Consider the following 66,535-nt stretch of genomic DNA (forward strand, 5'->3'; position numbering starts at 1 on the left):
TTGCAAGGACCCACGTGAATCAAGTAGTTCGTTCACTTTTCCCTAAGATTATTATAGCTTGGTGTATGTTGGAGGAATCACTGCATGCATATAACTATTTCATTTACGGTTGTGGTGAAAACATAAAATGGACCAAATGTTAAGTGAGTTCTGGATGAAATTTTAAGAGGGAGGATATTGGATTGGAAACAAAAAAATTCACACGTGAACAAGGCTGGAATCTATATATAGATAGATATAGAATATTATATTATGTATTGAATGGCAGGGTATATATTTACATATAATTAGTATGAAATTATCATATTATGTTACGGGAAAAGATTTATTAGGTGTCAATTGTATAAAATCTTATATATATATATATATATATATATATATATATATATATATATATATATATATATATATATATATATAAAGTAAGAAAAGGAATGATTTTGGCATATGATAAAGTGCTTGGAATGGCAATTTAAGTTAGGGACCGTGGTATAGGGTAAGGTTTTAATATAAATTGAAACGGCGCAAGTCCAAAAAGCGAAACGCGTAAGAAGTCAGGATTCTGTTTTTAATAGGTATTGATTTTGTTATTAACCAACCACTTTTCTTTAAAAGGAAATTTCAGTATGAAAAGTTGTGCAGTAAATTGGTACGAATATTATAGAAAGATGGATTACTTGATTTTGGAGATCAACAACGATTGAGCAAACTGGAAGTTCCGAAAGCCTTGTGTTGGTACTAATAATGGTATAATAATAACAAGTGATGCAATGTAATAGAGTTAAACGTATAGAAATATTTTAATTGGCAAACACATGTGTTGGAGATAGCAATTACCAATGTTTGAGTTGGGGTCGGATTAAACTATGAATAGGTACGGGTTTTGTTTTAAGGGGATGAAATAAATTGTAAAGTGGTGCAGGCAATAGCAACCGCGTTAGTGGGGTCTGGCATGAATTCTGCTTGATGGTGAAGGTGGATCCGCTAGGCGGTTACAATGGAATTTGTGGGTTCATTGACGGGAGTCGCCTAGTGGTGTGAATTATTCCGCCAGGCGATCTGGGAGCTGGCAGCGCTTGGCGGCACGTGTCCCCCGCCAGGCGATCTATACTGCTGCAGCTTTGAGTTTTCCTTGTGAATTTGTGATCTACAGTGTGTCTAGTGATGCTTTAAAGGTGAGAATTGCTGGAGTTCCTTGAGTTGTGGCTCAGAACATATCCCTTGAGTTGTGGCTCGGGATAAGGGTTAAGCACGTGGTATTCCTTGAGTTGTGGCTCGGAATAGCATCTCTTGAGTTGTAGCTCGGGATGGCGGATGAACACGAGGAACCCTGGAGTTGTGGCTCGGGTTGGCGAGTGTTGCCGGTATGAGTGTGCTGGTTGTGGCCAGTACGGATGGGTCCGGACAGATTGCCCTCCTCAGTTGTTGGCTGACGAGTTTGGTAGTCTTGGGACGATACGGGCTTTGTTCGTATATGGGAACTCTACCTGGCGTTGCGGTGTATGATCCGTAGCATGTTTTCCCGCACGTGCTCTATCGGTTGTGGCCGATAGGTATGGCAGCAAGTCACCTTGAAGAAATCATCAGACGAGATAGAACACGAATAAACGTATTGGGAATCGGATTATGGAAATAAAATAAAAAAAAAAAAATATAGGGCAATATGGAAAGTTAAGTTAAGTGTTGTGATGTGTATGCATGTTGATATATATATATATATATATACATATATATATATATATATATGTTTATGGTTTTGTATATGTGATTTTATATGTTAAGCTCACCCTATCTGCGTGTGTGTGGCGATGATCGTGTACGCGGTACACGGGAGCAGATGTTGGTGATGCAGGTGACTCTGGTGCAGCTTAGCCGCGGAGAGGGGATTGTCTTGGGAAACTTTTATATTTATTTACTTGTTTTTGAAAACATATGTAAACCCTGACGGGTGACTTGATATATTGTGGATTTTGGTTTTGTAAGGAACGTTGTACATTTTATTCGCCCATTTAATAAAGTTTAAATTTTCCCGTGTCTTGGGAAAATGAGGTATTATTAAACGCAAGATTTTATTTATTTCATTTATTTAATTATATATGAGTAATATCCTGGCGGGATGTTACATTTGGTATCAGAGCAATGGTTTTCAAAATGATTTTGGGGTCTATGGGGAGTGAGCATGCCGTGTTACGTTGCGTGACTAATTTTTCTGTGTTATTAGTTTATTTTTGGATATGAAATCCTAATATGGGCTGTGTGTGTGTGAACCAGCTATAATATGTGGCGTGCACGAGCTATGGCTAACAGGAGGAGGAGGAACACCGCTGGAGCTGATGACATAGCTCAGGCGATCCATCGTATGGTGGACGCGATGCAGCCCATAGCGGCGCCACCCAGAGCTGTAGTGGCACCTACTCGGCCAGTAGCCATGGAGGATTTCATGAAACACCGGCCGACCAAGTTCTCTGGCAAGGCCACTCCTGACGAGGCAGATGCTTGGATGCGGGAGTGTGAGAAGATCTGTAGAGTGCTGGGATGCACAGATGAGCAGAGGTTGCTGTTCGTCACGTTTCTTCTGGTGGCAGACGCAGAGTATTGGTGGCAGGGGATGCAGCAGTTGATGCAGACCCGTGGGGAGCAGGTGACGTGGGCTGCCTTCAGGACGAGGTTCCTGGAGAAATACTTTCCCGACAGTGCGAGGCATGAACGGGAGGCAGAGTTCCTTACTCTTCAGCAAGGGACTATGACTGTGGCGGCATATATAGAGAGGTTTGAATACCTGGCTCGTTTCTACACTCCAGATGTTACTGAGGAGTGGAGGTGTAGGAGGTTCGAGGGCGGATTGAAACATGAGATACGCCGCTTCATTGTGCCGCTCCGGATTAGAGAGTTTCCAGTTTTGGTCGAGCAGGCCAAAACCGTGGAGCAGTTGGAGACTGGATCGAGTAGTGGGGGGAAACAGCAGAGGACCACCTCAGATGCCAGACCTCAGAGGAAACCTTACAGCAGACCGCCGACTACCGGAGGAAGATTGCGGTGTTTTAACTGTGGCGGGGAACACTTGAGGAGGGATTGTACTAAACCTGCTAGCAGTACCGGTGGAGGCAGTAGTACTGGTAGGTGCTACGCATGCCAGCAGACAGGGCACTTTGCACGTCAGTGTCCTAACAGAAGACAAGCTGGTGGTGCGCCAGCTACGAGGCCAGTAGGAGATCGGCCCAGAGCACCGGGGCGTGTGTTCGCCTTGACGACCACAGAGGCGAAACAGTCAGGTAATCTGTTGCAGTTTCTATGTTTGTTGTGTGACCACGAGGTGGTGGTGTTGTTCGACTCAGGAGCCACTCATTCGTTTGTGTCTAATGAATGTGTGAGGAGGCTCGGGCTTACGATGCGAGAGCTGGGGTGCGAGCTATTAGTTGCGACGCCAGCATCTGGAGAAGTATCCACCACTTCTATGTGCGTGGGGTGCCCTATGGAGGTGGCAGGCCGCAGGTTCAGGTTGAACCTCATTTGTTTGCCGATGGAGGGTCTAGACGTGATTCTGGGCATGGATTGGTTGTCGAGTAATCATGTCGTCATTGACTGCGGACAGCGTCAGATAGTGTTTCCTGAGACAGTGGGGCTAGAACTTATCTCGTCTAACCAGGCGGTGAGGGAGATTGAGGCTGGAGCTACATGTTACATGATTGTGGCTCAGGCAGAGAAGATGAGCACGGCCGAGAAGATCAGCAGGATTCCGGTAGTAGATGAATATGCAGATGTATTTCCGGATGAGATTCCAGAACTACCGCCTAGCAGGGATGTAGATTTCTCCATTGATCTCATCCCTGGCGCTGGGCCAGTTTCTATGGCACTGTACAGAATGGCGCCTGCTGAGTTGGCTGAACTAAAGAAACAGATTGAGGATCTGCTTGAGAAGAAGTTCATCCGACCGAGTGCATCACCGTGGGGAGCACCAGTTCTGTTAGTGAAAAAGAAAGATGGTAGCTCCCGGTTGTGTGTTGATTATCGGCAGCTGAATAAGCTAACGATAAAGAATAAGTACCCGTTGCCGAGGATTGATGATCTGTTGGATCAGTTGAGGGGAGCTGCGGTGTTCTCAAAAATAGACCTGAGATCGGGGTATCATCAGATCCTTGTCAGGCCAGAGGATGTCCAGAAGACAGCTTTTCGATCACGGTATGGTCACTACGAGTATGTAGTGATGCCATTTGGGGTAACCAATGCGCCGGCTATATTCATGGATTATATGAATAGGATTTTCAGGCCGTATCTGGATCAGTTTGTAGTAGTGTTTATTGATGATATACTGATCTACTCCGAGAGCAGAGAAGAACACGCAGAACATCTGAGAGTAGTATTGGGGATTCTCAGAGGGCACCAGCTATATGGGAAATTGTCGAAATGTGAATTCTGGTTGGAAGAGGTACAATTCCTGGGCCATGTGATCTCAGCCCAAGGAATAGTCGTTGATCCGGCAAAGATAGAGACTGTGGTGAAGTGGGAGAGGCCTCAAACAGTTTCAGAGGTGCGGAGTTTTCTGGGTTTGGCAGGGTATTACCGACGGTTTGTGGAGGGTTTTTCCAAGATGGTGAGTCCTCTTACACAGCTTACGAGAAAGGACCAGCCTTTCTCGTGGACGGACGAGTGTGAAGCTTGCTTCGAGGATATGAAGAGGAGACTGACCACCGCACCGATATTGGCAATCCCTGACACGAATAAAACATTTGAGGTGTACTGTGATGCCTCGTATCAGGGGTTAGGCTGTGTGTTGATGCAGGATAAACGGCCTGTAGCTTATGCATCGAGACAGTTGAAGGTGCATGAGAAGAATTACCCGACACACGACTTGGAGTTAGCGGCAGTCGTGTTTGCCCTCAAAACATGGAGACATTACCTGTACGGAGCGCAGTTCCAGGTATTCAGCGATCATAAAAGCTTGAAATACTTGTTTGATCAGAAAGAGCTGAATATGAGACAGAGGCGTTGGATGGAGTACTTAAAGGACTACGATTTTGAGCTATTGTACCATCCTGGTAAAGCTAATGTCGTAGCGGATGCCTTGAGTAGGAAGAGAATTCATGTATCGGCTATGATGATTAGGGAGTTGGAGCTGATAGAACAGTTGAGGGACATGAATTTGGGGTTGGATATGGAGCCTGGACAGATACGATGTAGCATGTTGAGGATCACGAATGAGTTCCTAGATGAGCTCCGGGTGGAACAGGGGAAGGATCAGGAACTGCAGACGATAATTGGTGAGTTGGACACTGAGAAGAGGAAGGATTTCCGAATGGGCAGAGACGGGATACTACGGTTCAGGGAGAGGGTGTGTGTTCCAAACAGCAGGGTTTTGAGGAAGATGCTCCTAGATGAGGGGCATAAGAGTCGTCTTAGCATACATCCGGGTATGACTAAGATGTACAAAGATTTGAAAGCCTCTTTCTGGTGGACGGGTATGAAGACGGATGTGGCTGATTATGTCGCTTCTCGCTTGGTATGTCAGAAAGCGAAGATAGAACACCAGCGACCGGGTGGCATGTTAGAACCTCTGGACATTCCACAGTGGAAATGGGACAGCATTTCCATGGATTTCATCACTCACCTGCCGAGATCAGTGAGAGGACACGATTCAATCTGGGTGATAATAGACAGGTTGACGAAGTGTGCCCATTTTCTGCCGATTAACCAGAAGATGAATATGGATAGGCTGGCGGAATTGTATGTGCGAGAGGTGGTCAGGTTACATGGAGTGCCAGCGAGTATCGTGTCAGATAGAGACCCGAGGTTCACATCGAGGTTCTGGCAGTCATTGCAGAACGCTTTGGGTACTCAGCTCAGGATGAGCTCCGCCTATCATCCTCAGACAGATGGACAGTCTGAGCGGACCATACAGTCGTTGGAGGACCTGTTGAGAACCTGCGTTTTAGACCATCTGGGTACATGGAGTGATGTGTTGCCATTGGTAGAATTCACGTATAATAACAGTTATCATACCAGTATTGGAATGGCTCCCTACGAGGCCCTATATGGTAGGAGATGTAGGACGCCATTATGTTGGCAACAGGATGGGGAGGCAGTGGTTCTTGGGCCAGAGTTCTTACAGCAGACCACCGAGAAGGTGAGGGTGATTCAGGATCGGATGCGCGCGACTCAGAGCAGGCAGAAGTCGTACGCGGACAAGAGGAGGAGGCCGCTTGAGTTTGAGGCAGGGGACCACGTATTTCTCAGAGTCACTCCTACTGTAGGAATTGGCAGGGCACTTAAATCGAGGAAGCTGACGCCTCGATTCATCGGACCATATCAGATCATGAGGAGGATCGGTCCTGCAGCGTACGAGATGGCATTGCCACCACACTTGGGAAACTTGCATAATGTTTTCCATGTGTCACAGTTGAGAAAATATATAGCCGATCCTACACACATTCTGGAGGACGATGATGTGCAGATACGAGAGGACTTGACTATTGGAGCCGGACCAGTGAGAATCTTGGATTCTCAAACGAAACAGCTCAGAGGGAAGGAAATCAAAACCGTGAAAGTCCTATGGGATGAGGCAACTCAAGAAATGACATGGGAGATGGACGATGTCATGAGGCGGTCCTATCCTCATCTCTTCACTGGTAAGTTCTCTTTTTCGAGGACGAAAAATTTAAAAAGGGGGGAGTATTGTAAGACCCGTAGAATTTAATTAATTAAATAAATAATTAATTAATAAATACGGGAGGGGTAATAATTATGACATTAAATTATGATTGATATGACATGGAAAAGTGCTAGCTCATATGGTTGAGAGCACTTTGATTGTGCGAGAGGACTTGGGTTCGAGTCCTATGTATGTTAACTTTTGATGTTATGGTTTTATTAATTAAATCTATGAAAACAGGTTCTTCTATATTATGATAATTGAATTGTGATATCTAGCATGAAATATGAATTGGCATGATGGTTTGATATTGATTTGGCAATTGCATGGTTATGGGTTCAAGCCTTGGAGAGCTCACATTAATTTATATTTTTAGTATTTTGGATTCGACTTGAATATGAAAGGGTTGGGAAGAAACCCTAGTGGTAAGGCAGCCGAGAGGTGGCTGGAAAGGAGCCTTAATGGGTTGGTAAATGATAATAAACTCCATTCAATAAGAAATTTTCGTTTTAAAACATTAGCATAGTTTTAGGGCACCTTTAAAAGGATATAGTGAGGTAGAGAGAAGGGTTTTGCCAATCTGAAATTTGACTACAGAGAGAGAGCAAAGATTCTGGAATTGGTGAGGTTTGGGAGAGATTGAGAGGCTGAAAAGAGAGGAACCAAGGAGGGCTAGCGTGCGAAGGGGAACTATCCAAAGTTCAAGGGTTGAAGCTTAAAAGGATCCAGGTTAGGGGAGCTGTAACCGTTGATTTTCTTTTCTTTTGTACAAAGCGATGCAAGGCTCTCGTTTGTTTTTCTGTTACTGTTTTATGTACGTATCACAGGTCTATGAATAAGGTTGTCTTGTTCTGGTTTTTCTGATTCGAACCATCTGTGATATGTATGCACTATTATTTCTTCATTTTTCTTTGCTTGCTGTACATGAGATATACTTAGGAGAATATCTATGTGAACACCTTTTGGGAATGAGGGTAGCCTCGTTCGCGATGATTGAGATGTAGGAAATCTGCATCGGTGAGGTTAACGTAATCACAGTACAATGATAGGTTCTTCTGTTGGAGATAACTCGGGTTGAGGGCGCATAGTTTTCCCTTCGTATGCCGAGTCACGAATTATGAGTTTCGTCAGGCTTGATTGTTACTTGCAACCGATTTGAGGGACGACCATAAGTTCGTTCCTCCTTTCTTCATTTCATTTCTCTGCAACCATGCGTTTATTTTTATTAAAGCCAAGGCCATATGAACCAAATCTTCTTTGTGTACTGGTGGGACCGAGACCCAATTGCAAGGACCCACGTGAATCAAGTAGTTCGTTCACTTTTCCCTAAGATTATTATAGCTTGGTGTATGTTGGAGGAATCACTGCATGCATATAACTATTTCATTTACGGTTGTGGTGAAAACATAAAATGGACCAAATGTTAAGTGAGTTCTGGATGAAATTTTAAGAGGGAGGATATTGGATTGGAAACAAAAAAATTCACACGTGAACAAGGCTGGAATCTATATATAGATAGATATAGAATATTATATTATGTATTGAATGGCAGGGTATATATTTACATATAATTAGTATGAAATTATCATATTATGTTACGGGAAAAGATTTATTAGGTGTCAATTGTATAAAATCTTATATATATATATATATATATATATATATATATATATATATATATATATATATATATAAAGTAAGAAAAGGAATGATTTTGGCATATGATAAAGTGCTTGGAATGGCAATTTAGGTTAGGGACCGTGGTATAGGGTAAGGTTTTAATATAAATTGAAACGGCGCAAGTCCAAAAAGCGAAACGCGTAAGAAGTCAGGATTCTGTTTTTAATAGGTATTGATTTTGTTATTAACCAACCACTTTTCTTTAAAAGGAAATTTCAGTATGAAAAGTTGTGCAGTAAATTGGTACGAATATTATAGAAAGATGGATTACTTGATTTTGGAGATCAACAACGATTGAGCAAACTGGAAGTTCCGAAAGCCTTGTGTTGGTACTAATAATGGTATAATAATAACAAGTGATGCAATGTAATAGAGTTAAACGTATAGAAATATTTTAATTGGCAAACACATGTGTTGGAGATAGCAATTACCAATGTTTGAGTTGGGGTCGGATTAAACTATGAATAGGTACGGGTTTTGTTTTAAGGGGGATGAAATAAATTGTAAAGTGGTGCAGGCAATAGCAACCGCGTTAGTGGGGTCTGGCATGAATTCTGCTTGATGGTGAAGGTGGATCCGCTAGGCGGTTACAATGGAATTTGTGGGTTCATTGACGGGAGTCGCCTAGTGGTGTGAATTATTCCGCCAGGCGATCTGGGAGCTGGCAGCGCTTGGCGGCACGTGTCCCCCGCCAGGCGATCTATACTGCTGCAGCTTTGAGTTTTCCTTGTGAATTTGTGATCTACAGTGTGTCTAGTGATGCTTTAAAGGTGAGAATTGCTGGAGTTCCTTGAGTTGTGGCTCAGAACATATCCCTTGAGTTGTGGCTCGGGATAAGGGTTAAGCACGTGGTATTCCTTGAGTTGTGGCTCGGAATAGCATCTCTTGAGTTGTAGCTCGGGATGGCGGATGAACACGAGGAACCCTGGAGTTGTGGCTCGGGTTGGCGAGTGTTGCCGGTATGAGTGTGCTGGTTGTGGCCAGTACGGATGGGTCCGGACAGATTGCCCTCCTCAGTTGTTGGCTGACGAGTTTGGTAGTCTTGGGACGATACGGGCTTTGTTCGTATATGGGAACTCTACCTGGCGTTGCGGTGTATGATCCGTAGCATGTTTTCCCGCACGTGCTCTATCGGTTGTGGCCGATAGGTATGGCAGCAAGTCACCTTGAAGAAATCATCAGACGAGATAGAACACGAATAAACGTATTGGGAATCGGATTATGGAAATAAAATAAAAAAAAAAATATAGGGCAATATGGAAAGTTAAGTTAAGTGTTGTGATGTGTATGCATGTTGATATATATATATATATATATATACATATATATATATATATATATATATATATATATATATGTTTATGGTTTTGTATATGTGATTTTATATGTTAAGCTCACCCTATCTGCGTGTGTGTGGCGATGATCGTGTACGCGGTACACGGGAGCAGATGTTGGTGATGCAGGTGACTCTGGTGCAGCTTAGCCGCGGAGAGGGGATTGTCTTGGGAAACTTTTATATTTATTTACTTGTTTTTGAAAACATATGTAAACCCTGACGGGTGACTTGATATATTGTGGATTTTGGTTTTGTAAGGAACGTTGTACATTTTATTCGCCCATTTAATAAAGTTTAAATTTTCCCGTGTCTTGGGAAAATGAGGTATTATTAAACGCAAGATTTTATTTATTTCATTTATTTAATTATATATGAGTAATATCCTGGCGGGATGTTACAGTGCTGATGACATCGTTGAGGCAATTCACCGGATGGTGGATGCGATGCAGCCACCCGTAGAAGCGTAGCCTAGGACGGCGATTGCACCAATCAGGGTGCCGACCGTGGAGGACTTCTTGCGCCATAAGCCAACTGATTCACTGCAAGGCCTCCCCTGATGAAGCGGATGCATGGCTCCGCATATGTGAGAAGATCTTCAAAGTGATGAACTGCGAAGATGAGCAGAAACTGTTGTTCGTTACTTACCTGTTGAATGAGGATGCTGAATACTGGTGGGCAGGCATGCAACAACAGATGGAGACTAGTGAAGAGCCAGTGTCTTGGGCCAACTTTAGAACCCGTTTCTTGGAGAAGTGCTTTCCAGATGCGGCAAGACAGGACAGGGAGGCTGAATTCCTGGCATTGCAGCAAGGAGACATGACAGTGTAGTAGTACGTTAACAAATTTGAGCACTTAGCGAGGTATTCCTCACAGAACACCACCGAGGAGTGTAAATGTTTAAATTTTGAGCGAGGACTCAGACTTAAGCTGAAGAGGGTGGTAACACCTTTGAGAGAGAGAAGGTTTCCTATCTTGGTGGAACAGGCCAAGAGTGCGAAGCACCTTGAGAAGGGCCCTAGTCTAGTTGTGAGCCGACATCAGAAAAATGTCGCTGAGGCTAGGCAGATGAAAAAGCCTTATAGCAGACCATAGACACCCTAGGGTCCCTCTTACTAGCAGTGTGGTGGACCCCATCTGAAGAGGAATTGTCCTCAATTAGCAAGCGGAGTAGGAGGGTCAGGTGGCCATCGCAAGTGCTTTATATGCGACAAACTGGGACACTTCGCCAACAATTGCCCAGAAAAGAAGAGTCTTGGCACAAAGAAACCAGCAGCATCGCAAGCAGAGAGAGCTAGAGCGGCTGGTCGAGTCTTTGCATTGACCTCCACAAAGGCTACTAAATCAGGTAATCTCATTCTAGAACCATGTTTACTATTGGGTCAGATAGTTTTGGTGTTGTTCGATTCTAGAGTAACACATTCTTTCATTGCTAATGCGTGTGTGGGGAGATTGAATTTGGTGAAACGCGATTTGGGATGTGAGTTGCTTATTTCAACTCCCTCCTCATGTCAAGTGGCTACCAGTTCAGTCTGCGTTGGGTGTTCAATGGAAGTGGCAGGTCACAGATTCAAGGTGAACTTGGTGTGCTTGCCTTTGGAGGGACTGTATGTAATCTTGGGGATGGACTCGCTGTCTAACAATCACATCATCATTGATTGTGGACGGCGCAATTTGGTATTCCCTAAACATGAGGGATTGGAGCTAATCTCGGCTTAGAGGGTGATAAACGAAGTAGAAGCTGAAGCCACCTGCTTTATGATATTGGCTCATGCAGAGAAGAATAGCACCGTCGAGAAGATCAGTGTGATTCCAGTATTGGAGGAGTATGCTGATGTTTCCAGATGAAATACTCGAGTTGCCACCGAGTAGGGATGTGGATTTTTCCATCGATCTCATCCCTGGAGCTGGCCCAGTGTCCATGGCGCCCTATAGAATGGCACCAGCGGAGTTGACTATGTTGAAGAAGCAAATTGAAGATTTGCTTGAGAAGAAGTTCATCCGGCTGAGCGCATCACCCTGGAGAGCACCGATACTCCTAGTAAAGAAAAAGGACGGCAGTTCAAGGTTATGTGTGGACTACCGTCAGTTGAATAAGCTGACCATAAAGAATAAGTATCCACTACCGAGGATAGATGATTTATTGTATCAGGTGAGGGGAGTCGCAGTGTTCTCTGAGATTGACTTGAGGTCTGGATATCATCAGATCTTAGTCAAACTGGAGGATGTGCAGAAGACAACGTTCAGGTCACGATACGGCCATTACGAGTATGTAGTGATACCGTTCGGGGTGACAAATGCTCCTGCCATTTTCATGGACTACATGAACAGAATATTCTGACCGTACCTGGATCAGTTTGTTGTCGTGTTCATTGATGACATACTGATATACTCTGAAAGTCGGGATGTACATGCAGATCATTTAAGAGTGGTGCTGGGAATTCTCGGAGAGCATAAATTGTATGGGAAGCTGTCAAAGTGTGAGTTTTGGCTAGATGAGGTACAGTTCTTGAGCCATGTAATCTCAACCCAAGGCATAGCAGTGGACCCAGCGAAGATTGAGATAGTGGTGAAGTGGGAGAGACCGCAGACAGTTACTGAGGTAAGAAGCTTCTTGGGTCTGGTGGGTTATTACAGGCGGTTTGTGGAAGGGTTCTCCAAGATGGTGAGTCCATTGACTCAACTCACTAGAAAGGACCATCCTTTCTCTTGGACAGACGAGTGTGAGGTCTGTTTTGAGGATATGAAGAAGAGATTGACCATTGCACCAATACTAGTTATTCCTGATACCACCAAGACGTTCGAGGTGTACTGTGATGCTTCATACCAGGGTCTAGGTTGTGTGTTGATGCAGGAGAAACGACCTATTACTTATGCATCTCGTCAACTGAAAGTACATAAGAAAAACTATCTGACACATGACTTGGAATTAGCGGCGGTGGTTTTTGCTCTCAAAACATGGAGGCACTACTTGTATGGGGCACAATTTCAAGTATTCAGTGATCACAAGAGTTTAAAATACTTGTTTGATCAGAAGGAATTGAATATGAGGCAGAGACGCTGGATGGAATATCTGGTAAGGCTAATGTCGTAGCAGACGCTCTGAGCAGGAAGAAAGCTCATGTGTCGGCCATGATGATTAAAGAGTTGGAGTTGATCGAGAAGCTGCGAGATATGAATCTGGGATTGGATATGGAGGCAGGTCACATACGGTGCAGCATGTTGAGGATCACTAATGAGTTCCTGGATGAGGTTCGGGTGGAACAGGGTAAGGATTAGGAATTGCAGCATGTTATTAGTGAGTTGGGCACAAAGAAGAGAAACGACTTCAGGATGGGCAAAGATGGTATCCTACGTTTCAGAGAGAGGGTGTGTGTACCCAACAGTCGGGTATTGAGGAAGATGCTCTTGGATGAAGGGCATAAGAGTCGTCTTAGCATACATCCAGGTATGACTAATATGTATAAGGACTTGAAGGCGACTTTCTGGTGGACTGGCATGAAAACTGATGTGGCAGATTATGTAGCATCTTGCTTAGTGTGCCAAAAAGCGAAGATCAAGCATCAGAGGCCAGGTGGTACGTTGGAGCCTCTTGAGATTCCTCAGTGGAAATGGGACAACATTTCCATGAACTTTGTTACACATCTACCGAGATCAGTGAGGGGGAATGATTCAATATGGGTGATAGTAGATAGATTGACGAAGTGCGCACACTTTCTACCTATTAATCAAAAGATGTCTCTAGATAAACTAGTAGAGTTGTATGTTAAAGAAATAGTCAGATTACATGGTGTGCCTGCGAGTATCATATCAGATAGAGATCCGAGATTTACCTCGAGGTTCTGGCAGTCGTTGCAGAACACCTTGGGCACTCAGTTGAGAATGAGCTCGGCATATCATCCTAAGACTGATGGTCAGTCTGAGAAAACTATACAGTCTCTGGAAGACTTTTTGAGAACATGTGTGCTGGATCACCTCGGGACGTGGAATGATGTGTTACCACCGGTGGAGTTCACTTATAATAATAGCTACCATTCTAGCATTGGGATGGCACCTTACGAGGCCATGTATGGCAGGAGATGACGGACACCTTTGTGTTGGCAGCAGGATAGAGAGTCTGTGGTTCTTGGTCTAGAATTTTTACAACAGACTATTGAGAAAGTAAGGGTAATACAGGATCGGATTAGTGCAACTCAGAGTCGGTAGAAATCCTACGCAGATAAGAGGAGGAGGCCACTTGAGTTTGAGGCTGGTGACCACGTGTTCCTCAGGGTTACACCTACAGCAGGTATTGGAAGAGCATTGAAGTCGAGGAAGTTGACTCCTCCATTCATCGGTCCATATCAGATTACGAGGCGAATTGGACCAGTGGCGTACGAGATTGCATTGCCACCTCACTTGGCAAATCTGAACAATGTTTTCCACGTATCATAGTTGAGGAAGTACACGACGGATCCTACTCATGTGCTGGAGTAGGATGATGTTCAGGTGCGGGAGAATCTGACTTTGGGAGTTGGACCGGTGAGGATTCTAGATTCTCAAGTCAAATAACTCAGAGGGAAGGAGATTCAGACTGTGAAGGTTCTCTGGGACGAGGCAACCCAGGAGATGACTTGGGAGATGGAGGATCTCATGAGGAAGTCTTATACTCACCTCTTTGCTGATAAGTCCTATTTTCGAGGACAAAAACTTTTAAAGGTGGGGGTAATGTAAGACCCGTGAAATTAATTAATTAAATAATTAATTAATTAATAAATGCGAGTAGAAAGAGTCTTTATGGCATTTATTATTGTTTGGTATGATGTGGAAAAGTACTAGCTCAAGTGGTTGAGAGTACTTTGATTGTGTGAGGGGACTTGGGTTCGAGTCTTATGTATGCCAATTATGTGTTGTATGGTTTATTATTTTGTTTTGGTAATGTAATTGTTAATGGTGAGTGATAGTATAATCATAAGATTATAATGGTTATCACCAAATGTGATTTGGCATAGTGGTTATGCTTTGTTCTTATGAGTGGAAGGTCACGGGTTCAAACCTTGATGGGCATAGAGTAAGCTTTATTTTTGCTAACTATTAATTATGGTATGAATGTGGAAAGGTAGAGACAACCTAGTTGGGGCAACCAAGAGGGTTGGGAAAACCATCAAATAATTAACCTTGAAGGGGAATTAAAACCACAATAAAGCCCAATTTCGTTTTATTTTTAAAACCCATTTTTAAGACACCTATAAAAGGCAAATTTTAGGTAAAAAGAAGGGTTTCTGCAATTGTTTTGTGGCAGCTGGAGAGGAGAGCGAAATTGGGAATTGAGAGTGCAAGGGCGAAATTGGGAATTGAGAGTGCAAGGGCTGAGTGAGAGAGAGAGAGGTGGAAGCAAAGAATTTCGCGCACCAAGGAATCGCTAGTCTCTTCGCAAATTCAATCAAAAATTCAGGTTAGGGGAGTTGTTCCGTGTGTGTGTGAAATTCTATGATTTATGTATGATTTTGTGGCATGGTATAGTCAATTGAATTCGGTGATGTATGAACTTTGGGTAAAATGTGCAATGTGTGGAAGGATTGGTTGGTTTGATAGTGTGCATACAGTTTTATTTTGTGTCTTGTATAAATGTGAGGGTTTTGGTACTGTATTGGTTATTTTGGGTCAAACCTTGGTTTTGGGAAATCAAAAGGGAATTATATATATTGTTCATGTGAGGTGCTTGTGAATGTAACTTGTTTGGTACTGTTGGTATTATGAGTGGGCATTGTTTTGGCTGTTTTCGCGTATGATCAGAGGAGAACCTCTACAATTTTCGCCCAAGCAAGTCCATCTCGCCTAAGCGAGAGTTGCAGGGTTTTGTGTCTGTATGTTGGTTTGCGTTTCTCGCCTAGGCGACTCGGGGTTAGAGTTGAGCGACTTGACCCCAAGTATAAAATTGATTTGTTGGATTATTTTTTCCCTCAGATATATGGTGATCAATCTGATTGTGAAATTGAAAAGGTGAAGATTCTTTTTAAGGACTTGGTAAGAGAGTATGAAATAAACATGAAAGGTAAGAAGTTAGTTTCTTCATGTCAAAATCCAAACATAAATATATGCCAAAGTGTTGATGGAAGAAAAGATGCTTGGAGGAGAGATTTTACAAAACATCAGATTGCAAAGAAAAGTGAACCATCAAATTATAAGTTGGAACTTGACTATTACTTCAAGAAACCAACACTACCTGATTCAGATGAAGAATTTGACATTTTAGTTTGGTGGAAGGATAATGGGTTAAAATATCCAATTTTGCAAATGATTGCAAGAGATTTTCTAGCCATTCCTATCTCAACAATTGCTTTTGAGTCTTCTTTTAGTACTGGTGGTCGATTTCTTATTCCACATCGTAGTAGATTACAACCAGACACTTTGGAAGCATTGATGTGTGTTCAAGATTAGCTATGGACTGACATAGAAGGTAATTAAATTAGCACTTCAAATAACATATTTATATTCATTTAAATGATTGATTATGACAAATGAATTGATTTTCCTTTTCAGGTTCTTCAAAATTGAAAGTGGACAAGATGAAGCTTAACACAATACTATAGGAGATAATTGATGATGATGTTTGTAGTTTTATTTTTAATATTTTATTCTAATTTTACTAATAGTGTCACTATGATTTTTATTGATGACTTTATTTGTGTTTTATTTGTTTCAGGAATCAAGTGGTCAACATGAAGATATTGGAGAGGAAACATAGATCTTAGACTGTTATTTTTAGAAGAATTATTTTTTAAATTTCTTATATTTGGGATGTATGTTGTAGGTACTATTAATTTGAATTTATATTTTAAAAACTTTTATTTAGTTGTTCAATAACTTCTATTTGGATGTATGCTTAATTTTTTTTCTGCAATTTAATTTGGACCTCATTTAAAAATTAATAATTTTTTTAAATATCCGCGGGTATCCAATGGGTACCCGCGGGTTGAAAAATATTCGCGGGTATTTTTTATGCGGGTATCCAACGTGTAATGGGGCGGGTAACGGGTACAATTTTTTCTTGCGGGTCAGGTAGCGGGTAGGCACTATCCGTGCCCGACCCGATCCGTTGCCATCCCTATGTAAGACTCGTAGAATTTAATTAATTAAATAAATAAATAATTAATAAATGCGGGTAGTGAGAGCCTTTATGGCATTACATTTTGATTTGTATGATGTGGAAAAGTATTAGCTCAAATGGTTGAGATTACTTTATTGTGTGAGAGGACTTAGGTTCAAGTCCTATGTATGCCAACTATATGTTATTTATTTGTTATTATATTTTTATATATATGTGATGTTTTTGTGGAATGATATAATCCTTGAATTATATTCGTTAGCAAGAAACATCGGTTCAATCCTCGGAGAACGCAAATTAAACTTTATTTTTGCTATTTTGGTTTTGGCTTGAATTTGAAGGGTTAAAGAAAACCCTAGCTGAAGTAGCAGCCAATAATGGTTGTAAAACAGACCATAACGAGACAGTGAATGGTCATTAACATTCCATTATGTCTCATTTTCATTTTGGTTAATTAAACTAGCATTAAGGCACCCTTAAAAGGCCAAATTTAGGTTAGAAGAAAGGTTTTGAAAGGCTGCCATTGTGGTTAGAGCACAAAGAACGAGTTTGAGTGTGTATTGTGAGAATTAAGTGAAGCAAAGAGTGAGTGGGGAGAGAAAGACAAAGGAAGCCATTGGTGATCAAGGGAGAGCTTGCAGGACAAGACAAGGTTAGCACATGAAAAACACCATATTCAAGATAACCTAGGCTCTAGATACCAAATGATGAAGGATTATGTTGTTTTCTTTTAGAGTTATGAATATGGTGAAGTTGTTTAAGAAAGCTAAGTGAAATACCCACTGGACATTAAGATAGCAAGCTATCTAGATGTGAAGGTTCCTTTCACAAAGCTTAAGAGAAGAAGATGATGAATTGATTCAAAACAAAAAGGAAATGGAAGGCACATAAACCATAGAAAACCAAGAACAATTAAAGGAAGAAAAAGACATAAAATGGAAAGGAAAGAAATGGTAAAAATGTGAGAAGCACGCCACTACAAGGCTAGGCTAGAAGCCATGACAACCTTGAAAATGAGTGGATGTGTGCCGCCACTTGCTATGCAAGATAAGGCTTAAAAGTATTCACTCCCTAGGGAGGAAACTCTCACAAATGGTTGAGACACAAGAGTGTTTTTACTTCAAAATGTTCAACCCTTTTACATGTCTAGGAGCACCCCTTATATAGAAGAGTTTAGGGGCTTTTAAGCAAATAAAGGATACCTAAGGATGTCTCTACAAAAACCTAACCCTAGCTTCTAGAAACTAGGTCAAATAAGGTTACAAAAAATGAGAGACTAGCACAAAAAGAGACAAAGAATGTGTCTCATATGTCTCCAAAAAGTGGCTAAAGTGTGCTAAAAACAAAGGAGACCAAAGGTACATAAGTACACTTGCTTCATGCCTTTTACTTTATGCTTTATGCCTTTGCTTTAAGTCAAGTCAACTATAGTCAACAAGTTAAACCTAGTCAAAGGTTAACAAGTCAACTAAAGTTAATTCAACTAAGTCAAATTTGGGAATCAAAAATAACAAACACAAATGAAAGGGATGAAGGATTAATGAACTTCCTTTCTAAACATGCTTAGTTTTCTTAAGCATGTGCCTCCATCCTTGGTTGGGGTCAATCCTTCATCACCTTCTGAGTAAAATCAGCTTCAATTTTCCTTTTCAGTCTGGAGTTCTCTTGTCTTAACGCTTCCATCTCGTCAGCATTGCCCTTTTTCAAGTCAGCGAGTTCTTGTTGCATTTTGGCTTGCCCCTCGAGGATAGCAGCCAAGTTCAGGGTGCTACCTATAGGCATGGTTAGGAATGCCTCCGGGTCCTTCACAACTCCAGCTCTGCTGCGGGTAGAAACCATTCTCGATAGTGTTCGGATTGCTTAGTAAGGTATCAATTCGTAGCCCCCACGGTGGGTGCCAATTGTTCCTGCGGAAACAAATAAGGGATGTTAGGGAACACAAGTAATGCCTTAACTCAATCCTTGACCTCTCGAACTGGCTTCTTCTTGACTTGTACATGTCTCCTAACATTGGTGGTTTGGACCCTTAAGGGTTTACCTGCGGAAAGGGCTCCGACGATCAAGTCAACAAAAGGCTCTCAAAAGTCAAATCTCAAATTAGTGAATTAATGAAAGCGTACCTTTAATTATTGGGGTCCACATGTATTTATAGAGTCATTAAATGCGTTTGTCCCTTCTTGTGGATTGGGCCCCCCTTTAGCCAGCCATTTTGGGCCAATATTCAGATTCTCTATGGGCCTAGGTTGATCCCAAGTTCTAAGTATCTGTGAGAGGGCCTAAGTTTGGAGTTAACAGCCCCTTATTACACTGTATGCTTTATAGTAGGCAACTTGGGCCGCCATGTATGTAATCTTAGTTGACTATTCGTTTACTGTTTTTATCATGGGACTATATATAGGCGGTCTAGGCCGAATAGTTATCGAAGTTTGCCTAGATATAGTATAATTATCAAACTGTATTTTTGATACTATAATTGTATAAATAAATTTTATTTACTATAATATAAAAATTTAATATAATTGCTATGATTTTTTATTTTATCACCATCCAACATATATTGAAAGTTCAAAACATATAAGATCTATTTTGAAATTTTATTATTATTAGTTTAATCTTTATTCTTTACATGATTTTGATTAAGTGATGTATTATAACTTTTATTTGTGTATAAAAAAAGATTAATTATAATTTAAAAAATTGAAGTAAAAAAATATTTAAATAATATTTTAATTTGAATATTTGTTTTCCTTTTATATTTTTTAAAAAATATTTTTAAATTTTATCAACTAGATTTCATGCTTGCAAATTTAATAAATGTTTTGGTTGTCATGAAATTTGATTTGGTATTCTAACTTGAAATGTATACAATTATAATTTATATCTAAATATTTGATATCGAAGAAACACCCCTCCAATTAATATTGAAAAATTGATAATATTATGTTTTCTTTACTGTAGTTTTATATTATTTTATAAAATTTAATTAATTAATATTGAAACAATAAGGAAGCGTGTATGAGTATAGGTACGAGTATATACTCGTTTTCCGCTGGGAATGGGGATGAGAATGAGATAAAAGTTTGATACCCATTGAGTTTGGGATTTTGTTTTTACATATAAGCCCTTCTTTATTTCAAAATTGTAAAGTAAAATGTTACAAATTAAACTCTTAAATAAAACTTGATTATCATATTAATTCTTTGATTTATTTCATAGTTAAATCTTTCATTCTTAAATAAAATTTGATTATCGTTGTAACTCCCAGACTTTGATAGTTAAATATTTTGCTCTTACATATAATTTAGTTATCAGGTTAAGTCTTTAGTTTACTTTATTGATTTTTTTACATAATTTTAAAAATATTTAGTCATCATAACTAGTCTTGAATTTGTTTGATAATCTTTATTTATCATGATGAGTCTCGAATTTACTTAATAACTAAAAATATATTAAAATTTAAAAATATAATATTAATCAAATCAAGATTTTCTAATTAGTTCTTTAAAGAACTACATAGGAGCAAGGTTAAACACGTCTAACTAAAAAATGTAAAAGTTATTTTCTTTATTTATATTTGTTTGTTTTGTTCGATTTTTGAAGAAAAATAAATATTTAAAAATTTCATTATTTTTGCACATTTAATTTGAAATAACTGGTTAAGGATAGGATGTGTGAGGACACTCCCTCCCAAATTATTTCTTTTTAAATTTTCTATAATTTTCCTATTAAACTATAATAACAACTCCTTTTTAAAAATTCATATTTTTAAAAATTGTTCATGATTTCGCAGTTGCGATACTACATTAGGAAAATTAGGAAACCTTCAAGTAGAAAACTATACCAAAGATAATATTACCTTAGGAAAATTAACAGACCTTCAAGTAGAAAACTATACTAAAGATAATATTCATAAACCTACATATCTAAGAAAAATACAATATTTTATTTTAACTTATATTAGTATCTAATAATAATATATAACAATATAAAAGGATATATAAAAATATATAACAATATATAAAAATATATAGTAATATATAATGTCTAATTATATCTAATTATAGAATATCTAATAATATATTATAATATCTAATAACATTTTTTTATTGAATAATTTATTTATCAGATCTTATATCTTAAAAAATCTTTTAAATAATTAGAAACCATAATTATTTAAAAATAAATAAATAATAAATCATGTCCCAACCACACCTAAGTGTACGACCACTAATGACCCTCTGGGCCGCATACCCCATACCGGATACCCTCCATTATAGTATGCGACCACCTGTAATTCTCTAGACCGCACATCCTACACCAAACCTAGACGTCCTCCCCCACAACAGGCAGCCATCAGTGACCTTGTAGGCCGCATACCTTGAGCTACATGCCCTTCTCTGAAGTATGCGGTCGCCGACAGTTCCTTAAAAGCTGCATACTCTGCACCAAAGCACTACAGTCCAAGGACGAGTAGCCTGAGCCCAATCACTGATTAGATGGTCAAGACAAACAAGCATCCACCCACGAAGATTCTCATGACCGAGATCCGAGCACCGCCAACCCTCGAAGGACTTTCTGGTAATCTCTCTCCTTACCATTGGATCTAGAAACAACCATAAAGGGAATATAGGGCCAAAAAGCCCATTTCAAGTAGGACCCACAGGTAAAAAGGTATAAATACACAATGTTCTATGCATTGATTACACATTAAATATTCTATTAATCCTTGACATCCCTAGCACTGACTTAGGCATCAGAGTGTCTTTTGCAGGCAACCCTACGCCGTCTTCGGAGCCTCACCGGAGAAAGAATATTCATCTCGACCGTCCGACACCAGAGCCATCCAATAGACTTGTGGAATACAATTTGGTCCTCTAAGAACAATTGATGTCCCAACCACACCTAAGTGTACGGCCACCAATGACCCTCTGGGCCGGATACCCCGTACCGGATACCCTCCATTATAGTATGCGGCCACCTGTAATCCTCTAGACCGCACATCCTACACCAAACCTAGACGTCCTCCCCCACAACAGGCGACCATCAGTGACCCTGTAGGCCGATACCGTGAGCTACATGCCCTTCTCTGAAGTATACGGTCGCCGACAGTTCCCTAAAAGCTGCATATTCTACACCAAAGCACTACAGTCCAAGGACGGGCAGCCTGAGCCCAGTCACTGATTAGATGGTCAAGACAAACAAGCATCCACAAACGAAGATTCTCAAGACCGAGATCAGAGCACCACCAACCCTCAAAGGACTTTCTGGTAATCTCTCTCCTTACCATTAGATCTAGAAACAACCATAAAAGGGAATATTGGGCCAGAAAGCCCATTTCAAGGAGGACCCACAGGTATAAAGGTATAAATACACACTGTTCTATGCATTGATTACACATTAAATATTCTATGAATCCTCTGACATCCCTAGCACTGACTTAGGCATCAGAGTGCCTTTTGCAGGCACCCCTGCGCCGTCCTCGGAGCCTCACCGGAGAAAGAATATTCATCTCGACCGTCCGACACTAGAGCCATCCAGTAGACTTGTGGAATACAATTTGGTCCCCTAAGAACAATTGATGTCCCAACCACACCTAAGTGTACGGCCACCAATGACCCTATGGGCCGGATACCCCGTACCGGATACCCTCCATTATAGTATGCGGCCACCTGTAATCCTCTAGACCGCACATCCTACACCAAACCTAGACGTCCTCCCCCACAACAGGCGGCCATCAGTGACCCTGTAGGACGATATCGTGAGCTATATGCCCTTCTCTGAAGAATGCGGTCGCCGACAGTTCCCTAAAAGCTGCATATTCTGCGCCAAAGCACTACAGTCCAAGGACGAGCAACCTGAGCCCAATCACTAATTAGATGATCAAGACAAACAAGCATCCACCCACGAAGATTCTCATGACCGAGATCCGAGCACCGCCAACCCTCAAAGGACTTTCTAGTAATCTCTCTCCTTACCATTGGATCTAGAAACAACCATAAAGGGAATATTGGGCCAGAAAGCCCATTTCAAGTAGGACCTATAGGTAAAAAGGTATAAATACACATTGTTCTATGCATTGATTACACATTAAATATTCTATGAATCCTCTAACATCCCTAGCACTAACTTAGGCATCGGAGTGCCTTTTGCAAGCACCCATGCGCCGTCCTCGGAGCCTCACCGGAGAAAGAATATTCATCTCGACCGTCCGACACCAGAGCCATCCAGTAGACTTGTGGAATACAATTTGGTCCCCTAAGAACAATTGATGTCCCAACCACACCTAAGTGTACAGCCACCAATGACCCTTTGGGCCGGATACCCTCCATTATAGTATGCGGCCACCTATAATTCTCTAAACCGCATACCCTTCACCAAACCTAAACGTCCTCCCCCACGACAAGCGGCCATCAGCGACCCTATAAGCCGCAGACAATTCCCTAAAAGCTGCATACTCTAAACCAAAGCACTACAGTCCAAGGATGAGCAGCCTGAGCCCAATCACCGATTAGATGGTCAAGACAAATAAGCATCCACCCATGAAGATTCTCATGATCGAGATCCAAGCACCGCCAACCCTTGAAGGACTTTCTGGTAATCTCTTTCCTTACCATTGGATCCAGAAACAACCATAAAGGGAATATTAGGCTAGAAAGCCCATTTCAGGTAGAACCCATAGGTAAAAAGGTATAAATAGCACATTGTTCTATGCATTGATTACACATTAAATATTCTCTGAATCCTCTGACATCTGCACTGACTTAGGCATCAGAGTGTCTTTTGCAGGCACCCCTGCGCCGTCCTCGGAGCCTCATCAGAGAAAGAATATTAATGTCGTACGTCCAACACCAGGGCCGTCCAATAGACTTGTGGAATACAATTTGGTCCCCTAAAAACAATTGATGTCCCAACCACACCTAAGTGTATGATCACCAATGACCCTCTAGGTCGGATACCCTGTAACGGATACCCTCCATTATAGTATGCGACCACTTGTAATTCTCTAAACTGCATACCCTACACCAAATCTAAACGTCCTCCCCCACAACAGGCGGCCATCAGTGACCCTATAGGCTGCATACCCTGAGCTACATGCCTTTTTCTGAAGTATGCGGCCGCAGACAGTTCCCTAAAAGCTGCATACTCTGCACCAAAGCACTACAGTCCAAGGACGAGCAGCCTGAGCCCAATCACCGATTAGATGGTCAAGACAAATAAGCATCCACCCACGAAGATTCTCATGACCGAGATCCGAGCATCGCTAACCCTCGAAGGACTTTCTGGTAATCTCTCTCCTTACCATTGGATCCAGAAACAACCATAAAGGGAATATTGGGCTATAAAGCCCATTTTAGGTAGGACCCACAGGTAAAAAGGTATAGATAGCACATTGTTCTATGCATTGATTACACATTAAATATTCTATGAATCCTCTGACATCCCTAGCACTGACTTAGGCATCAGAGTGTCTTTTGCAGGCACCCCTGCACTGTCCTCGGAGTCTCACCGGAGAAAGAAGATTCATCTCGACCGTCTGACACTAGAGCCGTCCGGTAGACTTATGGAATACAATTTGGTCCCCTAAGAACAATTAGCTCCCACCGTGGGGTCCGAAGAGTATTTTGCGAGTTCCCAGCTCTTTCACCCTGACACAATGGTATCTACAAGAGGCAAAGGAGCCGAAGTCCCCACCAGACGCACCACACTTGAGATGGGGGATGCCGGCCCCTCGTCTAACATATCGTGCATCCTAAAAGCCCAAGCTAGGATGCAACTGGAGTTCGCAGAGTACAAAAAGAGGAATGCGGACGTATTGGAAGCCCCAAGAGAGGAAAACTCCCAACTCAGGAGGAGGATTGAAACAGACAAGGCAATGGGAGGGCCCAGACCCGTACCATCCAGAGCAGACCCCTCTAGCACTAAGGAGGAAAGTGAATACAGACCTACAGGCCACACAACTGGTGGCAACTACAACTCTTTCACCTCCAGAAGAAACCGCAAACACCCATTCGTTGACAGAATTATAGAAACACCACTCCCTCATAAGAGGAAAGCACTGACTGTCACCTACGACGACACCACCGACTCGAATGAATTCATATTCGTTTACACCAACCAAGTCACCCTTTCCTGTGTTGTGCAAATCTTTTTTTCGCGCTTAGAGGATCAGCATTGGAGTGGTTCATGAGCTTACCCCCATACACCATAGACTCTTTCAATACTCTCACTGCTACTTTCACAACCCAGTTTGACACCAACCGTCGGCACGACACCTCATTGCTGTCTCTTCTAAACCTCAGACAAGAAGAAGGGGAGTCCCTCCACACTTTCATTGACAGGTTCGGTGTGATCGCCATGAAAATCAAAGACCTCACCCCTAACCTAATCTTGCACTACATGATACTAGCACTAAAACCTAGCCCCTTCATAGACGAACTCGCCATGCGTCCGCCGTTGGGGAAAGAGAGCATCGACGTTCATTCGAGTTAAGGAAATGCGACATTACCAAGACAAAATCAAACCCCCCAACCCAAACGGAGACAAGAAGGAACAACCGAGACCCATCTGCACGCGACCAAACTCGCCCCAGAGAAAGAAAACTGGCCAGATAATCCAACTACGCCCCCCTCAACGCCCCCAAGTCCTGCATCCTCGATGAGGTCTTACAAACGACACTCATTCCCCCACCCAAAAAGTTCCAGAACCCGCCCAACGTGGATTTAAGCAAATACTGCCACTACCACTAAAACAATGGCCATACAACAGAAGAGTGCGACACCCTCCAGGACAAGATAAAGGACCTAGTGCGTGCCGGTCACCTACGACACTATGTTAGAAATACCACAGAGGGGAATCCCCGACCCCAATACGACAGCGGAAGGAAAACCAAAGAAATGAGCCCAGGAGAAAACCCAAAAGGAACCAAAACATCGAAAGAAGAAGGGAGGAGACGCGACAAGATAGGAGACGCCTAGAAGACAGGCCTCCCTTGAGAGGGACGATCAACACCATTTCTAGAGGATTCGTAGGAGGAGGATCCTCCTCATCTTCGAGGAAAAAGCACCACAGGGCCGTCCAATCGGTTCACGCCGTATCCAGAGGTCCACGAAGAAGAATGCCACCAATAACTTTCAGTGATTCTGATTTCTGAGGGATAGATCCCAACCAAGATGATCCTGTTGTCATAACCGTGGAGCTCGAGAATTTCGCAGTTAAAAAGGCATTAATCGATCAAGGCAGCTCTGTGGACATTATCTACTAGAAAACTTTCCAGCAGCTCCAAATCCCCGCCGCAGACTTCACCCCTATTACTAACCCATATATGGTTTCTCTGGGGAGAGGGTACCAACGCGAGGTTATGTGGACCTCCACACAACCTTTGGTGAGGGGAGACAAACCAAAACCATCCCAATTCGCTATCCCGTAGTAGATGCCCACACCTCTTACAACATGTTGTTGGGACGTCCCTCCCTAAATTCCCTCGGAGCCATAGTCTCCATACCACACCTCGCTCTAAAGTTCCCTTCCGCATCAGGAGACATCCTGACAATACATGACAATCAGAAAGCAGCCAGAGAATGCTACCTAGCCAGTTTAAAGCTCCCTTATCCCCCCCTCACGACCAACAATATAGAAAAAATAACAGCCCAAACAGCCACAACTCTCCAAGCAATAGACCTAGACCCTAGAATCAACAACGAGTCAAGGATAGAACCAGTTGGGGAAACCAAACCCCTCGCCTTAGGCCAACCAGACCTTTATCTACAAATTGGAACCACCATAGAAAGCCAAGGAGAGAGAGAGTCATCAAGATACCCTCAAACAAAACTCAGATCTCTTCGCCTGGACAGCGGTAGACCTTCCAAGAGTCAACCCCAGAGTTGCCGCACACAAACTCTCCGTGTTCGTAGAAGCCAAACCAGTCTCCTAAAAGAAAAGAAAGCTAGGAGAAGAACGGAGATAAGCGACCAAATCCGAAGTAGAAAAACTCATAAAGGCAGAATTCGTAGGAGAAGCACAGTACACCACTTGGATGGCCAACGTCGTTCTGGTTAAGAAATAAAACGGCAAATGGTGCATGTGCGTCGACTACACTGATCTGAACAAGGCATGCCCTAGAGACGCCTACTCGCTGCCCAACATAGACCGCCTTGTAGATGGAGTTGCATGACATGACACCCTAAGCTTCCTAGACGCATATTCAGGGTATAACCAAATACCGATGGTACTAGGAGACGAGATCAAAACCGCCTTCATAATAGAAGAAGCCAACCTTTATTACAAGGTTATGCCCTTCGGGCTCAAAAACGTTGGCGCAACCTATCAAAGACTGATGGACAGAGTGTTCAAACCGTTACTCAGAAACAATGTCGAGGTATATGTTGACGACATTGTAGTCAAATCCCCCAACCCCACCCAACATGCCCTAGACCTCACCAAAGTCTTCAATGCCACACGAAAATACAACCTACGCCTCAACCCAGAAAAATGCACTTTCAGCGTCGACGGAGGCAAGTTTCTAGGTTTCATGTTAACACGACGCGACATTGAAGCCAACCCTGAAAAATGCCAAGCCATAATAGACATGCGCAGCCCCAACAATGTTAAGGAAGTGCAAAGGCTAGTCAGAAGGTTAACAGTCATTGCTCGCTTCCTACCAAAGCTCGCAGATAAAACCAAACCTATGATCAACCTGCTGAAGAAATCCACCAAGTTTGAATGGAACGAAACATGTCAGCAAAACTTCGACCAACTAAAACAAATATTAGCCACACCCCCAATCATGAACAAGCCCCAAACCAAACTGCCCTTGCTAGTGTATATTGCAGCATCCCCCAACGCCATAAGTGCGACACTCGTCCAAGAACTAGACAGCACCCAACAGCCCATATATTTTGTCAGTTGCATACTTCAAGATCCCGAAACTAGATACCAAATGGTAGAAAAAGTGGCCCTCACACTGATCACAACGACACGATGCCTCTGACCATATTTCCAAACACATCCAATTATCGTAAAAAGAGACTACCCCATCCAAAAAATCCTCCAAAAACCCGATCTAGCTGGAAGACTTTCATCATGGGCAATCAAATTGTCTGAATTCAACATCCAATACGAGTCACACGACCCCATTAAGGCGCAATGCCTAACCGATTTTGCAAATGACTTACAACAACAACAACCCTAGCTGGAATTGTGGACCATGCACATAGATGGCTCATCTAATACTAATGGCACAGGAGCAGGCATCGTCCTCGAAGGCCCAGGGGGCATACTCATTGAGCAATCACTCTGTTTTAACTTCAAGACATCGAATAACCAGGCTGAGTACGAGGCCATTGTCGTAGGGCTGCACCTAGCCTTGGAGATGGAAGTCAGGCACCTCCTATACAAAATTGATTCCAAACTTACCGTCAGGAACCTCACAGGCGAATATCAGGTCAAAGACGACCTCCTGTCATAGTACTACCACCTAGTGATGAACCTAGTTGAAAAGCTGCAAGAGTTCAAGATCGAGCACGTACCTCGGAGCTGCAACGCTAGAGCCGACCTCTTATCCAAGCTAGCAAGCACTAAAAAGAAAGGAAGATACAAGTCCTTGCTACAACAAACACTTGCCTCCCCTTCTATCTAGACACAGCCAGAGTGTTTCGAGGTCACCATCAACGAAACGTGGATGAGCCCATTCATCACATACCTAGAAACAGGGGAAGTACCCATAAACCAAGAAAAAAGGATGGATCAGAAAGGCAGCAAGGTACACATTGATAGCCGGAGAGCTCTTCAGATGAGGTTTCAGCAAACCACTGCTCAAATGTATCACAAACGATAAAGCGTCTTACATCATGCAAGAAATCCATGAGAGCAGTTGCGGATACCATTCCGGCCTCAAAACAATGGCTGCACGCATCCTACAAGCCGGGTACTTATGGCCTACAATGGAACACGATTGCACTAACTTTGTCAACAAATGCAAAGCCTACTAGAAACACGGACCCTGCTCCCACCTACGCCACGAAGAACTCTACCACATTTTATCACCATGGCCATTTTCTAAGTGGGGTATGGACATCGTGGGACCCTTCACACCCGGTAAAGGGCAAGTTAAATTCCTCCTGGTTGTAGTCGACTACTTCTCAAAATAGATCGAAGTCGAGCCACTCGCATACATCACGGCCAAACAGGTTCAACGATTCGTCTAGAGAAACATTATTTGCATATATGGCGTACCACATACCATTATCACTGATAATGGTCGACAATTCATCGATAAAGGCTTGATGGAGTTCTACCGGAACCTCAATATCCAGCACATCACAAGCTTAGTTGAACATCCGCAAACCAATAGGCAAGCGAAAGCCGCGAACAAAGTCATATTAGGCCAGCTAAAGAAAAGACTCGACAGAGCTAAGGGAAAATGGCCAGAAGAGCTAACAGAAATACTTTGGGCGTACAGGTGCACACCCCAATCCTCAACAAAGGAAACACCTTACAGTTTGGTCTACGGTACTGACGCAATGATACAAGTAGAAATCGACGAACCATCCATCAGGAAAACACAGTTTGAGCACGAGTCCAACAAAGACTACATGAACACAAGCCTAGACCTATTCGTAGAAAGAAGAGAGCGGGCAAACATCCAAGATATGGCAACCAAACTACGTGCGGCAAGAAATTAAAATTCGAAGCTCAACCCTCAGTCTTTCCATAAAAGAGACCTCTTTTGGAGAATGGCAAGCCAGGCAAGGAAACATGACAGCAAGTTCTCACCAAACTGGGAGGGACAATTCCGCGTACTCCAAGAAATTCGCAATGGCACATACCAGCTAGAACAGCTATCAAGGGAACCATTTCCAAACACTTGGAACATTTCGCACTTGAAATTTTATTTCAGTTAAATGTATTCAGACCGTTGTAATCCAAGATGTACTATTTCCTAACCTGACATTTTTTACCTAAGGAGGGTTTTGGCCAGGCAGGTTTTAACGAGGCATCTATCCCCATTAATGAGAATTTCAGGATTACACATCAAAACGACATTAACGAACATCAAAATGACAATCACTACTTTAAACAACCAGGGCACGACAACATAAAACACAAATCGAAAGCATTCAAAATATCGCGTATCAAGATAACAGAAATATACCTCTACATTTTAAACAAATCACACATAAACATCAAGTAAGACAAGAATTAACCAAGAAGCTCAAACACATTTTCCATTAAACATCTAAGTCCGAATATCTATTTTTACAAAACCACGCACATCACAACCACATAACTACATACAAAAAACATGTTCGACGCCCTCGGCCCCAATTACTAAATAAGTCAAAAGTAAAAAACAATTTGCGTCCTAGGCCCCATTAACTAAACTAGGCTAATCTTCAACAACCTCGTCATTCGCCTCCTCGGCAACTTCAACATCTTCTGCTTCCTCCACCTCTTCGTCCCATCCTCCCCCTCTGGAACCACCCCACCAACATTAGCAGGAGGAGTCGTCACCATAGTATCTTCGTTAACCACAGTTGCTGCCTCGTGCTTGGCCTTAAAACGACTAATCCCCGCGACGTCTAGCATACGGTTATCATACACGTCCAAATTCACGATAAAGCGACAATCAATGACAGAAACCTCCCTATACAAAAAATCCGCCTGGCCCAAAGCCTTCTGAAAGCCATTGACATGCTCATTATACACGGCCTGTTGAAGACCATAAATCTCGTTGGCTGCCTCTTCCACTGTAGCATCCTTCGCAGCAGTCATCTCGTCCAGCTCAACCTGCTTTGCCTTCAGCTTCTTCTCCACACCCATAACACTCCCTTTCAACCTTTTCACCTCGACCTCTAACTTCCTCTTCTCATCAGCCTAGACTAATTGGTCACGATCCCTCTGGCTCTTCAAGGAAGCAATCTCCTCAGACAGCTTCTTCTTGTCCCCTACAGCCAATTCCTCTTGCAACATAGTAGCCACCCTCTTACTCAACACCACCCCGCGAGCCAAGTACTCGCTCATAGCTCGCATAATCAACATCGGAACCGCCTCCTCCACAACTGCTACCTCAGTGTCACTAAGCTTGATCACCACGCCCTTCCTCATCTACATCCTAGTTTTTTCAAAACCCCCAAGGGCCAGGTTAGTGAACCCACTAGAACCAACACCACCGGTCTTTCCCAACACTTTTCATCTTCGATGGAGCCGGCCTCTTACCAACTAGCGGACGATAAGTATCAACGACAGGACCAGCAAGATTTGGAGCCTGCGACTGACCTTCGCCCTTCGCTACATTTGCCATCTTGTCCTTGATCTTTGCAAACAAGTCAACTTCTCCACCAACTTTCTTCGCATGATGTGCCATCACACCTGCACAGAGAAATTTTTTTTCAGATTAGTTCAACAATAGAACAAAGGAAACACAAGAACGTACCGCAAAGATCGTTGCCCGGATTATCCGTTAGATAATAACAAACAACCCACTTCCCCGGCACCCTAATCGGTAACGTCTTTAACACATCCACCACCCACCGACTATCCACATCCAGCATCTCTTTAGTCATTGCATCCTTCTTAGTAGTCGAACTCGTCCAATAAAAAGGAAACTTAGGACGCCCTCCATCATCATAATATAACGAATGCCCGGTAGGAAGCACCCTCACACGAAAGAAACCGTCTTTGAACTTCTTAAAGGACTGAGTGAAACCATCCAGCAAGCTGATCTTAGCCCTCCCGACCAACAACAACCACGATAAGGGTTCCTTCGAACGAGTAACGTAAGAATAAAGGAAGCTCTCTAGAGTCGGCGACAAAGACAATGCCTTACAAATCAGCCAAAAGGCTTGTAAGCTTCCCCAACTGTTCAGATGTAGTTGCGTTAGTGTCACATTCAATAAACGAAGAACTCCCATGGTAAACTCGTCTAACAACAAAAGTACATGCAGCTTCGTGAACATTCAAGCATACATGTAAAAGAAGTCACCCTCCAACCCCTAACGAACATGGCACACAGCCTCCACAACACTCACCCACTCAATTGCAACCGTACTCGGGTCGGCCCCCCTTTCAAACAAATATATATTTATCAGCCAATACCGAAGGAGCCTAGACCATCGATACTTTGAAGAACACGTCCTAACTCCTTCAGACACCCACTCATATCCATCCTTCCTCGGCCAAAGTGATTCAACGTGCTCAATAGCCGGATCCTCACGTACCTCCCACTCCGTCTTAATGTGCAAAGATTCAGATGAACTAAAAAATTCTAACCTAAGACCCACAAAATCCGCCCCTGAATCGCCCGAATTAGAGCCACTAGAAGAAGTAGTCGACATACCTCACAAGTCGGACAACGACAAAAAGCAAAAAAGCAGAAAACAACGACCACAGTAAGCACAGAACAAAGCAAGAACTCCAGGAAAAAACTACAAATAAAGAGCAAATGAGCCACGCCCATATTTAAAGACCACGCTTGAACCTCCTCACCTTCACTTAAATCTCTCCAAAGCCAAAAGCCCAACCACCAAACAGGACAACCAACAGTCACGTCCTTTCAACACACCTAACCCCTGACCAAATGTCAGAACAAACATAGTGGCACCACTCATAAAGATAGCGGCCCAGTTTCGACGCAAAAAACATAGCGGCACTACTCACAAAGATAGCGACCCAGTTTCAACGCAAAAAAAAAAAAAGCGGCACTACTCACAAAGACAACAACCCAGTCAGACGCCACAAACGCAATGACACCGCTCAAACCACCCAAGGATAGCAGCCCAACTTCGAGCAACACATCACGACCCTGCTCACCCTGACCGTAACACGACCAGTGACAAAGTTAAGTCTATACGTCACTTCATTTTTCAAGACTGGGAGGCTGGTATGTCCATAAGGTACACGGCCAAAGGCCACAAATGAAAATTGCAAAAAACAAAACACAACAGCAAGGCACTTATGCAAAGTCTATACGTCACTTCATTCCTCAAGACTAGAGGCTGATGTCCCAACCACACCTAAGTGTACGACCACCAATGACCCTCTAGGCCGCATACACCGTACTGGATACCCTCCATTGTAGTATGCGGGCACCTGTAATTCTCTAGACTGCATACCCCGTACCGGATACCCTCCATTATAGTATGCGACCACCTGTAATTCTCTAGATCGCATACCCTACACCAAACCTAGACGTCCTCCCCTACAAGACGCGACCATCAGCGACCCTGTAGGCCGCATACTCTGAGCTACATCCCCTTCTCTGAAGTATATGGTCGCCGACAGTTCCCTAAAAGTTGCATACTTTGCACCAAAGCACTATAGTCCAAGGACGAGCAGCCTGAGCCCAATCACCGATTAGATGGTCAACACAAATAAGCATCCACCCACGAAGATTCTCATGACCAAGATCCGAGCACCGCCAACCCTCGAAGACTTTCTGGTAATCTCTTTGCTTACAATTGGATCCAGAAACAACTATAAAGGAAATATTGGGCCAGAAAGCCCATTTCATGTAGGACCCACAGGTAAAAAGGTATAAATAGCACACTGTTCTATGCATTGATTACGCATTAAATATTTTATGAATCCTTTGACATCCCTAGCACTGACTTAGGCCTCAGAGTGTCTTTTGCAGGCACCCCTGCGCCGTCCTCGGAGCCTCACCGGAGAAAAAAGATTCATCTCGACCGTCCGACACCAGAGTCGTCTAGTAGACTTGTGGAATACAATTTGGTCCCCTAAGAACAAATCATATTAAACATATATTTCTTAATATTATAATTTTTACATGTGATTGCAAAAAATTGGAAGATTGAAAAAATTGGAAGATTGAAGATGAGATCCAATATATAACAATATCTAAAAATATATCATAATATCTAACAATTTCCAATATAAAAATTTTATTGAATAATTTATTTATCAGATTTTATATTTTAAAAAATCTTTTTAATAAAATAAATAAGGCTTAAATACCTTTTTGGTCCTCATTTTCGTAGTGTTTGTTGCGAATGGTCCTCATTTTCACAGAATGTTTAAAATGGTCCTCATTTTTACCGAATGTTTAGAATGGTCTTCGCAATTCGTGTTTTATTTGGTCCTTTTCTGTAACGCCGTTTAAATCATTAACGGAGCATTGTACATGTGAAACGATTTGTATTAGGGTGTATTACGTGTACTGTACAAGTGGCTTAATTAGATATTTGGGGATAAATAAGTGAGCTAGAGTTTTGGTAGGGAATGTTTGGGTAGTTGGTGAGTTTTGGCAATCTTGTTTCTCCATTCCCAATTGGTATTGCTGCAATCTTCTTCTTCCTGCAATCCCATTATATAGGTATGTACGGTCCCAATCTTCTTCCTTTACCTCTGGTTGTAATCGTTGGAGGCAACCGTGTTGTATCACTTCGTGCACTATTGGTGGTTCACCGAGAAACGAATTAACCCCGATTTGTAGTTGCGGAGAGATGACTGCTTTGAGGATGGCAAGAACTCCAAAGAATATTGGTAGAAAATTTTGGGTACAATCTATTTTTATTTTTGTGTTAATAATAAATGGGTTTTAATTTTTGGTTTATTGATTTACAGAGTGGTGGTTCCAATAATGTGGGCTGCAACTTTTTCAAATGCTGGTGTTAATGAAAAGGATGTCATCATCATGACACAAATGAGGCAGATTAATGATTTGGAGAAGTCATTGAAGGTTGCTGAGAAGAGGCTGCAATTAGTAATAGGGTTCACTTGAGTTGTTATTGTATTATTCGTACTGTTATTGTGTGTAATCTTTTAAAGTCCAATCTGTTTTGTACTATTGTTAAATGAAGAAATGAATTAGTTTGATTATCTTGATATTAGTCCCAACATGTTCAAAATGACATCTTAATCTGAGCATTGAAGTAAGTGAAATTGATTTAAGTTTGGGAAAAATTAAATTGATATAAGTCTGGAAGAAGTTAAATTCATAACATTAATTCATCCTCATCAAAATGCACTACATCAATGTTTGGCAAAAGTGAAACTGAACGAAGTTTAAGGAAAGTCAAAATGCAGTACATCAATAATGAATTCTACATCAGACATTCTAAAAAATAACTAAGACGTTTGTAGCTGCTATCATGGCCTCCTCCTAATTTATAATTTCATCCTAAACTGCTAAGATGGTTCTTCTGGTGTTGGTAATGGTGTTGCTTGACTCTCTGCTTCATTCCTTGGTGGTTGAGTTGTTTGAGTTTCAGCAATTAGTGCATTCTCAGCAGTTTGGGCATCTGGTGCAGTCTCAGCAGGTGTTGCAGTCTACTCATCTACAGGCTTATCTGGACAATTGTTCCTGTTATGTCCAATCTGACGGCATATGCTACATTTTTTTCTATGACCTCCTTTGTTGATTTGTGTGTTATCCTTTCTCAACTCCCACTCTTCCAACCTTCTTTTTTTCTTGGGTCTTCCTGGTAAGATCCTCTTATGTGGTGGATGGATGTCAAGGTAGGGAGTTCTTTCCCATAAGATTTCATCATTGACTGGAAAGACGATGGATTGATATATTTCTTCATAGGTGGATCTCCTGAAACAGATTGGTATGAAGTCCTCAGCATTGACATTGATGAAATTCATTGTTGCAATAACATGGCAGCAAGGGATAGCAGTCAGAAGCCATTTCCTACAGCTGCAATGTTGAGCATCCACATTCACTGTGTACTAATCTCCAACCATGGATATGTGCCTCACTTCAAATATCTTTTCTCCTGACCATCTGCAAATATCATTACACATATCAGTACACGAATAAGTTGATTGTGTTAAAAAAAGACAAAAACCTAACCTTGGGATCCAATATTTGGTTAACTCCTTTTCCTTATGTAGTCTGTCAAGGACCTTTGGGCAAATGTTTCCTTCAAAAGTTGTAACCTTTTTTTCTCTTGGTGACCCACCTTTCCATTAAATAAACTCTAATTTCCTTGAGCATGGTGATTATGGGTTTGCCTCTTGCATCCACTATGACACTATTAAAAGCTTCACTCATATTGTTGACAATTGTGTCGCATATGGCTCGACCACTAAATCTAGACTTGGACCAGAACCTGCATAAATAATAGCGTCAGTATTGATATCAGGTATTTGTACAGAAATCAGGTATTTGTACAGTAGAGATACCTGGTATAGCAATAAGGTATCTGTAAGCACCAATATTTAACTCTTTAATACTTTTTCCCAAACTGTTGGGTGTGTGCTCCTAGTAGCCTTCCACATGAGTATCTTTAATTTTTGGCCAGAGAATCTTTTTCTGAAATTTGCATACAGATGCCTCATGCAAAACCTGTGCTCAGCAGTGGGTAATAAGTCCTGAATGGCAGGCGCAATGATAAGATTATTAGTACTTACAACATTAAACAAAAATTAATAAATTGAACATATATTAAACATACATTTTGTTGGTCAGACATAAAGGTCATTGTCCTACACACGTCAATACCTCCAAGATCACCAATAAGCAATTCCAAGAACCATGTCCAAGTTTCTTTATTTTCAACTTCCACAACAGCATATGCTAAGTTTCTTACCTTGTTGATGATGGTTAACTGGAAAATTGAAATGAAGAGTGCAATTGCAATCCAATGATGAAATTGCAAGTATTAGCTGTTTCCTCTGCAAATCTGAACTCAAGAAAGACGAAGATAAAGAAATTTCCCTAATTGCAAAATTTCCCCTAAATTGAAAAATTATGTTAATTAGCCACATGTACGGTACACATAACACACCCTAATACAAACCGTGCTATATGTACAATGTTCTGTTAATGATTTAAACGACGTTACAAAAAAAGACCAAATAAAACACGAATTGCGAAAATGAGGATCATTCTAAACATTCGGTAAAAATGAGGAACATTTTAAACATTATGTGAAGATGAGGACCATCCGCAACAAACACTACGAAAATGAGGACCAAAAAGGTATTTAAGCCAATAAATAATAAATCATATTAAATATATATTTCTTAATTATTATAATTTTTGAACGTATTGTATGAATGTGATTGAAAAAGATTGGAATATTGAGAATTAATTGTTAAAATGTAATGAATTATAACTATATCATGATAAATCTGTTTAATTCTCAATTTTTTAAAATCATAACCAATTTATCATGTTAAATTTGGCGAGTACACATGTATTATTATTGATATTGATATGTTATACTAAAAAAATCGAGCTAATATATATATATATATATATATATATATATATATATATATATATATATTTATTATCTGATTAGCAATCAAAATTAATTCTGATTATCAACAAGTTTAATTCTGAATATTCTGTTATGATTATTTTATAAACAATTGATTCTGAATATTTTGTAATGAGTCTTTTAATAGCAATTAGTGGGCGTAAGACATTTCACTCTGAAATTTCAATTACAATTTTGTAATCTTTTCTCTTATCAATATATTTTTTCGGATTCTATTCATGCTTGGGACGTGTTAGCCTTCCACTCCCGACTCTCCCACCCCTTTCTCTTTCGAATCCAATGAGCAATAACGCCTCACGAAAGCGTTCACGAAAGCGTTTGGCTTTGCCACCGGCGGAATTGCCGCCGGCTAAACAACCCTTAACCAGTAATGAAGAGGAGTTCATGAACGAGGACGTGAAGCATGTCCTTGCCATGCAGTTATCTAAGTGGACGCGTCCTTCTCTCTCCGCTGATTACGTAGCACAATCTTGCAGTGTTGGTGAGTATTTTCTCTTCTTTGTTGTTGGGGTTTAGTTTTATCATTGGTGAAATTTTATTGATTTGTGTTATGGGTTTCTGCTTTTATTTATAGTTTTTCAGCAGCTGGAGATTGATTATGTGATCGGGGAGAGTCACATGCAGTTGCTACCCAACTTGTCTGGACCTGCTGCCATTATCAGAATTTTTGGAGTTACGAAGGAAGGTATGATCGTCTTTTAGCTCTCTTCATGCCACAAAATTTGGTTAATATTTTAAAAAATTTTAATTATTTTTTTCATTAACATTTTTGTTAATTTAGTTAATGTAATAGTGTGTCTGAAGTAGTTATTATCCGGTTCCTTCATTTTTGAGGTTGGTTTTTTTTTATAAAAGTGCTGTAATTTTCTAAAATTACTGAAATAAACAGATTTTAAAAAAATACATCAATGCTTAAAGTTTAAAGTTATATGAAATTACGATTTTAAACTAGTAAAGATGATAAAATCGTAGTTAGTATGTACGACTTTTAATTTTATAAAAAATTCGTAGATCATAACTATGACTTCACTTTTTTATTTATATGTAATTTTAATTTGAATAATTATACATGACTTTATTTTTTTGGCTTTCAATTTTTAGTTCTTGATGTTACTTAGTGTGGATCATTGATTAATGTACTATTATTTCTTTTTTAAAAGAATCAGTGATTTAAATTAAGTCACATCAGGGTTCAAAAAGAAAAAAATGAGAATTAAAATATAATTATCCATATAATTTTATATATTTTTTATTTTGAAAAATGGAAGTCATATTTAAATATATATTTTTCTTTTTTATTTTATATATATTTCTTATTTTATAGTTTAAATTTTTTATTTTATATATATCATTGTTTTGATTAATATATTAAAACTAAAAAAATATATATACCATTGTTTTAATGAGTAAATCGTGTAAATATTTTAAAACAATATATGTAGGTTTATAAAAAATATCTTAAAATATAAAATATTGTTATAATTTATTAAATTAATATTCATATATATAGTTTAATAAAAAAATTATATATATAATATATAATTTTAAAAATAAAATTATTTAAAAATTTCATAATCAAAATTATTTTTAAATAAAAATAAAAAACCATAATTTATTTAAAAAATAAAATAAAAGAACTCAAAATATTATATTTAATTTATTAATCATATTATGAAAAAAATCTTAAAATAAAAAATATATGATTGTATAAAACTTAAGAAAACATTCAATAATCATATTATTAAAAAAAAATTTAATATAGAAAGATAAATTTTTGAATGATTAAGACTTTATCTATTTAAGTATTTTTTTTTTAAATCTGTCTATTTCAGTAATTTTAGTAAAACATTATACCAGTAAAATAACCTGATATTATTGAAGCATTGTCATATATAATTTTATTATTTTAAAATTTTATATAATTTTAAAATTTATCATTTTTTTTAAATTTACACCAACGGATTTATTTATCATAGCATCGTATGAAATTTATATATATTTATATTTAATTTAATTGTAAGTAATTTAATAAAGGCTGAAATATTTTCGTACGTGTGTATATATATACCCGTAAAATTAGTAGGTTTTGATTTTGTTTGTTATTATGGTATTTGAAATTACTATTTTTAATACTTATACTTCATATAAATTTTGATTTTAATCACTAAAAAATTTAAATGAATATTTAATTTTCTGTTCTTTAAAATCTTTTTAACAAACATTGTATTACAACATTAGTATTTATCTTTTGAAATGATTAGTTAACATTTTTATTAACACATGAGTCGTAAATTAATATTATAAATATTAAATATTAAAAGTGGTGATTTTTTTTTTAATTTTAGAAGTACCTAAAACAGATAAAAAAATTTCATAATTGAAACAAAAAAATTACACAAATCGTATATGCCAACTAAAAACATGTCAGTCATAATAAATTATAAATAATAAATAATTATTTCTATTAGATTATACCTGTTACTCAAAAAAAAAAAATATTCTAATATGAAGATGAGCAAACAAGTCAAAGTACGTCATTCAAAAAAAAAACATAAAACGTAATATCCTTTTATGTCACTTTTTCATCTTTACGAAATATTCCAATAAAAATTATATATTTTTAATTTATAAAATTTTAAAATAATAAAATAACATTTATTCAATGTACCATACAGATTTAGTAAGGTCTTAAATTTATAGAGAACTTAATTCATAATTAAGCCAAAATAAAATTGATAAATGGTAGTTATGATCATGAGTCAGCGCTACGATGCACCGATATTTTAATTTGGGTCATGTATCTGTATCCGACACGTATCGTGTCCCATACTTTAGGATATTTTAACGATACTTATCAATGAAGTATCTAATTTATAAAGTAGTAATACATTACAATAAAATCTTTGAACAGTGGTCAATTTTAATGATAAAAAATAATTAGTCACTATATAGTAACTAAATTGACAATTAAAATAGTTTTAATAATGAATTGATTTTTAAATTGATCACTAACGTTAGCTACAAGGTTTTGACTAGGGATGTCAAAAAAATCCGTACCCGCGGGTATCTGTGGATAAAACCCGCAACGGATAAGAAACAGATATTAAAAATGTATACCCTTATATATATATATATATATATATATATATATATATATATATATATATATATATATTAGTAAAAACCATTATGAGTCTTCATTCAATAATGGTGGTAAGATTCTTACCCCACAACCGAGTAAATTACTTTCAGATACTATGGAGGCATTGATGTGTCTCCAAGACTAGTTATGGACTAACATGGAAGATAATGAAATTAACACTTTTACTTAGATATTTTAATTAAGTGATTGTTAGAAATTTTTAATGAACTTCTTATGTTTTCAGGCTCTTCTAGATTAAAATTGGACAACATGAAACTTTATAAAATGTTGCAAGAGGTGTACATTGATGAAGTTAGTAATTTCTTTAATATTTTATTCAAAAGTAAACTACAATATAAATTGGTCGTGATTTTTTATTTGTTTGTTTTTCAAGAATCAATCGGAGAAAAGAGACTTCTTAATCCAAGCACTAATTATGGTTAAATATTTATTTTTTAAAATATTTTTGTAAATACCCGCGGGTACCCGTGGATACTCGTGGATATGAAAAAAATAGACGGGTACCCGCATAACAAATACCCGACAGATATGGATACGGATACGGGACGAATATTTATTCAGCGGATAGGGTAGGGGGGCTACTACCCGTACCCTACCCGCCCCGTTAACATCCCTAGTTTTGACTATTACAATAATTAGTCTCTAATTAAAAAAAAATTGGATTACACATTAACAATCATATATTTACACGTCATGCAGGAATTACTTTATATTTTGTTTGTCAGGTCACAGTGTTTGCTGCAATGTTCATGGATTTGAACCATATTTCTACATCCATTGTCCTCCTGGAATGGGTTCCGATGATATCTCTCATTTACAGCAAATCCTTGAGGTATCTGATTCAGTATGTGAATTTTATTTTATTTTTTCTGGTTTTTAATCTAGAAAGGGATTAGGATTACTTTATTTAATTTGCAAACTTGTTTTTGTCATCTTTCAGGAAAGGATGAGAGAAGCCAATAGAAATAGTAATGCAGAAAAATTCATTCGCTGCATTGAGATGGTGCAGAAGAGAAGTATTATGTACTATCAGCAATCAGATTCTCAGTCCTTTCTAAAAATTGTAGTTGCACTCCCAACCATGGTTGCCAGTTGTCGTGGTAGAATTGTAGTATATATTTTCGATTATATTGATGATTTTATCATTTATATTTATGTTTATGCTGTATTTTTGGTTTTTATTGACTTATTTCTTAACTTGTTGTTGTATGTTTGACTCACACACACTTTGGGGATAAATCTTAGTTTTATAGTTGTCTTTGTCCACATTAATTATGTGAATAGATATTTCTTACCAATATTTCACAGGTATTCTTGACAGGGGTATTCAACTTGATGGTCTAGGAATGAAAACATTCTTGACTTATGAAAGCAGTGTACCTTTTTCCCTACGGTTTATGATTGATTGCAAAATTGTTGGTGGAAATTGGATTGAAATTCCAGTGGGAAAATATAAGAAGATAGTGGAAAGCATGTCTTATTGCCAGTTGGAGTTTGATTGTCTGTATCCTCTTTCATGTGTTAGTGTATGGGTTAATAGGATAAAGGATTATAGGAATACCAAAATCCTTGGATTGTTCTGTTCTCTCCTTGACAATATTATAGGCATTCTGATTTGATTAGTCATGCTCCAGAAGGGGAATATTCAAAGATGGCGCCATTTCGCATATTGAGTTTTGACATTGAGTGTGCTGGTCGTAAAGGTCATTTTCCCGTGCCTAGTCATGATCCTGTTATCCAGGTCCCTTGCCTTCTCTTTTTGCACCTGCAAATTAGTGCACTGTGTTATTGTTTTCGATCTAAAATTCTCAATTTTTGTTTTTTCAGATTGCCAATTTGGTTACTTTACAAGGAGAAGACCATCCGCTTATTCGCAATGTGATGACCCTTAAATCATGTTCTCCTATTGCTGGTGTTGATGTGATGTCATTTGATACGGAAACAGAAGTCCTACTAGCCTGGAGGGTAATTTCATTGTGTGCTTATCCATTTTATACTTATCAAGAAAAAATATTTCAGCAAACTCCCACAATTTTTATTCCGTCTCCCTAAATAAACTGTTGTTGGGATATGCTAATTAAATAACTGGTACCTTGCATGTTTTTTTTTCATAGGATGATGTTTTGTAGTTCTTATAACATCATCAATGGTCAATGTTATTAAATATCATTCGTCAATGAGTCAATTTGATATTATCCAACTGTTGAATGAATTATAACTTTTTCTCTATTACATCCTTATATTTTTTTGATGGAGGTGTTTTTTTCCTTGCAGGATTTCATTCGGGAAGTGGACCCTGATATTGTTATTGGATATAACATCTGCAAATTTGACCTGCCATATCTTATTGAGGTGTTGACTGGACTTTTAAATTTTAGAGTAGATAACCAGAAGATTTTATTTAAAACAAATCTTGTGTGCATGTTGTGGTTACTGTTTTAATTTAATTTGTTATTTTATTGTTTTTCAGAGAGCCGCAAAGCTGAAGATAGAAGAATTTCCAATTCTTGGCCGTATTAGGAGCGGTAGAGTTCGGGTAAAGGATTCAACTTTCTCATCGAGGTAAAGAGATATAGTTTGATATATTTTTCTGTCATCTACATGTTTCCTGTCATTATTTGATAGTAGTCATATTCTGGTGGGTTCTTAGTTTTTGTTAGTTTCATAAACTTTAATGAATATAGAAACTTGATTTCTAAAGCATATCTTGTCTTTTACGTTCTTAACATTTTCAATGAGTTTTGGAATTAGTTTTGTTGTCCTTTTATTTTCTCATTCTAATAAGTCATTTGACTATCTACCTTATTCAACTTGATGGTTTTGTAGGCAGTTGGGGACTAGGGAAAGTAAAGACGTTACAATAGAAGGGAGAGTTCAGTTTGACTTATTCCAGGTTATGTCAATATTGTTTTCCTTTACTTGACTCGTGATGGACACTCTGAGTTTATTGCTTAACAGGTTTATTTGTTGTGTTTTCATTTGCAGGTTATGCAAAGAGACTACAAATTAAGTTCTTATTCACTAAATTCTGTCTCAGCACACTTCCTTTCTGAGCAGGTAAAGTCATTCTTTTGAAGTCATTTCAACAATTATTTCCCCTCTTTATTGTGTATTGGTACAATGATAAGGCTATTGCCTTGTGACTTGGAGATGATAAGTTCAAAACTGGAATGCCTCTCTTCTTGGCGTAGGTTGTGTACATCTATCCTCTTTCGGTCCCATTAAGTGGGAGCCTTGTTCACTGGGTCACCCTTTTATCGTTTTTATTCCTTTATTTCTTGTTTCAAATACATCTGGAAAGTGGGAGATGTTTAGATCATGGTTGGAATTTGGAAAGTACAATTAAGACATCTTTATATTTATACATAAATACAATTCCTGTATATTTATAACCATAGATGCAGTTGCATATTTACATACATAAACTCATGATTTGATATGAGAATTGGACATTGCAATTGGATTGCAATGGAGTTGTAATTTTACAGATATACATTTTAATTGGTTCTTTTATTTTCTGTTTGTATGTTTGCATGTGTCTGCTTTTTTTTTTCTACATTTTGTATGCCTGCCATTATCTAAACAGCTTCTTTTGCTGGAATCTCGTCTTTCATTGTGAATGTTATAGTGCTTGTCAATCTATAGCTTTGTAACTGCATGTTCATATAGTGCAGAAAGAGGATGTCCATCATTCTATTATATCTGATCTCCATTATGGAACCGCAGAAACTAGGAGGCGCCTTGCTGTGTATTGTTTGAAGGTTCGTTTTCTGATTTTTTGTCCTAGGATTCTATATTGTCACTTTTTATTTATTTAAATATTTCTAGTTTTTCTTTTGTTTCCTATCTAGTTTTCACTGTTCAGTAAACTTTAAAGATATAAACATAAAAGTTGGCGATAATTTGTAACTCTCAGTTGATAAGGAAAATTATGATCTGACTGACCCTGCAACAGTTTTAGTTTGCATTGTTTGTTAACTTTATGGAATACTTCTGTTTGTAAAGAAGGCTCTGTTTCATCTGTCCTTTTGATGTGACGTGTAGAAAATAAGGATTTTCACCACTTAATTTTATTTGTCAAGCTCTCATTTGAGCTGTCTGTAACTAATTCTAACCAACTGATGACAGATGTTATTTGACATGTCATATTACAACGGCAGTAATATACTCAGAAAAATTTCAATAATTTTTTTTTATCTTACTATGCTTAATAATTTAGCTTTGAAAAGTTGTTGTTTGTGGTTTTTTTTTGAATTGCTTGTGGTTTGTTACATACTAAAGTGTTGTATCAGATATGGTTAATCCATTATGGGGATTTTAAAAGTGAAAGAAATTGACCATTTAAAACTCCTACTCTACTCGCTAATGTGCAGGATGCATATCTCCCTCAGCGGCTTTTGGATAAATTGATGTTCATTTACAACTATGTGGAGATGGCTCGAGTAACAGGGGTTCCAATTTCTTTTCTACTTTCCAGAGGCCAAAGCATTAAGGTAAGCCTCATATTTCCTTTTTAATGAACAAAGCTTAGAATCACTTAAAATGATGACTTGTTAAATTTGTATCAGTAATTACTTGTTTCTTTTCTTCCTTTCCAGGTACTTTCTCAACTTCTTAGGAAGGCGAGACAGAAGAATCTTGTCATTCCTAATGTCAAACTGGTTGGGTCTGAACAAGGAACATTTGAAGGTGCCACTGTAAGTTCATTCCTTTATTTTTCATATTTATTATTTTAACAGTTAATGGGCCTTTATTCTCAGATTCTTTCCACTTTCAATGTCTATACATGCATGTTTGTGTATATGCATCTTCTAATATGAAATGAAATACATTGTATTAGCTATCCATTCATACAACTATTCAATACCTTGTATCTTCTGAGAATTTTATTTATATTTGTCACTACAAATTAGATTATATACTGAATTGACTCATGAATTGGAAATACAAAGGCTCATAGCATCATTAACTTTTTACTCCAAGATTGCATTGCATCAAGGTTGTCAAATTTGAGTCTAGTAACTCAATAATGTTCTACAAACTCAAGATCCTACCTAAAGTAGTATACAAAATACCTAATCATATACCCAAGCTGTTGCCTTTTGATGCATATAGTTCAACTTTACAACTTGCAGGTGTTGGAGGCAAGGGCCGGATATTATGAAAAACCAATCGCTACGTTAGATTTTGCATCCCTGTATCCATCTATTATGATGGCCTATAATTTATGTTATTGCACTCTGGTAAGTATTTCACTGTTTTGATTTAGTTAAGCATGAGTTTTGTTTCTTTAGAAAAAACAAAAAAAAACTGATATAGGGTAACAATTGGTAGTTTTTTTTTTGTTTTTTTTTTTTTTTTTATCTTTCTTCATGTTAAATGTTTTTTAAGGTGACTCCTGAAGATGCTCGTAAGCTCAACATCCCTCCAGAGTTTGTGAACAGAACTCCATCCGGTGAAACATTTGTTAAATCAAATCTGCAGAAGGTATGTTGATTGAAAGCAAATTACTATTTTTCCTTTTTTCTTTAAGGCACTATGCTGATTTCATTTTAGAGGTTAATGCTTATATGAAGTTGAGGCACTGATGTAATGAAAATAAATTTAGGGAATACTTCCTGAAATTCTTGAAGAGCTACTAACAGCCCGTAAAAGGGCAAAAGCAGACTTAAAGGTATCCTTTCTGTGTACATGTGAAAGTTGACTTTTGGTGTAGATTGTTTTGGTGTCCGCCGTAGTGTTTTGATATATTCAAATCCACTAAATAAATTCTGTCAAATATCTATTTCAGGAGGCAAAGGATCCTCTGGAGAGGGCAGTGCTAGATGGTAGGCAGCTGGCCCTGAAAGTAAGCTGCTCTTAATGTTTTGCGTCTTTTTGCCTTGTCCTTCTTTTGATATTTGTTCATTTCTCTCTACTGCATAGTGCCTACTCATATTTGTTCATTTCTTGGTATTGGTAACATTTTAAACTCAATTTCTATTTCCTTTTGATCAGGTTAGTGCAAATTCCGTGTATGGGTTTACTGGGGCTACCATTGGTCAGTTACCATGTTTAGAGATATCATCGAGTGTAACAAGCTATGGTATTGCTTTCATCTCATACTTTGTTTGGTGTTTTTTTAGATTATCTTTTTGTTGAATTTAAATAGCATCTCCATTGAGTTCTTATTATGTTTTATTGGATGTCTGTAAAGGTCGACAAATGATTGAGCACACGAAAAAACTTGTGGAAGATAAATTTACTACACTTAATGGCTATGAACACAATGCTGAGGTAATATTTAGAAGTTTTGTTGTTTGATACATGTCATACTCTATGGGTTCATGGGTTAGAAGTTGAAGCTATCTTGGGTGTTTTTATTGGTCCTTATCACTGCATTTTAGTATGGGGAATTTAACATTGCACCAACAATATAAACTTTCCATCCTTGCTAATAAATTTTACACTTCCAGTAATGCATTTGTTTTGTTAAATTTTGGATAGTCATAACCCTTTTACCACCATATCAATCGCAAATGAGTTGCAATGTAGTGTAATTCTTTCTACTAGGTAATATATGGAGACACGGATTCAGTCATGGTAAGATTTGGTGTTTCTGACGTAGACCAGGCTATGAACTTGGGGAGAGAAGCTGCCGAATTTATAAGTGGAACTTTCACAAAGGTAACATTTTATTTTGCAATTTATTTTATTCTTATGATAGCCTGTGAAATTGATGGATCCTAAACTTGAAAACTGTTTTTTTTTTTTTGTGTTTTTCTTGAAAGCCAATTGATTTTTATGGATCACTTATTTTCGTGATATGGAAAAATGTTTCTTTTATATTTTCTCCAAACAATGAAGTACAATTGGTTCTAAAACAACTTTGTTTTTTATTTGCACGAGATTCCAATAAAAAATGATCTCCTCATGTACTACAAAGCTACATATTATCAATTTGATTATTCCAATCATTCTCCTGATCCTTCAAATTTGAATCAAAAAGTTATATGTTTTTTCAAATAGTTTAGATTTAACATATATAATGTTATTTCTGAATTTATATTCACGTTAATTACATGTTCATAACATTTGCAGCTAGTCTAGAGGCTTTAATCTTCATGTTATTTAAGCTTCAGCTTTTGTATCTCTAATCTTAATTCTATAAAACTTATTATTTTATTTGCTACATTGATTTGTCCTTACTTAGTTGTTTTTGTTGTGATCGTGAAGCCCATCAAACTAGAATTTGAGAAGGTTTATTATCCATATCTCTTAATTAGCAAGAAGAGATATGCTGGTTTGTTGTGGACAAAACCAAACGACTTCGACAAAATGGACACTAAAGGTAAACATTACTCTTTACCTTCGTCTTGGTTTGCTGAAGTGTCTCTTAAACTGAATTTGTATTGAACAGGAATTGAAACAGTTCGAAGAGACAACTGTTTGCTGGTCAAAAACCTGGTGAATGATTGTCTTCACAAAATACTGATTGACAGAGACATTCCAGGGGCTGTCCAGTATGTCAAGAATGCAATTTCAGATCTTTACAAGAATCGGATGGATTTATCACAGCTGGTTATTACAAAAGTGGGATCATTCAGAAATTTGATACGAATGCATTACCAAAATAATTCCTTTAAACTTGGGGCTAACATGCTTACTTTATCAGGGTTTAACGAAGTCAGGAGATGACTATAAAGTAAAGGCAGCTCACGTTGAACTTGCTGAAAAGATGCGCAAGGTTGGTTCTGTCATCTTCCATTTTTGGTTTTTTTTAAGAAAAAAATTGGATTCTTGTATTGTGGGTTGGCAAAGGAAAAAGAAGCCACTGTTATAGTACATGATCGTTTGCACTGCATGTGGAACTGTACTCGATTGAGGACTGTTTTTAGGCTTATTGAGCTAGTCATGTATCAGTTCTGTGGGACATACATGTATTTGATTTGATTTGGTTTGGTTTTGTAATTGACAGCGAGATGCTGCCACTGCTCCTAATGTTGGAGACAGAGTACCATATGTAATTATCAAAGGTGCAAGAGGTGCGAAGGTACTACCACATGTTACCCTCTATTTTTTTAGTTTTTTAAACATTGGTTCAGATTATCTCTAGACTAACACGTATAAGAAAATCAGGCATATGAGAAATCAGAAGACCCTATTTATGTTCTAGAGAACGACATACCAATAGATTATCAATATTATGTTGACAATCAAATTAGCAAGGTTGGTTTATCATTTCCTTGCATGTTTTCGATTTCTCCAAATTTGTGTTCTTATTAGCTTCATTGTATGCAGCCGATTCTGAGAATTTTTGAGCCAATCTTGAAGAATGCTAGGAGCGAACTTCTCCATGGAAGTCATACAGAATCGATTTTTATTTCTTCTAGTACTCCATCAAACCGTGGCCAATCGAAATTACCTTTTCCTAAAATGCTTAAATGCATTGGCTGTAAAACTGTATTAGGGTATGTATCACCCCTCCTTTTGTAGTGTTGTCTTAAAGTTCTAAGACTGTTTCTGGTTGATTTTAATTTCATATATTATAATTTTTTGTTTTGTTTTATTAGATTTTTGCAAAGAAAAGACACTGGAACTACAAAGAACATTTATACACATGCTACATTGGCAGTATATTTTTTGGTCTAATAATTTTTGTTTTGCATTTGATTCAGCAAGGATCATCATACGGTCTGTTCAGATTGCACAGAAAGGAAGGCTGAGCTATACTGTAAAACAGTGTCTCAAGGTGGGGCATCTTTGAAATGGTTTTGGTTTTGTTGTACAGAATGGTTACAGTTATTTTTTTATTGGACAAAATTCACAAAAACAAGTGGTGTTGTGGTTGTAGTGTCTGAGCTGGAGAAGCTTTTTGGGAGGTTGTGGACTCAGTGTCAGGAGTGCCAAGGTTCACCTTATGAAGATGTTCTCTGCACAAGGTTTGTCCATTTAGTGAAATTTCTTGGATGGTTCGGGCTCTTAAATTTCTTACTCTTGTTTTTGGTCTATTTTTATTTTGTGCTTTTTGTACAATAACTTATAATTTCGTTTTTGGTTTGGTTTCTCATTGTTGGACTGCTGTTACTGATTTCTCGGGTACTAATTTGTTGCAGTCGGGATTGTCCAATTTTTTATCGACGAAAAAAGGCACAGAAAGATTTGTGCAAAGCAAGCTCAGAATTGGACAGGTGGAGTTTTTAAGTTTTTCCAATGTCAGTTTCTTTCTTAATTTTCTTCCGTCTTCATAGTGGTTTATTCAATGAATTTCATCATTCATTAATAACCCCAAAATATAAAATGACAAGTTCATTCAATTTATTTTTTTGTGTAATTTTTTTATGAACTCATCCTAAGTTCACTATTTTTTGGTATTTCACCTAGGTTAACATACCAATTTAATACAATCTATTCACATTTAATTTGAATTATTATTATTATTTTTTAAAAGCCAGCAATAACAATAGTTACATGTATTTTCAGTAATAATATAGAAATAATGTATAATGATTGCATTTACAAAATTCTTATAAACATTTATGCCAAATTTATATTTTTAATAGAAAAGAATGCATTTACGTTAATGTTTAATGACATTCTTCTTGCTTTAATAAATTATACTTCACTTATTTTAAAAAAATAATGTAACACTTATTTCTCTTATTTTATTTGAAAATAGCATATTTGTTAAAACTTAAATAAAAAAAGTAAAAAAAATTAAATATTAAAGTTTTAAAATGGATTATTTTTAAGAAAAACTAAGCAAAGATAAATATTTAGGTATAAAGAATTTATCATTCTTGATGTTATTAATAAAATAATAATAGTACTTTTTATTTTATTTATATATTATTTATGTATATACTTGAATTAAAACTATGCTTAAATAAATTAATAAATTTAATATTTTATTTATGTATTTAAATTTTCTATTAAAATATTCTTTTTTCCAAACTATAAATTACATTTTTATAAGGTATTTTAAAAAGTTACTGAATATAATTTTTTTGATATTTTAAACATATAATTAAAATAACTATTCTTTTTTTATAAAACAACTTTATTTTTATTAAATTTTAATCAATATGCTGTTTTATACAAAATAAATATAGTAGAAAAGTTTCCTTTTATTAATATCTTGAATGGCGTTTATTGCTGAGAACAAATTAATTTAGTATATAATTCGTGTTTGATTTACTATTTGCAGAAACAAGTGATTTTTTAAAGATTAATTTGATACTTGAAAGTAAAAGTTCAGGGATCAATCTATACTTTATACATATATATTGTCGAAATCAAAATTTGCATTTCTTTATCAAGGACTAAATTACTATAATTCTACACTTCCATGAACCAAAATGTCCATTTTAACTTGTTACATGTTATTACATACATGTTAGTTGAACGTGGTTACCGTATTCTCTTTTCTTCATCTATATGATAATCTGTATATATTAGTTTTAACTAACGGACTTCAACCTATATTACTGTAATATGTAGCATTGCAAGTCTGTTTAAAAGGATTTATATAAATAGATGAAGGTTTAATATTTCTTTTTTTCAAAAAAAAAAACTTTGACTCTTTATCTTACCTTTATTTCATATGTAGAGATTGAAGTTAGTTTTACAAATTTTTAGTTATAAATTGTGGATGGTTAAAAGTAAATATTATGAATTGGATGTGTTATTGCAAATTTAATGCATGTAGAATCAGTCCGGATACTCCAAGGAGTAGGAAGAGTTTGTTTGGATTCAAGGGTGAACTGGTTGGGATGGTAAGTTTCATATGAGCCTTTGTTAATGTTGATGATTGATTCTTTTATGCTAAGACTATGCGCGAGTTTATTGTTCTTGGGAGAGACAATAAACAATATCATGGATTGTGTGATATTGGATGAGTTGTTGTAATCATAATATGATGTTTGTTTGTTAGTTTACCCTTGCAACTGTGTAGTTGCGGTTTCCATTTCTTTGATGATTATATGATTGTTGTTCCATCAGAGCAAATGTTGTAGATGTTGATTTGAATGCATCGCACCGAATAGCTTTGTGGTTGTATGAAAAATAAAACTTGTTTTATTGATTTTTGAATATGATAATATGATGTTTTGTTTGTTAGTTCTAACTTGTATTTGTGTTTGTAGTTGTGGTTTCTATTTTTTTGATGATTATATGATTGTTGTTCAATGAGACCAAATGTTGTAGATGTTGACGTTGATTTGAATGCATTGCATTGCACCGAAGAGCTTTGTGGTTGTATGAGAAAATGTTGCTGGACTATTTTGATATTATATTTTTAATCTAGGAATATTAAAAATGAATGTTTACTGTATATAATATGAGGGGATGTGATGTTTTAAGTAGAAAGATGGTGTGTAAAGGGGTCACATTTTTAGTATTTTTTTCTCTGGCTGTGGTTCTGTTTTTGATTTTTGTTTCTGGACTGGTTTTGCTGTGGAACAGTCCCTTGGTAAAGTTTTCTCATCATCCCATTTCCATCACCATTTTTTTTTATTATTGTTTGTTCACTTAAAACGTGAAGTTTACAGTTTTTTTTTTTTTTTTTTTTTAAATAATGAGAATGCCTGATGCTTGAAAAGCCTGGTATGGTATGGTGAGTGTTGAACTGTAGAATGCGCTCTTCCATGCTCTTTCCTTAAATCCCAAATTTTGTTTTTGGTCAAGTAATTATGATGCTTCTTATCTTATAAATGAAGTAAAAATAAATAAAAGTTTGTGGCTTGATGTGACTATTTTTTGCTTTTTTGTTATCTTAATGGAAGTCATTATTCATTGTTGGTCGGACATGAAGTGACCAGGGGTTCAAGAGATCGAAAAGATCGGAAGGTTTAAGAAACAAACTTAAAAAATGAAATATTTTATTTATAATTTATTTTTTGAGTTTTTTTATGTTAAATTATTCATTAAATTGTCATAATTAATTTCATTTAATATGATTTATGTTTAATCTTTTTTAGAATATTATTGATCTTAATTTTTTATTATCATTAACTTTGAGAAACTTTTTTTCGACTGAAGCAACTGACACTGGAATTGTTAACATTATTCTATAAGTTATATATACATTTGGAAAAGAATCTATTCTTTTTATATAATTAAAAATATTAATCGATTTATCATTTTCTACATGTATAATTTCCCTTAAGATATTTAATTCTGAAAATAAATCAAATTCACCAATATCCAACAAAATATCATGTTTTAAAGATTTTGAAAGGTTTAAACATTTTTCTTTCAAAAATGTATAATATAGTGACTTTAATTTTAACACTAAATAAAAAACCAAAAATATCTTCATATATTTTAAATTGTTCAAATCTACTCTGAAGTGTGGTAATTGTTCTATCTACAATATATAAAAAGTAATCAATTCTAAATGATTCTTGAAGAGATTTTACAATTTCATTATCAACATTTTCATCACTTTTTTTTTTTTGCGTTTCATACGTTTTTCACGAAACTTAGGTTCTATATTCATTTCAAAAGCAATTTCCTTGGAAGAAATCAATGCATTTTCAAATCCATTTTCTTTATACTATTCAAAAAATGAAAGAAGATCTTTTACTTGTTCAATAGCTTCATCAATGCACATAACTTTTGATTGTAAATTCTTACTTAAAGAGCTAACTGCAAATAAAATGTCATACCAAATATTCATACATAACAAAAACTCAAAGTTTTCTAGTTCATAAGTTGTTAAAAAATTAGCTTCACTATTTTATTTTAGGATCATTACTAACTTCAGCTAATTCAAATAAAACATCTCGTATTTGTGAAGTTTGAAATCTTATAGCTTTCACACTTTCAATACGACTTTCCCAACGTGTTTGTGAAAATGATTTAAGAGTTAAGTTATGTATATGGGCTTGTAAAATTTTCCACCTTTTTTGTAGAAGAAGAAAATAAAGTATATTTATGTTGTAACACACCAAAAAAAGATGTAGCTTTTGGACAAGAGTTAGCCCTATCACAAATTACTAAGTTTAAACTATGATAACCACATGGAGTATAAAATGATCTAGGATTAATATCAAAAAAAAATTTCTTCACACCCTAATGTTTTCCTTTCATATTATATCCCTTATCATATCCTTGGGAAGACCGTTCATGATGACAACACGTACCAAGATAGATGTGCATGCAAAATCAATGACTATGGAGATAGAAGACGAGAAGGTGCAGTTCAATGTGTTAGAAGCCATGAAGCACCCGACTGAAGACCATTCTTTGTTTTGTATTGATTTACTAAGTGATGTAATGAATAATTTTGCTTTTGGTTTTTTAGACATTTTCTCTGGGTTTTTTTCTTCTTTGGATTTTTCTTTCTCAAATATGTCGTACACAATTTTTGACGACAAAGAAAACTTTAAAACAGGTGATATAAGAACGCAGTTTCACTAGATGATACCTATGTGGCGTTCGAGTGTGATGCTAAGGTGGCTGAAATTACCTTAGGTAATAAAATGTTGTCGTCTGTGGAACAACCACCTACTTTGGAGTTGAAACCCTTGCCATCTCATTTGAAATATGCTTATCTTGAGAGGGATGGAAAACTCCCTATTATTATATCTGCCTTGCTTACTAATGAGCAGGAACAACAATTGTTGTAGGTTATCAAAGATCACAAGAGAGCAATAGGTTGGACGTTGGTAGATATTCCTGGCATTAGTCATTCCTTCTGCACACACATAATACTCTTAAAGGAGGATGTTAAGCCAACAAGGCAGCCTTAGAGGAGATTGAATCCTCGGTTGATGGAGGTTGTGAAGAAGGAAGTCACTAAGTTACTACAAGCAGGTATTATATATCCTATTTCTGACAACACTTGTGTGAGTCCTGTACATGTGGTCCCTAAGAAATCTGGGATCACCGTGGTCAAGAACGAGTTGATTCCTACTCGTATTCAGAATAGCTGGAGGGTCTGCATTGATTATAGAAGACTAAATCAGGCCACCAAGAAAGACCATTTTTCCTTACCATTCATGGACGAGATGTTAGACAGATTGACAGGTAAGTCTCATTACTGTTTTCTTGATGGATTCTCTAGGTATTTTCATATCTGCATAGCCTCAGAGGTTTTCACCCAAGTGTTGTCAGAAATAGGACATATAATACCTTCTTGTAGCAACTTAGTGACTTCCTTCTTTACAACCTCCATCAGTTGAGGATTCAATCTCCTTTGAGGCTGCCTTACTGGCTTAGCATCCTCCTCCAAGAGTATTATGTGCATGCAGAAAGAAGGACTAATACCAGGAATATCTGCCAACATCCAACCTATTGCTCTCTTGTGATCTTTGATAACCTACAATAGTTGTTGTTCCTGCTCATCAGTAAGCAAGGCAGATATAATAACATGGAGTTTCCCATCCCTCTCAAGATAAGCATATTTCAAATGATATGGCAAGGGTTTCAACTCCAAAGTAGGTGGTTGTTCCATAGACGGCAACATTTTATTGCATAAGGTAATTTCAGCCACCTCAACATCACACTCGAACGCCACATAGGTATCATCTAGTGAAATCGCATCCTCAATATCACTTGTTTTAAAGTTTTCTTTGTCGTCTAAAATTATGTACGATATATTTGAGAAAGAAAAATCCAAAGAAGAAGAAAAACCAGAAAAAATGTCTAAAAAACCAAAAGCAAAATTGTTCACTACATCATTTAGTAAATCAATACAAAACAAAGAATGGTCTTCAGTCGGGTGCTTCATGGCTTCCAACACATTGAACTGCACCTTCTCGTCTCCTATCTTCATAGTCATTGATCATGCATGCACATCTATCTTGGTACGTGTTGTCATCATGAACGATCTTCCCAAGATTATTGTAGTTGAACTCATTCCTTCATCGTCCTTCATGTCCAAGATGTAGAAATCTGCAGGAAAAATTAACTTGTCCACTCGGACAAGCACATCTTCTAACACACCTGCAGGGTTAACTGTGCTACGGTTGGCCAGTTGAATGACCACACCTATAGTCTTAAGAGGTCCAAGATGAAGAGAAGTAAAAAATGACAAAGGCATCACATTTATAGAAGCTCCTAAATCTAACATGGCATTGTCAAACTTAGTACTTCCTATAACACAGGGGACAGAAAACATACCTGGATCCTTGCATTTTTGTTGTATTTCGATAGATCTCTTAATCAAGCTTGATACATTTCTTTCCAAGTTCACAACCTCATTATCCCTAACACGCCTTCTATTGGTGCCAAGTTCTTTAAGAAACTTGGTGTATTTCAGAATTTGCCTCACAACATCCAACAAAGGGATGTTTATCTCTACCTTCTTAAAAGTATTCAAGATTTTTTGGTCCAACTCCTCTAACTTCTTTGTTTTCAGTTTCAAATGATTTGGATAGGGAGGAAGGGGAGAATAAGATGAAGAAGAATTAGAAGAAGAAGAATTAGAGGATACTAACCTGGAGTCATTAGTGGGTGTAGGCGTCTCAAATGTACATGGTATTGGTTCGCCTGATCCTTCACTTTTATCAATGGATGCAAATTCGTTTTCCTAATCTTCATTCTCTTGGGCTTCCTCAAGTCCTCGTACCTGTTTACCCGATCTTAAAGTAATAGCACTTACATTACGTGGGTTGACCACAGTTTGTGCAGGTAGTTGACTTGATCCTTGATTAACTTTAGATTTTAAATTCTCCGCCCTTTGATTCAAGTCAGTAATAATCTTTTTTACTTCATCATTCTGCTCAACCATAATATTCATAAATTTTTCTACCAGCGATGCAACATCTGATTGAGGTTGTTGTCTCATTTGAGGAGGAACATAAGGTTGCTCGTGTTGTTGATTACCCCATTTCATATTTGGATGATTTTTCCAACTTGGATCATACCTATTGGAGGACAAGTCATAATTCTTCTGAGATGTTTTATTTCCTCCAAACATGTTGGTAGCAGAAGCTTGAGATGGTTCCTCCACAATAGTTCCTGTTAAGCTAGGGCATTCATCAGTATAATGGCTTGTTGAAGTACAAATTTCACACACCTTTGTTATTTTTGGAGTTGATTTTTTGAACAAGCTTGCAATCTCATCAAGCTTCTTTTCTAACCCAGCTATTCTTTCATCCATCTTTTTTTCATTTGCTGCATAAGTCTCAACTTCGTGGTCTCCCCTTAACGACGTTACTGAATTTGCTCTTGTTTCATACTGTTGACTATCAGTTGCCTTTCGTTCAATCAACTCTCTAGCGGCTTGTGGCAATTGATCCAGAAAAGATCCATCGCTTGCAACATCTACCTATTGTCTGTCTGACAAACTCATTCCTTCATAAAAGTATTGAATGAGGACAAGATGCACAGAGTTTGTTGAATCTTTCCCAATATTCACTAAGGGTTTCTCCTTCTCGAGATGCAGAGAAATATTTCTCAAGAAAAATTCTTTCCATAGTTTCCTAATTAGTGATTCTCAATGAAAGGTAGTACCATCAATCTTGTGTCGCTCCTTGAAGGGTAAAAGGAAAAACTCTCATTTTGAGGGTTTCTAGTGCGATCGTGGGAGATTTAAAGTTTTCACAGATCATATGGAATTGCCTCAAGTGTTTGTGTGGATTCTCTCCTGATAACCCATGAAATTGTGGCAAGCCCTTTAGTAGGTCACTCTTGAGCTCACACTACCCTTCTGGGTATTGGATGTTGTTGATGATGATGGGATTGTTGGATGTGGCCAACTGTCTGATGGTTCTCTCCTCCATTATGTTTGGATCTGGATCTGATGAAGGATCTAAAGATATATTTGTGAATGGAGGGGATGAAGGTATTGTTTCTGCAGTAGCTTCAGATGTAGAAGGTGTTCTCTCAATAGAACACCCGAATTCAAGTCTTCTACGTGTTTTGCGCAAGTTTCATTCAAGTTCCAGATCAAATTGATAGATTTTACCCGGGTTGGCTCAGGTCATGCACTATGCAGTCTGAAGATGTTCCTTTCTTTTTTATTTTTTTTCTTATTAGTGTTTTGTAAAAAGATTTCAAGAAAGAAAGAATTTAAGATGTTGTTGGGTTCACTCCCAGGAAAGAGAGGTGCGTCACAGTGGACAACTTAAATACCAGCCAGAGTTTTCCCAACTAATCTCAAAATATTTCTAAAGAGAAATTCTTAATCAAAACAAAAACAAAAATTTTGCTAGAAATATTGAAAACAACTAAAGACTACAAAAAAAAACTCAAACTTTATTAAACGTATATGCGTAAAAAAAATAAAGTAAAATAAAAAAGTGAAATGAATGAATAAGAATCAAAATAAAGAAAATACTAACCGCACTCCCCGACAACGATGCCAAATTTGATAACGTTGTCGTTAAGCGATCAAATTAACACTACTTAACTCTAGCAACTTCAGTATTGCCAAGTTAGTAGTGAACCAACTAGATAGGGTTAAGCTAACCCTGAGTCGTATCCCAACGAGTACATAATTGATTTTTAATATTTGACTCTTATAAAAAATCTATCCTAATGCAACTAAACTATATGATAATATGCAAAAATTTAGAGAAGAATTTAAGAATAAAATAGCAAATTAATAAAAGACTTAGAAACAATTATAATAAAACAGGCCAATTCCACTGCTTTCAATATAGACTCTTCATCGGTCATCTTCAAATTATTGTTCAATTAGCTATTGTTTTCCTCTTCAAATTAATTAAAGTAAATTCTTAACTAATTTGTTGGCGTTCTTACTATTAACTAAAAAAGTAAATTCTCAATCAAAAGTAAGAACTTTGTAGATTAATCATAGTAGATTCAATCATAGTACATTCTCAATTAAATACTATTATGCCTAATCATGTCTATTCTTTTATCTCTAAAATCAAGTAAGAAACTAATTAACCAAAGTAAATTCTTGATTAATTCTAATTAAAGTTTTTACCTCTAATCAAAGTAGATTCTCAATTATTAGCAAAAACTCTTTTAATTACATAAAAGTTTCTAAATTTAATAAAAGTAAATTCTCAATTAAAGTTAAAAACCCTTAACTCATGTGATTAACGTGCATGTAGATTAAAACATATAACTATTTAGCTATGATGTAAAACCATTACTTTTCACGTGATTTGGAGATAAAAGACATAGATGAATGAAAGTAAAAACAAGAACGAGAGAGGTGGTAGATGGATGATAGCTGCAAAAACTAGAGAGTTGCTAAGTGTCCTTCTTCTGCTCCCTTAGGTCTATTTATATAGGCGTCGATTGGACTTGAGCTTTATATGTTTTGTTGCTGAAATATTTTATCTTTATTTAATTAATTAGCAACTTAATTTTTGTCCAATTTTCAATTTTTCCCCTCTTCTTTGACCATTTTTGCAGTATTGACCAGAATTTGATCAAAGTTGACTACTGCTTTGACCATTTGTCCTGTTTGACCAGCTGATTGCCCTATCAAAGGTTGACACGTGGAAATGCACTTTCTCTCTCCAGAATTAGGGTTTCTGCCTCCATGGTTTGTGCATCCATGATGGATTGTGGCTGCCACAATGGTGGTTGTGCTGCTGTGGTGGAATGATGCGTTGACGTCTGTTGCGTTCTCCGATGGACGCAAGAATAGTTTCATGGTACGGATGCAAAACGTGGTAGTTGCGTCTTTCTTTTTCGCCAATGGAGGTGCTGTTACGAGTAAGCTGCTTGCACCGTGGAGATGAAGATGGTGCAGGTTCATAGCGTTTCTTCTAGTGATGCGAACTGTCGCTGGTACCTTCGTCTTCGCGGTGGTACGAAGCGAATCTGGTTCGTTGCACGGAAGATGTAGATCTGTGGTGGCGCGACGTCGAGGTGTAGGAATGGCGTGGAAGATCACGTACGGTGGTGGAGTTGCGAGATTCGAACAACTGCGAGGTTGTAGTTCTGGCTGACGGTGATGCTGGATCGCGCGGTGCAGGTGAGGTGGCTTTTGACGCAAGTGCAGGTTTCGGTACTGCAGTTGTTTGCGTCGTGGTCGCGCTTCCATGGTGGTTGCTCGCGTTGAGATATGGCGAGGTCCATGGTGGCCAGAGGTTGACCGTGTGATGGTGGTGGGAGAGGAGAAAGATTAAGATTTCTTTTTGGGAAGGAGATGATGACGTGGCAAGCTCTGATTAGTCAATTTAGTGAGTGGAGGATTATGACACATGTCATCATGTGGTTGGACAGATTAATTAGTGGAGGATTGGCACATGGCATGATCTGGTTGAGTGGAGTTTAAGTGGTAGGAAGGGTGCAACTTAGTAAAAACTAGGGGTGCAGAACAGGTTTTTTAGGTGGTCCACTTGTAGGAGGAATGTGTAAAATAAAAATTGGGGGTGTTATTCCTTTCCAGGATTTTCTGATTTTTGACTTATTTTGTAACTTTGAATATTTCAAATCCACACTGTTAATGACTCAAATTAAACTTCAGTTGCATCAATAAACGTTAGAATATCCAATAATATTTTATGCAACTAAAATCAATTTTTACGCCATCTTTATCTTATGAATTCAATAAATCCAATAATAATGAATCCTGATTAAATTAATCTTTAAAGCACTAAAATTCAATTAAATCCCCAGATTAAATATTAAATGAGGGCAAAAATTTGAACTAATCAATTTCACTTGTTAACAAATTTATCAACTCATTTTTCATATTATGCCCAAGGTAATTGTAACGTCTTAGCCAACAATTATTTATTTAAAATTTAAAATAAAAGTAATAATAATCTGCATTTATTAATGAAATATTTTTCCCAAAAATGCGGGAAAAATTAAAACTTTATTTCAAACGTGCCAAATAAAAAAATTTCATAAAGGCGTTCACCTATTACAAATAATAAAATTGTTCATAACACTAGTTACAAAATAAATCCATAAAACTCATGAAACATCTCTATGTAAAAACTCTCATGCGGCCCCACTCCGGCTCTAAGTTTCTACGGGCTCACCTGCATCAACATCTGCTCCCATGTAACGAGTTACATAATCATCGCCAAACACACATATAGGGTGAATTCAAATAAAAAAATACAATATATATTAACAAATATAATTTCAAACCCATGACCTTGTTAGAACCTCAATCCTTAAACCTCGACTTTCAAATCCTCTGTTGGACGCCTCTTGATTCTACACCCCTTGATGGTTACACTGATTGATCCTTGCTGCCACAAGTGTCTACTCGCCCCTCCAGGCCACCACCTAATAGTCCACACGCAAGAATAAACGTGTCACGACCACAATCTGCAACACCAAGTGGAGTTTTCCAATACAAACCGTAATCCGTATTTTTTCCAAGACTACCAAACTCGTCAGATAACACCGAGGAGGGCAACTTCCGGAACCCATTCATACGAGTCACGATCTCGCACACTCCACTAGACTTCCAAAACCACCAGGCTACAACCTCGAGTGGCAACGTGTTACCCCAATATAAGTTGCACTCGTAACTAGGCCCCTAGCAAAGTATCACATAAAGACCTCCATCCAAATCTGTGTAGAATCCTCCACGCAGACCACATCTGCACCTGGAACCGCCTGGTGCCTCCACTGCATCGTTGGGCGAACTTGAGCTCTAGACCGCCTAGCAGCATCCCCCCCACCACCAGGCGCAATGCGCCTTCCAATGCTACTGTCAGCCCAATTCCGCCTAGCAGAACCATCCCTTATGTTAGGCGCCACGTGTGTCCAGTGGCAGCCACTATTTTGGGTCCCTACTGTCTGGCGGCTTGTCCCGTGTCACCATGTACCATACCAGTAGCGCAATGCTACTAGCTTTTGGCACTTTGGAACAAGTTTTAATGAACCTCACGCACGCAGCACACTCAATTAGTAACCAGCAAGCCATGAACCACATCACAATTAAGGCAAAACATAGATTTTACATGCATATAATAAAAATCATACCATCAAAATAATCACACAATTTGGTATAGATAGAACTCAAACCCAAGTCCTCTCAACACAATCAAGTACTCTCAACCACTTAAGTTATTACTTTTCCGTCATGAAAGTTAGCATTAAATGCCATAAAGGCTCCCACTACCCGCATTATTAAATAATTATTTATTTAATTATTTAAATTTCTCGGGTCTTACAGTAATGGTTGTGAATTTCATTATATTTAATTCGACGAATATGTTCTTGCATAATTGGGTCAAATTATGCAATCATTTCAATCAGACTTAAAAATTTTCCATTAGCTTCTTGATAAATCTTTTCATTGTTGCCACGAAAGGCGAAGTTATTTTTACCAAGAGTTTTAACAATTGCAATAATTCTTAACAACACATTTCTCCAATGTTCTCTATCTTTATTCATTTGTTCTTGAACATATTTGTTTATTGTTTAATTTTTTTTCCCATCTCATTTCCAAATCTTTCATTCATTTTAGTAATATGCTCATTTGATATTTCATGTCTCTTCAACTTATTACTAAGATTTCTCCAATCATTACTACCTTCGTTAGCTAGTTTACTTGTACGAAAAACAACATTAAACAATTTACACCAAAAACAAAAGACTTTATCTAAATCTCTAGAATAAATTAGCCATCTTCTTTCGTATTTATCTCCATTAGGCAATGTTTGAATATAATTTGATGAAGAAAAGTGCCTAGAATGTATATCCTTAGGAAAATCTATATCAGTGATTTTAATAGGACCTTTTTCTACCAATAAATCTCTCAAATTTGTATCAATATTCTTCCATTAGCTTGGATCATATATATTTTTTGTCAAGAGTAGAATCAGTATCTAGTCTCTCAATCTCCTCTTCATTTCATGGGTTTGAGAATCAAAATTATCCTCATCACTAACTACTTCTCTTTCTCTATTGTTGCTTTCACCTATATCTATATTGTTATTATCTTATTCATTCAAAGTGCACCCACTTGTATCTTCTTATTCATTTTTCTTTTCTATTTTTATAAATTTATTCATAGCTACTTTTTGTGATGCATCTAATGCTTCAATTCTTCTCTTCTTTTTGATTTTTGAATAGCTTGATTTAAATTTTCTAGTTAATATATATATATATATATATATATATATATATATGAAATAAAAAATTATAATATATAAAACACTACTAAAGACAAGTATATAAAACAAATGAATTAAAACAATAAAACCTGGTTTTGGTTGTTAAGAGAGTAAACTTGATAGTAGACTTGTAGTATCTTGAAGTCTCAAGTCTCTTTCTCCTTCTCAAGTCTCAACTTCTTCACAAATCTATAGAGTTTATTTTAAGATTAATCATTAATAAAAATAATTCAAAAAACATATTGTTCTTCTCAACTCAATAGTAAGTGGGCAAGATATATGAAAAAAAACTCTCGAAACCCATAAATTGAAAAGTACCGAAAAACAAAATTGGACAAAAGAAACACATCTATAATTCTAATACAAATCCAAAACAAAATAAAAGTAATAGCAACACAAATAGAAAGAAAAAATATACTAACCAGAAATGAGGATGAAAAAATTGATACACTCGAATAACATGAGATTCAAGGGATGTAATAGGGTAAACCCCAAAAAAGTGACTCTTAGAAGGGAAGAAAGTAAGGAGAGACAAGAGAAGTCACAAATAGATAAAAGAGGAAAATAAAATACATAATGATTGTAAGAGAATAAAGATATCTAATCATTCTCTTCTTCATAAACAAAATTATAATTTACTAAAAAAGTTTTAACTCATTAATTATCATTTTTAATACCAATAAAAATTATCAGACTAATAATTTAATTATATTTTATTTCAAACATAAACTTATAATTAATTTAATAGAGCTATATTAGTAATAAAATATTTTTTTGGGGCCTTTTTTTTCTTAAACATAATTTTATAATTAATTTAATAGAGACATGTTAGTACTAAAAAAAATTTGAGACCTTTTTTTTTAAAGATAATTTTATTATTAATTTAACAAAAAAATATTAGTAGTAAAAAAATTAAAAATTTCTTTTACTGAAGACTTAAAATAAGTGTTTTACTTGTTTTACTCTTGAGCCGGTCATGACTAAGACCCAATGTCTAGGGGATTACAAAGAAATTGTGGTTTGGTATTCTACAATTGATACTTTATGAGGTGGTCATACCTGATATTGTTATACGATTAGTTGATATATTTAAGTTGTGGAGAAATGTTATTCCTGCTTTCTTTGCCTTCCAAAAAATTGTTTTGCTAGACTAAACAACACTAATAGTTTATAACAATTTGACTGTTGTATGTAACATATTTATTTTGTTCATTTGAATTCATAAAAAATATAGTTATAATTTAATATAAATACTTTATTTTATAAAATTAAATGAATAGTATTTTGATTGTTTAGAAAAAATGTATTTAAATTATATATAATAAAATATATTATACATAATTATTTTAAATAATATATTATGATTGAGTTAAAAAAATTAAAAATTCAAATTTAATCGTAAATGAAAAGAATGTATAAAAATATAAATAATAGATTCTATGATAAAAGAAAACGGTGAATGATATATAAACGGTTAAATAATCTCTGTAATAATATAAAAGTTATATGATACAAAATGTTATACAATACAAAAATGTAGAGTAAATTTTGGAAGAATACAAAATTAGACAATACAAAAAAAATGAAAATAGCAAATCTAAAATCATAAATGCTAAACTATAAAAAAAATATAAACAATAGACTTTATAAAAATAAAAAAGATTAAATATTTGTTAGATTTATCTAATAAAATTATCAGGTATTAATACGAATTCATATTTTAAATTGTTGTTTACAATTATATTTATCTTGAAATGATAAATCGTAAATAATATAAATATAAATAATTGGGTTTTTGTATGAGAAATATATTCACATTGAATACATCAAAAAATAACATGTTAAAGCCTTGTAGACCGGATTGAATCGACAACTTTACCATAGAGTCGAGAGTGTAAGATTGAGTGTAAGATTGATTGAGAAGAATTTTAAATTTCAAATTTTACTTATATTGAGGGTATTTAAATTTCTACTATTTTAACTAATTGAAATACTTTAAAAAAATATTTGCATTTTAAATACTTTTTAATTTCTTTATCTAAACAAAATATTTCATTAAAAAAAATCCAAATTTTTAAAAAAATTAATTGCTTTATTAAAATATTATATCCAAAAACATCATTAATGTTGGACGTTTGATATTTGGGTTCCCTGGTTTTTGGCTTTCAATTTACAATTTTGAGCATGAAGTCATTCCAAACCTGAGTAGTGCTTTGTGATTGAATACGTTCTCCGTTCAGTTCCCCAAATTTATGGCAATACTGAGTAGGGGCACGCATTTACAATGGCCTAGTTCATGAGTGAGGTTGGTTTGGTTTCTGGGTTATTCCAATATTCTCTTTTTCTGGTCTGGGGATAAAAATTGTGCAGAGGACTTGTCCGTATGATAAGATCTGATGCATGTAACCTTTTAAAATTTGATTGAAATGCTTTTGTGAGCTTGGGTTTGAATTGTAGTGAAAATATAGTAACGTTTAAAGTTTTCGTCCCACGTCTTTTTTAAATAATTATTGGATGTATTGGTATGGCATTCATATATGATTTGGAATAATGCATTCGTGAGCTATTGCTGTTTAAACTTTATTTATCTACATTTTTATTATTATTTAAGTGCATGTGATATTATTATTATTGTTGTTGTGCTACTCTGATAATTTGGGCTACTTATTTAATCATTCTTCATGCACTCCCAAGTCCTACCCATCCATTTAATTTCATTTTACTACCTGTGTCTTTACTAAGTACACGCCTCACACTTCTTTAATTTCGTTTATAGGTTTTTACTTTTTGCACTATGCATTTTTCTATATGCACCAGTGGTTTCATGTGTTAATTTTTTTTTTATTGCATGCACGTACTCACTTATGACTTTTATACTTTTATTTCCAAGTTTTCCATTTTCTCTGAATTAAACTCTACATTTCACCCATTTTCATTTTGTGGTATTTTATTTTCGATTTCCTTTTTACTCCATCAACTTTTTATACCTCACTTTTTTCTAAAATAATAAAATTATTTTAAATTGAAATAAAAATTAAAATAGTTTTAAAAAATATGAAAATAAAAATAAATAAATTTTAAAAATAGTTTTCTTTGTTTGACACTCTTTTACAAAATATATATATATATATATATATATATATATATATATATATATATATATATATATATATATATATATATATATATATATATATATATATAAAGGCTCTTGGTGTCTACTTGACTGTTTGCGTTGCATCACACTTTTTTTTTTAAATACAAAAGTATAAAAAAGCTTTTGGCGTCTACCCCACCGTTCGCATTGCATGATACTTTATTTTCAAAATGTAAAAAAGATTTAAAAAGGTTTTGGGTGTCTACTGCATGCGTCGCATGACACTCATCTTCAAAAATGTAAACATGTAAAAGACAAATTTCAAAATTGAACAAACTCAAACTAATATTTCAACCCTTTTAACAAAGAACTACTAGCTCTGATTTTTAATGAGAATACATAGACCAAAGTTAACTCTTGTCGGATCTTTTTCACTAAAAAAAATACATTTGTTCAATAACTTTTTATTTTTGGGAAAAATGAATATTTTAAAATAAACACATCTCTTTTTGCATATTTAATGAAAGGTCATGTCTCTATACGCAGTGGCGGAGCCACGATGGAGCAAGCGAGGGCCACGGCCCCCAATTTTTTTTAACTTTTTTGAAATTATATATATTTAAAAATTTTAAATTATATATTTTTAAATTTTTTAAATTATAATTATCACTTTAAATTAGATAATAATATATAAAAAATTAATAAAAATTAAATTAGGTAATTTTTTTTCTTTCTTTTATAAATTAAAACATTTAATGTTAATAAATAGTACAATATAAAATTGAATATAATAAAATAAAATTGTTAAGATAATTTTTATTTTCTCTTCACATTGTTTTTTGAATTTTTTTACGTGTTGGACACATCTCTCATCCTTGTCTGATTTCTTTTGTTATTGAATAAAAAAAAAAGTTAAACAGAAAATCATTATTTCTACCCTCACTTTTTTCATATTTTCTCTCATTCTTAAAGAAAAAAAAATTATCTTGTCTCACTTGGTAGTGCAATAACTATTTAATATTTAGCCTTTTTCTTTTATCTCATTACCCTTTTGTATATTCATTTTTTATGAATATAGAAGAGCAAGTAATGTATTATGTGATTTTTATAGAGGATTTTTAATTGTAACTCGATTATCATACTTTTTTTTAGTAATTATGTCTCTCAATTTTTGATTATATTATAATAAAAAAAAACTTGGTCTTAAACTTGTTTTATAGATAGGTATATTGATAAAAAAAAATAAAAGAATAAATTCAGTTTTAAAAATTGATAAAAAAGAAGG

At 36.8% G+C, this 66,535-nt stretch overlaps 1 protein-coding gene across 5 annotated transcripts; it reads left to right on the forward strand.

The window, feature by feature from the left end:
* Window positions 1-40,875: 40,875 nt before the first annotated feature.
* On the forward strand, window positions 40,876-59,550 carry LOC114173115 (DNA polymerase delta catalytic subunit-like). 5 transcript variants are annotated; one of them, XM_028057339.2, is made up of 30 exons: window positions 40,876-40,987; window positions 41,096-41,255; window positions 41,464-41,659; window positions 41,761-41,896; window positions 41,983-42,120; window positions 42,430-42,507; window positions 42,626-42,717; window positions 42,982-43,048; window positions 43,141-43,212; window positions 43,830-43,916; window positions 44,529-44,648; window positions 44,754-44,852; window positions 45,291-45,398; window positions 45,547-45,642; window positions 45,764-45,829; window positions 45,947-46,003; window positions 46,153-46,240; window positions 46,352-46,431; window positions 46,708-46,821; window positions 47,371-47,485; window positions 47,555-47,727; window positions 47,810-47,881; window positions 48,113-48,187; window positions 48,274-48,363; window positions 48,436-48,605; window positions 48,813-48,886; window positions 48,989-49,076; window positions 49,251-49,325; window positions 50,843-50,909; window positions 58,474-59,550. In XM_028057339.2, exons 1-30 carry the CDS (start codon window positions 40,946-40,948, stop codon window positions 58,477-58,479), a joined length of 2,901 nt encoding a protein of 966 aa, XP_027913140.1. In that variant the 5' UTR covers window positions 40,876-40,945; the 3' UTR covers window positions 58,480-59,550. The 5 variants fall into 5 exon arrangements, with proteins under 5 accessions (XP_027913140.1, XP_085525676.1, XP_085525678.1 ...); XM_085669550.1 differs by having other exon boundaries at window positions 58,534-59,550; XM_085669552.1 differs by lacking the exon at window positions 48,274-48,363 and having other exon boundaries at window positions 58,534-59,550.
* Window positions 59,551-66,535: the final 6,985 nt, after the last annotated feature.

The sequence above is a fragment of the Vigna unguiculata genome, chromosome 2 (genome assembly GCF_037176805.1).
Source record: "Vigna unguiculata cultivar grain cowpea cultivar isolate G323 ecotype 2 chromosome 2, ASM3717680v1, whole genome shotgun sequence".
In the NCBI taxonomy this organism is placed as follows: Eukaryota; Viridiplantae; Streptophyta; class Magnoliopsida; order Fabales; family Fabaceae; genus Vigna; species Vigna unguiculata.

Bases quoted from the DNA above. Each gene is read 5' to 3' on its own strand.
- LOC114173115 (XM_085669550.1), top strand. From the start codon at position 40,946: ATGGGTTCCGATGATATCTCTCATTTACAGCAAATCCTTGAG. The intron at 40,988-41,095 runs GTATCTGATTCA...GTCATCTTTCAG, and splicing joins ATTTACAGCAAATCCTTGAG to GAAAGGATGAGAGAAGCCAA. The intron at 41,660-41,760 runs GTATCCTCTTTC...ACAATATTATAG, and splicing joins CAGTTGGAGTTTGATTGTCT to GCATTCTGATTTGATTAGTC.